Source organism: Ochlerotatus camptorhynchus, unplaced genomic scaffold (genome assembly GCF_037179485.1).
Source record: "Ochlerotatus camptorhynchus isolate MF236.1 unplaced genomic scaffold, CSIRO-AGI_Acam_v1.1 ptg000284l, whole genome shotgun sequence".
NCBI classification, from domain to species: Eukaryota; Metazoa; Arthropoda; class Insecta; order Diptera; family Culicidae; genus Ochlerotatus; species Ochlerotatus camptorhynchus.
Window position 1 is genome coordinate 6,164,681 of NW_027040773.1, and position 72,089 is coordinate 6,236,769.

The window sequence follows — 72,089 nt, forward strand, 5'->3', positions numbered from 1 at the left end:
CCTCTGGATGTGGATGATGTCAAAAACAACAAAACATGATTAATTAACACATCCAGCAAGAAACACCCAGCATGCCCCGTAACGTGGGTAGATCACCTTTTCGTGGTACGTTACGGGATGTAAGATCTACCATCAATTCCTAGTCCTGACTACTTCAAACTAGGGGAACAGGATTTTTCAGTAATCAAAGGAACACATCTTAGTCCTTGTTACTTGTTGGTAGTGACAAGACTCGGCTTTGTCCACCGAGGATGATCTTTTTTTTATAATGCGTTTATTTTTCAATGCTCATTTGCTGTAGCTTTGTGGAGCCGATATTCATTGTTTAGATTACAAAATTAATTAAAACTAACGTTAGTAAAGCGGGGGTCGATTACTCACGGCTATCTCGAGGTTAGGGGTAACAAATTGTAACAAATGGATGGTAGGGGAGGGATTGTGAACACAAGGTTTGGAGAGCAATGTGCTCTTGATCTCGAACTAGGTGACACTCTGATGAAAAAGACAAACATGGGGGTACACCGATGGGCAGTTAACAACTTGGGAGAACACAAGATGACACTAACTACTAAATCCTCAAATCTATCCGTTTTAAAAACACATAAATTAAATTCAAATAGTCGAGATCTCGGCTCGCCAAGACATCTCTAACGGGTATCGCGGGTTGTTTTCCACGGGCCATGAGGGATGTGGAAAACTCAGATCTGGCAACACGGTGTGAGGTACATGACCAAACAACATTCTCGACATCGTGATAACCACACGCTACACGCACATAAATTTCTGCCTGAGAGCCCTATTCGATAGAAGTGCGAGTCTAACGGGCAGTGATTGGACATAAGCCTTGATATAACGCGTATAGGAGAGTAGAATGTAACCATCTTCCCAATTCACCATCATTCCTTTTTTGTTGCCAACTGATGAGTACTTGCTGACGAACAACTGAGAAAAATTCGTTGAAGGCGATTTGTCGCTCAAAAATATCGCCTTGCATAGCGCCCACCTTAGCCAACTAGTCCGCTTTCTCATTACCCGGAATTGAGCAATGAGATGGGACCCAAGCTAAGGTGATAGTATAGGAGCAGTTGGATAAAGCACTCAGTTTAGATCGTATTTCAGGCAGGAAATACGAGGAGTGCTTCATCGACCTCATTGAACGAATAGCCTCCAATTTGCTAAGACTATCCGTAAAAATTAAATAATGGTCAGAAGGTAGTGAGGCAATTCGCTCTACTGCGTAAAATATAGCTGCGAGTTCCGCAACGTATACGGAGCATGGTTTTTGCAGTTTATAGGAGGCGCTATGAAATTGATTAAATACACTAAATCCAGTGGAAGCATTTATGGTTGACCCATCTGTGAAAAATCTTTTTATCGACCGATGGTGATCTAGTATTCCATGGATTTCTTGCGTCATGGTCAGATCAAAATTTACAGAGGAACTATAGAAGGCTTGAAAGCAATCACTATTGGAGACTAATGAACAAGGACCAACCTCCAGCGTCATGTACTCATAGTACAAACTCATGAATCATGTTTGAGGATTTCGGTCGAGCAGCTTCTCAAAGTGTTCTATTACCAAAGGATTCAGTACTTCACAACGGATGAGAAACCGGAAAGACAGCTCAGTGAAACGATCTGTCAGTGGGAAGATACCCACGAGTACTTCGAGGCTCATCGTATGAGTCGAGTGCATACAGCCTAGCGCAATACGAAGGCAACGGTATTGAATTCGTTGCAGCTTCAGGATATGTGTTTTTGCTGCGGATTGGAAGCAGAAGCTGCCGTACTCTAAAACCGAAAGGATGGTTGTTCGGTACAACCTGATCAGATCTTCCGGGTGGGCTCCCCACCAAGTTCCGGTAATTGTACAAAGAAAATTAATACTTTGCTGGCATTTTTGTTTCAGATACGTAATATGTTTTCCCAGTTTGCATTTGGAATCGAACCAGACACCTAAATACTTAAGGGGGTATTCCCAATCTTTTGCCTTTTTTCGGCCTGTTTTTCAATTAATTTTTTTTCAAGGAAAATGAATAGTAATGCGCCTAACTCTTTGGGATTCTTGTTTATTGAACATTAAAGTTTACAAATAAATTTTTTTCGACACAAAAAAAGACATTATTGACGTCACAAAATGGTGGCAAACAGACCCCTGTTCGCCGCAAACGCCTGGACGGGCGAAGACTTTTCTCTGGAACGGCTTCATCTGAAACAGATTTCGTGATGAAATTATAATCTGCATAAGATTCTCTGGAGCTTCTCCCGTTGGCAGCAAAAAATCTTGCAAATTAACAAAATGGCGGCCATATGAAAAAACAGGCGATTTTTAGCCCGCTTTTTTGCAGCTTTAAGGTGCTTCAAACAATGTTAAATGTTAATATTTTTGGCTGAAAGTGGGAGAAGCTCCAAAGAATTTAATAAGGAACAAAATGCGCAAAGATTCAAGTCAATATCTCTTATAGTTTTTGAGAAAAATCTTCGCCCGATAAAAAAAATGTGGTTTCGAGAAAAACGCGTTTAAAGTTTTGACTTTAGTTAAAACCATTTGGGGGTTCTTACCATTAGTCAGCTATGCCTGGACACCGAATTCGCTGATCGGAAAACGGCTTGGGGGGATGAAAGTATATAGTCTAAAGTACAAAAAAACGTGAAAAAAAAATTTGATTTTTTGAAAAAAAGATCGGGAATACCCCCTTAAAAGAAATACTTTGAGTGATTGTTTTACCCATTAGCTGAAGCTGTAACTGTGCAGGATGATGGTTCCTAGAAAAAACAACCAACTCAGTTTTCTCCGGAGAGAATTCGATACCCAGCTTAGACAAATTTATCATTGAAGATGCTGAGGTTTTGACAGCACCGTACTGTGGCTACCACAGTATTTTACATTGGTTCGTCCGTATACAGTAGCGCCAAATGAAAGCTGTGGTGGGTTCAAAACTCAGCCATCTAAAATGATCCATTGTCTAAGGTATCTTGCAATGGTCCTTGCAGGTCCGGTGCACTTGGTCCTATAACGGACACAACGCCGTCATTTGCAAGCTGCCTTAGCGAGCAATTTTCATCAAGACAATCATCAAAGTCTTTTACATAAAAATTATAAAGAAGGGGGCTTAAACATGAGCCCTGGGAGCACTAGCGTACACAGGAATCTTGTTAAGGAGGGGCAATTTTTTTTTCTATGCTGCATTTAATCTGGGGATGGGGAGTACTCCAAAGTGCGTGGTGGATGGTGCTGTCGATCCACCACTGTTGCCCTACTGTTCAATTTAGCTTATTTTATTAATGTTTTGCTCCGGTGATGGTTCATCTTCTGCAATGCAAACTGCTTTCAGACAGCATCTTAATCCCATTGACGATGTCGATGATGACCGGTTAATCAAATGGATGCAATAATAACCGAAATGATATATTTGCTGCAATGTTGTTGCTTTTGTGGTTGGATTCAGCTGGCGTTACTTGTGTACTGGCAATTTTTGGCACCTTCCACCAAGTGTTTTCCAGTACAGGATCGTAGTTACCAACCAATTGGGTGGCACACTTTCCGCTCCTTCAGAATGTTCACGAAGGGGTCGGCCACCTTTGTAAAGTATGCGCACAATATCGATGAAACGTTCCATAAAATAGCGATTTTGTAGCATCTTTGCCTATACCCCGCACAGACTATCTATGTAATATAAGCTGTCTTGCAATGAGCACTCATACATCTAGTTTTCACTGAAAATCCTATATGTGAGTGCTCATTGCAAGACAGTCTATATTACATGATAGAAGCCATATTATGTACGGGGTATTATATGATGTTGTAGTTACACTTTACTATTACCGTTGCGAGTGCGGTAAACTTGGTCATTTTCAGCGAAAATTGTAGTTATATTTTTTTTTAAATTTTGACCTAAATGCCAAGGCTTATAGGATCAATAAAAAGGTTTTAAAAAATTACACGATTGGAACAAACTATTTTGACAAGCGAGTAAGACAACAATAGACCAAGTTTTCAATTAGGGATTCCAAAAGCTGTCTTTAAACTTTGTACAGTTGTAAAAAAGTCCTTCCTCAGAATTCCTTGAGGTTCTTTTTGAAATTTTGAGAACTCTATGAGCTCTTTTGAAATACTTCTCAGAAGTCCTCTGAAATTATTTTTAGAACTCTTTTTGACTTTAACTCACAACACCTTGGAACTAAAATTCCTTTAGAGTTTCAGAAGAATTTTTTCAGTATTATCCAGAAATTATTACCGAAATGAGCTAATCCCTTGAAATTTTCTTCAAAATCCCTTTGGAATTTCACTCAAAATTTAATTTTCTCGGTATTCTTTTCGGAATTATCTTGGAACTATCAGCAGGAATACTCCCCAGAAATCCTTTGGAACTGTCCACAGAATTCAATATCCTTGAGGTTCTTCTTGGATTTTTTTAGAACTATTTTGAAATTCTCCTCAGAAGTCCACTGGAATTATACTTAGAACTCTTCATGATTTTTTCTCAGATCACCTTGAAACTGAAATTCCTTGAGAGGTTCAGAAATTTTTCCCGGAATGAGCTAGAAATTATTCTCGGAATTTGCTTAAAATCCCTTGATTTTGCTTAAAATCCCTTTGAAATTTCACTCAAAAATTGATTATCTCGGTATTCTATTCAAACATAGTTTGGAATTATCTGCAGGATGCACTAGAAATTATTGGCAGAATTTTCTTTGAATTCTCCTCAAGAAATATTTTGGAACTGTCCTAAAAATTCAATATCCTTGAGATTTTTTTCGGAATATTTTTGAACTTATTTTTTCTCAGAACACATTGGAACTTAAATTTCCCCAAAGTTTCAGAAAAATTTCCTCTGTATTACCCAGAATGAGCTTGAAATTACCCTCGGAATTCCCTTGAAATTTTCCTCAACATCCTTTTTGAAATTTCGTTAAAAATTTGATTCTCTCAGTATTCTTTTCAAAATTATTATGGAACTATCTGCAGGATGCACTAGAAATTATTCGCAGAATTTTCATGAAATCATCCCCAGAAATCTTTTCTTTTGGAACTGTTCTCAGAATTCAATACCCTTGAAATTCTTCTCGGAAGTCATGATAAGTTGTCCGTCCATTTGCCGAAACATTGTAGTTGTTCTACCATATATGTTCAATAAAGCTTGCCCCTCCAGAACTGTGCAATTTTTACATAAGAAATTTTCAATTCAGCAGCAGATTGTTGCAAATCTTACACCAGAAATTTTCAATACAAATTTGCCCCCAAGTAATTTTAAACCAAAAATTTCAATTGACCAGAACTATGCAAATTTTCCATCGTTAATGTTCAATAAAAATTGCTTCTCCAATCTTCTGATTGGTGCAGATTTCCTTTTTCCATTTTAAATGTAGATTGCTTCTCTTATCATCATTATGCAGGTTTTCCACTAAATAAAGATTGCCCCTATTTTCAGATTTTTCATCATACATCTACAGTAAAGCAGCCTCCCTCCAATCATCAGAATGGTGCAAATTTTAAACCAGAAATTATTATTAAAATTTGTTTCTCTATTCAACAGAAAGATGCAAAATTAAGACCAACATTTTTCCAAAAAGCTTGCCCATCCGTACCAGAACGGTGCAGATTATCCACCAGAAATTTTTAATATAGCTTAATTTTAAATAAAGCTTGTGCCTTCATTTACCATAACAGTACAAAATTTCCACCAGAAATATTCTGTTTATTTCATTTATCAGAGCGATGCAAATTTTGCACCAGAAATTTTCAATAAAGCATGTTCCTCCATTCACCAGAATGGTGCACCAAAAATTGTCAGTGAAGTTTGTATCACCATGCACCTTTGTGGTGCAATTTTCAGGCTTTGCCTCTTCATGCACCAAAATGGTGCAAATTTTCCACCATAAATTTTCAATGAAGCTTGCATTCATCAGAACGATGCAAATTGTGTACCAGAAAAATGAATAAACCTTGCTTCTAAATTCACCACAGTGTTACGAACTATCTACCAGAAATTTTCACTTGAATGTGCACCTCCAAATTTTTAGCGTGATTCAATTTTTCCACCAAAGTTATTCATTTTGATTAGTCCCTCCATGCACCACTTTGATGATATTTTTACACCAGAAATATTCAATAGAATGATTTTTCTTCGATTTACCACCACGATGGTGAATTTTTTCAACATTAAATTTACCCTCTTCTTTTAATCCTCCATAAACCACATTGAAAAAAAAAATTACACCAGAAATTTTTTGTATGCGCCACTGTGGTGCAATTTTTTAACCAAAAAATTTCATCGAAGTTTGTCACTTCATGCACCTTTGTGGTGCAAATTTCAGGCACCATCTCAAAGGAATTGACGCAATAAAAGGTGCCCTTATATTATGAAATGAAATTATTTTACTCTCAAATCAAGTTAGCAAGAAACTAATTTTATATCATAATTTTGTAAACATGGAAATAAAAAAATCCTATCGTGAAGTTGTCGAGTTTTCATGAGAAAAGCTCATATATTTCTTAGACAACAAGTTGCTCAAATAGTTGTTCATAATTGGTGAAAGCCCACTATCGTGGAGTTTATCCGAAAGGACATCAATACAAACAGAATCAAAAGCCCCCTTAATGTCCAAGAAAACTGAACCCATTTGCTGTTTTTGCGCATAGGCCAGTTGAATTTCAGTTGAAAGCAACGCAAGACAGTCGCTCGTTCCTTTGCCTCTCCGAAATCCAAATTGCGTATCTGAAAGTAAACCATTCGACTCGACCCATTTATCTAGACGAAAAAAGAATCATGAGGATGATCTTGAAACAAGGAAAAGTGAGTTAGTTAGTCTTCATCTATGCGATTCCTAATCTTCTATTCGTTGTTCCAAAGTTTGAAGTGGTTAAGACTAGGATTCAGATGCATGGTCATTATCGATGTCATTCTTTATGTTGCTAACGAATCCAATTTTGACCTTTCAATTAGAATCGATTCCTTGCGATGAAGGCAAGAATTGCATCTGTATCAAAACCGAATAATTCATCATTTCTCAATAGTGATGATGTAATACGACATACTAAACTAAGGACACGGGATACACTACAAAAGATCAAATTACTGGCCACAGTGGTGTTGTGTCCCGAACAGTGAAAAAACACCCAGGATATCTGCACAGCAAAAAAATAATTTTGATATCACGTCAAAGTGGATGCACTACAATCATGTCGAAAATATGGTGTAATATTACTTGCTAAAAAGGACAAAATTATCATTAATACAATGCATGAACTGACATTACGATGCTTTTACTGCATTTGTTTATTTATGTGGTCATAAAAATTACATGAAATGACATGATTGTAGTGCATCCACCTTGACGTGATATCAAAATTATTTTTTTGCTGTGTGGGACAACATTAATTAGATTAATTAAATGCATCGCAATTCTTCCCCTAGGTTAATTTTCCATAAAGCGATCAATTTTACGATCTTAAAATACCTTAGCAGAGCTTGAAGACAATAATATTCCTTTTTCAAATTGCCACGTCGTCCGGGGATGGAAATAAAAACACCCACTCCAACAGGAATCGAAACATTAGCAGTTTGGAAAACTGTTGCATCCAATATTTTCCTTTCCATCATTTTGTAGCAATTACCATGGCTCCTTTATGATTCCCTATCTTTTTACTGTCGATTCCAACAACCTACTACTACTACTACCATTGCAGCTGTTGGCCTTCGAATGCCTCCCACTCACTTTTCTTATGCCTCATTCAACTGGTGATCTATTGTGTGGTCGAAGGACTGGATTCTGAGACAGTGTAGCTTGCAGAGAGCACCCGACAAGTAGAATTGTTCAACGATGCTATACCGGCATCAGCGTCATCATCATCATCATCAGCATCAGCATCATCACTGGAAAATGTCGATGAACAGATCGAACGGTTGGTTGCCTGCTATCAAAAGGTTCAACATCGGAAAATAGAATCTGATAATATCTCAAAATGTCATCCACTTTGCTGGAGCAACCGGTTGGGTTGAAACAATTCGATTGAAAGTTTGTGTTTTTCTGTAGGTGTTTGTTTTATCGATATCGGGTACGTAGCCGAAGAAACAGAAAGTATAGTTACAAATAAATATAATGCACAGGACGTAGACTCAGAAGCACTCCAACAGTCTATAATTGGACGACTAGAAAGAAGGGCTCCTATAAATAATTTGGCAGTTAAATATTGGTGCAATCCGGAAATATGATGAACGTATTGGAAATAACCTCCGGACAGGGGAAATCAAATATGTTTCCTAAGGATAAGAACTGCTTCTCACTGAAACTGGTACAGGCTACTACGATACATTTTTATGATGGAATGACTGAAATAACTACCGATTTGATTATTCTGAGGTTCTGTTCTAATATTGTTTATGCCTAATGAGTAATTCTCGCTGAAACCAGTCCACTTTTTATAAGAGGTTTTCAAAAACCGATTTGTTTTGTACTCATTCAAAAGTTCTTCTCATTCAATAATGAATCAAGAATACACAATAATTGAACATTAAAAAACTGGTAGCCGCCATAAATTTGACCTATGTCGATCGATTTTTCTGGTTTCATAGGTAGAACTTTTAAATGACTACAAAAAAAAAAATGTTTTTAGAATTTCGTGCAAAAAGTGGACTGATTTCAGCTAGAATTTCTCATTACAAATATGTATATATAAACTCAACCTACATACTTAGAAATACCTAATGTTGCAAGTGACGGAATCCATCTTTGACATAAAGGATGAGACGTAAACAAACATGTCATGTAAAATTAAGGGCTCCGAGACTGAAAAATTCGAAAGTACATTTGATTGAGCTGAATTTCACGTCTATTATGACTCAAAGTTTATGTCAAAATTGACGCTCGTATATGTCAGTCTCAGAGCACCTAAATTTACATCAATTTTTCCAAGTGTGTGGACACCCTTTTGAAGACGTTTCGAGGCTTTCCTGAACCGTTGTTCATTGACCCGCGTACACATTTATCGTCAAGCCGTTTTTGTAATCCTCAATGGATATTTTGGTCGCTATTGTAAATTTAGTCGATTGCTGAATTTATGTATGGGCCCAAATTAGGGGCATTTAGGCCGATATTACATCCATTTCCTCTAACATGTATTCATCTAACTGGTGTTTTTGAACACTTGACCCTTTACCTTCAGGATCCCCATCATATTACCTAAAACGTCTCAATCAGCACACATTGAAGACAATTTAGTAGGCGGAGACCGTTTGGATGAATCTGGATTCCTATGACTTCGTACAATAGTGAAACAACCTATAGTAAATGCAATGCTGCTGGAGGCATTCCGGCTTATAAAGTTGCGATTATTTTTTTTGTATTTACCCTTCTTACAGTTTGCAAGTAGAATTTTCAAGCGGTATGTACACGCTGTTCTTCTACTTCTTCTTCGCATATCAATCTTATTGCGTATCGCATATTATATTATTGCGTGCTCTCACCTTAGTTTTCTAGATGCACTTCCACAGTTATTAATTGAGTGCTTTCGATTGGTTGGAATAATTGAGTGGCAAGTACAATCATACTCTATGCCCAGGGAAGTCGAGAAGTTTTCCAACTCGAAAAATTCCTAGACCGGGTCTGACTGAGCTAAGGGAGGCCCTACCCGAGCAAAGCTCGAGATCAAATTAAAATCAAAATTTTCTGTTATGATGTAACTTTTGCTGAATACTTCAGTTGATCACAGCAAAAATGAAAGCACAATTTTACACTGTTGAATCAAACGAAAACTAATCCTGCTTTCAATTACATCAATTTGAATACTGATTTTGTATTCAGAATATTTAACTGAATACTGGTCTGGCCAAAATGGTTAGCATCTAAACTGCCCATAAAAGCATAATTGTCCCATCTTTACTGGATTTCCTATTCATATGGAACAGTTATGCTTTTATGGGCAGTAAACCTCTCACGCTGAAAGACTTGAGTTCAAATCTCACCCGGACAAGCCACGAACGACCTAAAATGTGTTACTCAAAACAAATAATCAATAATCGATAGTTCTACGACCGATGAATTTAAATTAAATTTTCAACAAGACCAGCAATAACCGATAACTAACCGATTACAAATGTATATCTTAATGAGGTATGATACCTTATTTTGATATGCTTGTGGTCGTAGGTATTATAAGTAGGACAGACTAAATATTAAAAATATAAGTTAGATTAAATAATATACATAAGCAGTTAATTATCGATGATGATATGCCAAATCATACTAATAATAATAATAATTCGTTGTGTACCGGAGAACACGACCGCTCCCCGCGCGGCGATTGAATAAACACCGTTTGGTGAGACCGGATGCAATTCAACTTTGAAATCTGTGTTGGGGAAATCGATTTTCGCAGGCAATCGGTGATCATTTTAATTATCATTGCAACAGTTTCACATTCGTGCATTATTCAATAGTGACATTGAAAAAATGATAAAATCTTAAATTAAACGATGCGTAGGAATATTTCTGATCGATTAGTGATAAAATTATTAAAATTGGTCCAGGGGCAGCTGAGTTATTAACGTTCAAAATCTTTCATAATTTTGCTACATGTTCCATTTATGGTTTTCATAAAGTGTACCCCCATATATAAATCACAGACGTAGTCCTACGTCAAAAGTTGGCAAGATGAAGCCATCTGACAGTGATGTAAAGCCTTTTTTTATATTATTGAGTTATCGAAATATTTTGTAAAATATCAAATGATGTTTCAACCAGAAGTAAATAGACATCATGTCACGAACAAATATGAGCATCTGGTACAACCAGTACCCAAACCCGACTTGTGCATTGCCCCAAATAGGACGCATCGTAAACCTCATGTAGTGGTACCATCCGTCTGGCTCAAAATGAATGGTTTTTTTTTCATTCAGCAGTAAGTGGACATCATGCCATGAACCGAAATGTGGATCTGGCCACATCTGAATACCTGGAATCAGTTCTGGTAGAGCCCGATAAAGGACACTTTTAAAACCTCATGTACTGGAAGCGTCCGATGGCTCAAGATTTAGGATTTTCATCCAGAAGTCAAAAGGCACCATGCCATGGACCAACACTTGGATCTGGTTGTATCCTGATACCCGGAACCGGTTCCGAGGGGCCCCCAAATAGTCACTTCCTAAACCTCATGTACTGGTACTGTCAGACGACTCAAAATTTATCATTTTTCATCCAGAAGTAAAAAGACATCATGTCATGGACCAACAGGTGGATCTAGCGGATATCCGGAACCGGTTCCAGTAGGGCTCAAAAAATACAAACCTCATGTAATTGTATAACTACGTTGATATGATTAAGTACATGTTTTAGAAATAGTGAATTTTTTTAATCATAAACGATATTCCAAATCTCCTTCTCCCTCTCTCGATCCATACAATGTTCATGCACTAACCTGGAGAAGACCGCGAGTAATCGGTTTAAATCCTCTAATTTTAGATTTAACACATTAATAATGTATAAAGCAAATGATAACTTGACTCTGTAAAATTTATTCGATTGAGGCTGTACGAAACGGCGCCGGTGGTGTAGTGGTAAGCGTGATTACCTCTCACCCCAGTAGGCCTGGGTTCAATCCCAGTCGGCGCCGCCGGGATGTTCTGAGGCATAACATCTCTGATCACGCCTTCCTTCGGATGGGAAGTAAAGCCGTTGGTCCCCGGTTCATGAGTTTATGGGTCGATAGGTAGGGTCCAGGTGTAGGAGCTGCCTTCCTGGCACGTCGGTAGCATTGGTGCTCAGCACGGAAAACAAGATCGACGGAAAAAACAAACCAAAGGAGGCTGTACGAATAAAGTAATCAAAAAAAAAATGATATAAATAAACCTCATGTACTGGTATCGTCTGAAGGCTGACTGAGGTTTTGGAAGTGTCCTTTTTGAAGCCCTGTCGGAACCGATTCCGGGTGTCCAGATGTGGTTTGATCTATCTGTTGGTTCATGGCATAGACATTTACTTCTGGATGAAAAATAATTAATTTTGAGCCGTCGGACGATACCAGTACATGAGGATTAGGAAGAATCCTTTTTGAGACCTACCGGAACCGGTTTCGGGTATCTGGATTTAGCCAAATGCACCTGATGGCCCATGGTATGGTGTCTACTTACTTCCAGATGAAAAATCATAAATTTTTAACCGTCGGACGATACCAGTGCATGAGGTTTTGGAAGCGTCTTTTTGTGCGCTATCGGAACCGGTGACAGGTAGCCAAATTAGAGAAGTCCTGAGCAGGGTGCCATTCTAGAAACCTCCTTCTTTCATTTGAGGACAATATATCAAGAATCGATTCAAAAATTGATTTTTGGAAGTGAGTTGCATTTGGGATCATTTTTGACCCGCTAATACCCAATGTGTAACTACCCCCCCCCCCCCCTCCCTTTCCTCATTATTTCAAATTAGTACAATATTATTCAGGAGTGCTTACGATACCGCGTTCTACAAATACTTCTTGGAAGTAAAATAAGCAAAGACCGCTGCAGAGAGAGCTCGGTATTATCGGGTCAACACTAGTCAGGACACCGGAGAAAGTCTTTAACTCGCGGTAGGAAATTCAAATTAATTTTTAACACGCCGTTGGAGCTACAAACTTAGAAAAATTGATGTAAATTTAAGTGCTCTGAGACTGACATAAACGAGCGTCAATTTTGATATAAAATTCCGTCACCATAGACTCGAACTTCCGCTCAATCAAACATACTTTCGAACTTTTCAGTCTGGGAGCACTTAATTGTACATGACATGTTTGTTTACGTCGCATCCTTTATGTCAAAGATGGATTCCGTCACGTGTAAGATTGGGTATTTCTAAGTGTGCACAGTTCAACTGCATCACTTTAAAAAAGCTGTAACATTTTGTCCTTTGGGTTAATTTTAATGAAATTTTGGGTGAGATGACCTCAGCGTGTATTGTTTACACTGCGTGAGTTTCATTAAGTAATTTCTAGTAGCTTTCAAAGTGGAATCGAAGGAACAGCCGTGCGCGAGAAAATTTTGCACACTCACCTCAACAACCCACATCTTTCGCACCGAGCCATCGGAAAAAAAGTTGGGAAACAATGTACTATTTTTTGTGTCATAAAATATTTCGGAGAACGTTTAACTATCGATCGGAAGCAAGTGAGTGTTCCGTACTAAGTTGAAGATCACGAATGAGTTGGTTGCTTTTTTCAAATACAAACCCAATAAAACCGCAATGAACGAAAGAATAGGACAGCTAAAGGGTGATACGGTCAAAATTTGGTCAATATCAACTTGACGTATTTCTTTCAATTTTGCATTTAAAAAACCTGAACACCCCTCATTTTGCAGGTGTGTGTGTGTAGAATGTTGCTCCTATTTTGATTTTGGAATTCACTCTTCAGTTGTCAAAATGCCGTCCAAGCAAGAAGAGCAGCGTATCAAAATTTTGCTCGCGCATCGCGAAAATCCGAGCTACTCGCACGCAAAGTTGGCAAAATCGCTAAAAGTTGCCAAATCAACCGTTACAAATGTAATTAAAGTGTTTGGGGAACGTTTGTCGACAGCCAGGAAGTCTGGATCGGGGGGAAATCGAAAACCGGAAGCCGCTGAGACGACAAAGAGAGTTGCCGGTAGTTTCAAGCGAAACCCTAACCTCTCTCTCCGAGATGCCGCAAATAAGCTGGGTGTATCGTCTACAACCGTGCATCGAGCCAAAAAACGAGCCGGACTATCGACGTACAAGAAGGTAGTGACTCCAAATCGCGATGATAAACAAAATACGACGGCCAAAGCGCGATCCCGGAGGCTGTACACGACGATGCTGACGAAGTTTGACTGCGTGGTAATGGACGACGAAACCTACGTCAAAGCCGACTACAAGCAGCTTCCGGGATAGGAGTTTTATACGGCAAAAGGAAGGGGAAAGGTAGCAGATGTTTTCAAGCACATGAAACTGTCAAAGTTCGCAAAGAAATATCTGGTTTGGCAAGCCATCTGTACCTGTGGCTTGAAAAGCAGCATTTTCATAGCTTCCGGGACTGTCAACCAAGAAATTTACGTGAAAGAGTGTTTGAATAAACGTCTGCTGCCTTTCCTGAAGAAACACGGTTGTTCCGTACTGTTTTGGCCGGATTTGGCATCTTGCCATTACGGTAAAAAGGCCATGGAGTGGTACGCCGCCAACAACGTGCAGGTGGTTCCCAAAGACAAGAACCCTCCCAACACGCCAGAGCTCCGCCCAATTGAGAAATACTGGGCTATTGTCAAGCGGAACCTAAAGAAGACCAAAAAAACTGCTAAGGGCGAGCAGCAGTTCAAGGCAAACTGGCTTTCTGCGGCGAAGAAGGTGGACAAGGTGGCTGTACAAAATCTGATGGCAGGGGTCAAGCGTAAGGCCCGGCAATTCGGATTTGGAAAAGCGGAAGCCTAACTGAATATTTTTCCTGAATTTTATACTAATTGAACTTGAAAAAGAAATTTAATTTGATTTTTTAAATAAACGATTTCACCGATTTACACGCGTTTTCCCTTGACCAAATTTTGACCGTATCACCCTTTAATACGCGGGCACGTAAGCTGTACATACAAATGTTGACGAAACCACACAACTGTATCATGGACGATGAAACATACTTCAAAGCGGACTTCAAACAAATTCCGGGAAACCAGTATGTGACTGCGAAAGACAAGTTAGATGCTTCAGAGTCGCTCAGGAAAGAGCAAGTTCCCTAAGAAATTCATGATTTGGCAGGCGATTTCTTCGTGCGGAAAACCGAGCAAGCCTTTCGTAACAAATACAACCGTAAATGGCCAAGTCTACGCCTGACCCTGAAGAAATTATTGCTTTCGTTTCTCAAATCACATTACGTTCCTAGAATCTTTTGACCACATCTAGCCTATTGTCACTACTCCAAGGATGTTCTGGAGTGAGAGTGTACCCCATTAGGCATAAATACGTTAGGCATACGGACGTTAGGCATAATGGACGTTAGGCATAATGGACGTTAGGCATAAAGTCATTAGGCATAATGGACGTTAGGCATAATATACGATAGGCATAATGGACGCTAGGCATAAAATGCCTTACTGCTGTGCAACTCTAGAAACCTGTTTCGAGCATGGTGAACAATGAAATCCATTACTTATCATATCATAATCTGGTAAAGTAATCGGGCAATAAAAACTCAGCATAGTTTTTTACTACATCTTGAAATCAATCGCATCTAGAAATAATAAAGCACACATTTGTTGTAATATATTCGTACACACATATTGCAAATCCGGAGAACTTTGAGATTTGGGCGTAATTACTTTTGTAAACAAACATGTCAATCGCTGATTTCTCGTGAATAAAAGAAAAATCTCGTGAACAAACTATACCAAATGATAGAGGAACCATTCATCTACCTGTTTGTGTTGTTAGTTTTTTAGATTGAGCTTCAACTCGTGAGTAATCGTAAAATGGATACTTTGTTCACAAAAGCAAGTACGCCCTTTTCTTGAAGTTCTCCAGAAATGTCAAAGAAGAAAAGGTTTTCCTCAAAGAACAGCTCATGAAATAAAGAATGGTGAATTCTGTGATTTTTCATTCAATAACAAAAAAAAAACAGCTAAGGTTCAGTAAAAGATGATGCCAAAGAACAGCTCATGAAATGAAGAATGGTGAATTATTTTTCATTCAATGACAAAAAACAAACCTGCTGCTTCCAGGATTTACTCCCATACTTTTCGATACAACGATTATGTTTTTGTTATCATCAGAATGAATACTAGCAGAACCGTCTGCTGATGTGAGGGAGCGATACTTCCATGATCAATGACGAGTTGCCGAAACAAACAAGGACTGTGGCAAACGTACCATCTGCATCCAAATACTTTGCCTGTCCAAGACGTCGCAAGTTTTCATGAGTCCCAAAAATTAAGGCTCTTTCATTATTGTCGCCGATGTCAGCAATCAATAGACGTCCATTATGCCTAACGTCCTTTATGCCGAACGTCCATTATGCCTACCGTACCTTATGCCTAACGTCCGTATGCCTAACGTCTGTAGGCCTAATGTCCGTATGCCTAACGACCGTATGCATAACGTCGTGTACCCCTGGAGTGGTACAAGACGAATGGAGTCAATTTCGTGCCGAAGGATCTCAATCCCCCAAACACACCGGAGTTGTGGCCGATCGTAAGATACTGTGCTATAATGAACCATGAACTTTGTAAGCATCCAATAGATGTCACTACTGAGCAGGAAATGTTGAAATCGTGGTTGAAAGCAGAAAAAAATATCCGTATAACCGTTGTACAAAACCTTATAGGTGTAGTTAAGAAGAAAGTTCTAGCATTTGGATCTGGAGAAGAAATAGAGTGGAATAAAGATGCGTAAACCAAGCTTATTTATAAACAGCTTAGAAGTACTCACCAAAAATAAGTCTCTCAACCGATTGTCATGAAATTTTCAGGGAATGTAATACCCTGAAAATTTCATGACAATCGGTTGAGAGACTTATTTTTGGTGAGTACTTCTAAGCTGTCTTGTAAGCGGTCACGGTAGTCGACACATTTTCTGTGATAATTGACTGCCTTTGCCTCCGACACTTGCAAAGCAAGCTATCATAGTACAGTACCAAACTAAAATGTCGTATGACAGGCTCTGTCATACGACACTGTCGCCGAAGACCGTCACGAATGTATGTATTCTAGTTTTTTCTCATAATAAGAGCTGCTGATGGTGTGCTTGTGTGAATTCTGAAAATAGCAAGCAAGGATGTCCTAGTAATAACATTTATGATCAGAAATGGTTTATTTTACACAAAATTGAGGAATTAGAACGAAATCACACATGTCATATGATAGTTATATGATAATTTTCTTTTTGCTCGAATGCTATTCTACCGTTTGTGTTGTGTGAGAGATACGACGGTAGAGCATGAGTGTACGAATACAAACAGACTGTCGCGCTCGACAACGAAGCGAGTGTAGTAAAAAACGTCAACTGTTTCAACCCATTTGCAATTTAATTGTGGACACCCTTTAAATCAAAGAAATTTTTGTACTTTTATTTTGAAATATACACAAAATCCGGAGTCAAAAAAAAATCTTTATTTAGTTCATCAAAATCTGAAATACAAGCCATCGACGGTGTTTCATTATAAACTGTGCCATATTTAAACTATGTGTATAACTGTTATAGGATTCCACATTAGCACACTAGCACAAAACTCGGTTGAGGTAACTTCTGTAGTACTGTGTGACTCATTTTAGTCACAATCTAGTTGCTGCAACACTGTGTGACGCTTGGGTGCTACTTGAGATGTTTATGTTTGACTTCGTTAAATCACAGCAAAAGGTGATCAACCGTAAAATTGAATAAAACATGAACTATTCCTACGGTTTTGGCACATTTTCACGCAGCAAACTCAACCCTACAGCAGAAAGTCGACGAAATAAGCGCATGTGTCTAAATTTCCACCCTCACTTCTGCCGTTGTTGACCCGATGCTGTTGCGTGGCACAATTTTATTGAAACGTCGGCATAGTGCAAATATGTATTCTATCGAAATTCCCATCAACATCGTTCAGTGAATGAAGGCTAAGGAAAACTAAATAGTCACATTTGGAACCAACCGCCCGTCGTCGTCATCATCATCGTCGTCGTCTGACACCCACTTGCGACCTTTGCGAGATGGTGAATTGTATTTATGTAGCTAAATTCCATATCCCGGCAGTTTCCATAAGAACCGCTCGTGGCTGTGGTTGGCGAGTTGGTAGAAGAGGAGTGTGCCACTGTTTGTTTGTGTATGTTTTCAGCTTCCAGACTGCAGGCAGGTGTATGCTTAAGGGATGTTATGCTACGTTTGAAAAACAATTTTCCCTCCCCCGATGTTCCAGCCAATGCAGTGCTCTGGAATGCCCTTAGGAAACGGGAAAAACCATCAGCTCGAGCGCAATTTGTCTGCAAAGAAAACCAAACTCTCAAGCGTGTGGCATGGCGAGGCAAAAGAGAAGGTGATGAAAAAATATTCCTGTACTTCAACCCAGATCGGATATGTCAGGAAGCCGAAAAGTATAAGTAAATATAATTTTCATGCTCATACAAAATGTATGATTTGTACACACGTAGGCTGCCAGTGCATAAGCATACAGTGGGATCAGAAAATTGCAAAAAGCTTTATGTGTAAATTGCTTTCAGAATTTTTATGGAATATTTAATCGAATCATAAATTTTCATAGCCCACCAATGAGTCTTGTCTATTTATTTTATTTTGGGCCCGGTTGTCCAGCACATAATTTTCATTTATCACTCATTGACTGCCCGCAGCCCAGTCCATCAGGATCAGCCGTATCATTGAGTCTCATTTCCATCCATATTTTTTTTCTCAAAATTTACGCATCTCACGCAAGTGGGAGCGCTGGTTGACGAGCTGTCGGAAAGCCATTCTGAGAAAGAAAAAAAAATATTAATTTTCGTGAGCAAACGTCACATGTCACCAGCACAAACGACCTCATGGCCGTGCACACCAACCGACAAAGGTTGTCGGTGTTGATTACGGCTAGCAAAAATGGGTGGATTGACAGGTAGGTATATGTAGTTTGATTTTTTTTTTAATTTGCGCAAATCATTGTTTTCACAAAATTATATTGAGAGGTCACCAATTTTAGTAAAATAATGATAAATCCACTTTGATTTGCTACTTACATAATGTGATGGACCATCGTTATCTTTCAAGCATTATCACATATAATTAATTACAGCTCTTCTGCAAAAAAAGCCTTCTCTTAAAAAAGTTAACGAACGAATTTTTTTGAAGTTAATGAAAAAGTTGATGGATTTTTTTTTTGTACATTTAAAAAATCTATCAATGGAGAGTTACGCAACATTTACGAAAAGGAAAATTTCCATGATAAATTAATGGTCACGATGTTAGTTTCAAAATATCTTGGAGATAGCTGCGTTTAAAAAGTTGATCATTAATAAGCATCATGGTTAAACGGACGGGTTGAAACGGTGATTGATTGTACCTAAAAAAGAAAAATTATTTAATTTTTTTTTTATCAATTTGCACACATTCTAGTTTGACCAAATTTTGATCGTAACACCCTTTACATTCGATTTGATGCTGTGTGCTACAGTATGTTTGTATTCATACACTCATGCTCTACCATCGTCTCTCTCCCACAGTAGCAATAGTTGACAAACAATAGAACAACATTCGAGCAAAAAGAAATCTGTCAGATAGGTTTCATATGACATTTTTGGTACTGTACTTTGATAGCTTGTTTTAAGAATGTTGGAAGCAAAGGCAACGTATTATCACAGAAAATGCCTCAACTACTATGACCGCTAACAGCACCACTCATTCTGTATTTTTCAAGCGTGTTAGCACCATCTAGTTTGTTTGCGAATCGAACATTTAAGCAGTGACGCCGATAGCGTGATTGCCTCTCACCCCAAAGAGCCTGGGTTCAATCCCAGTCGGCACCGCCGGAATGTTCTGCGGCATCAAATCTCTGATCATGGCTTCATCCTGTTGAAGGGAAGTAAATCCGTTGGTCCCCGGTCCATGAGTTGATGAATCAATAGGTAGGGTACAGGTTGGGAGCAGCGTCCCATTGGTAACATTGGTACTCAGTATGGAAAACAAGATCGATGGAAAAAAATATTAAAGTACAGTTTATCCCATTGCATTTTACAGGTTGGCTTCAACATATTGCAAATTGAATTTGAGACTGCAAAAAAAAAAAAAATCTGCACAGTTGGTGACTCGAAACGGTTATAATCTCAAACTAAAATGCAACAAAAATCAAAAATAATTACAAAACTACATCACACTGAATGAGTATATGTGATGCTGGTACGACCGTTGAGGTGGAAGAACTCGACTAAAAACATTTTGTCCGGCAAGTTTTTTGCACCGTTAGCTGTTGCTCTTCTAAGTTCCACAAATAGGCAGTAGATAAACAAATATATCAAGAATAAATTAATGAAAATGAGGTTGATACCGCTGTACCGAAGGTGCGGTATATTAAGGCTGATTTATTTCCCAGATAGTTCTTAAAAACAACACTTCAACGGATGGCCAAATTGCTGTTGACATCAATCTATAAAACTGACTACGACAATTTGAATGTTACAAAAAAATTGGCAAGCGAACTTTAAAAACGGAAGGTGTGTGTTCCAAGGTTGGTGGTAGGTAGGTAGATGTACCAGGAAAAAAGCACTTCAAAGGATTCAGAACAAAGTTTTGAAGATGATTTTGAAGTTGCCTCCCTGGTACAGTACTACCGAAGTGCATAGAATTTCGATTGATGAGACTTTAGCACAAATGTCCAACAAAATAATTAATAATTTCCGGCAAAAATCGTTGCAATCCTCAATTGCAACGATTAATTCCCTTTATACTTAGATAAGATTTAGTTTTAGTTTTTAGTTTTAAGATTTCAATTGTTATACTGACATGCAGGTTTAAAAAACCTGTTTAAAATACTGAATTGCCAAGACAGGAACAATGTAAAAACACTTAGATATATATCATAACAATTAAGGCTGGGAAGTTACTGTAGTAACTGGAGCACCTAGGTTAAAATGAAATGTAATTTATTTTGAATTTGGAACAAATAAAGAGTTTAAAAAATGCCTTATTTTGAGTAAAATTAGTTAATTGTGTCTAGTTATACACAATGACTATTTTAACGAACTTTGCAGATTTTGCTATAAGCTGTTCAATCCATAGAGCGATTTTATAGCGGAAATCAACAATTATTTCAATCAGTCCGCATCGTGCTCTCTTGCCGTGCGGATGTATTTGCTTTTTGCTGAAGGAAGTGTTACTGCTACCTAAAGCTACAACACTTTTAAGTGCTCAACATGTAAAATCTCTACCTTGTTTGACTCTTATCCCTCTTCGATCCTTGTTTGGACCCTACACGAGGTAATCCTGCTTGACCGTCGACTTAAATATTCCTCTTCGATCCTTCTTCGGATTCTCATAGTAATCTGCGTGGAAGCAAATTTGTTGAAACTTGGTTCTCCCGCCATCCCACCTAAGCGCAAAAGAAAAGGGTAATCGCTTGATCCCCCTTCTGGTGAAATTCAATTTGATATGCTTGCAGATGATGAGAATGATCCATCAAACAAGAAAAATTCTATAAAACATAACCGGCTTAATGCCAAAAAGGAGAAAGTTCTCCCTATTGTTGTGACCACTTCCGATTTCCATGCTCTTTGCAAGGAACTTTTGCGAACTTTCTTGGTAACATTATTTAACAGATGTTTCCATTTGGCATACTATCCCGATAAATGGAAAAATGCAAAAGTTGTTCCAATTTTGAAACCAGATAAAAATCCAGCTGAAGCTTCTAGCTACCGTCTAATAAGTTTGCTTTCTACAATAAGTAAACTTTTATTGTTTAAATAAAATGATGCTTCACTCAATTTTTGCAGATGAGCAGTTTGGATTTCGCCATGGGCATTCAACTACTCATCAACTCTTAAGAGTTACCAATTTAATTCGTTCAAACAAATCTGAATGCTACTCAACTGGAGTTGCTCTTCTAGACATAGAAAAAGCATTCGACAGTGTTCGCCATGAAGGTTTGATTGCTTAATTGAAAAAGTTTAATTTTTCACCCCATATCATGAAATTTGTTAAAAATTATTTAACTGACAGAACTCTGCAGGTAAATTATCAAAATTCCAAACCTGATTGACTACCTGTTAGAGCTGGAGTTCCTCAGGGTAGCATTTTTGGGCCTATATTGTATAACATTTTCACATCGGACCTTCCTGATTTGCCTCAGGGTTGCCACAAATCTTTGTTTACTGATGACACAGGCATTTCCGCTAAAGCAAGAAGTCTTCGTGTTATTTGCTGCAGACTGCAGAAAGTATAGTTATTTTATCTTCTCATTTACAAAAATGGAAGATTTCTCCCAACACTTTTAAAACTCAACTTATGATATTTCCACATACGCCTAGAGATTCCTTTTTTGAACCTTGTAGTTGTCACATAGTCACTATGAACAGAGTTCCAATTTGTTGGTCAAGTCAAGTGAAATATCTAGGATAAGAACTTGACCAAAAATTAACTTTTAAAGATCACATTGAGGGCATTCAAGCAAACAAATATATAAAATGTTTGTATCCTCTTATAAACAGGAAATCCAAAGTTTACCTGACGAATAAACTTCTAATATTCAAACAAGTTTTTAGACCGGCCATGCTATACACTGTGCTAATATGGTCTAGTTGTTGCACTAACAGGAAAAAGCACTTCAAAGGATTCAGAATAAACTTCTGAAAATGATTTTGAAGTACTACCAAGGTACATAGAATTTCGAATATTGAGACTTTATAACAAATGTCCAACAAAATAATTTAAGATTGGGTCCATCGCTATTTCTACATAATGTCACAATTACTAAAAAGAAGAAAATTCAGAAATGTTAACAGCGCAAGAAGCAATGTTTGAAGAGAAATCGACGAATTTTCGATAATCTATATACTACAAAACTGGATTATCCACTACTGGCGGGGCGACATCTGTCGGATTTGATAATGGAAAATAATATTCAATTTGCTGTTCAAATTATTTCTACCTCGCCACATTTCCTGAAATAAATCTCAAATGAGGAGGTTAGAAGGAAAGGGGTGAAAGTGACTGTGATCGATTCTCTTCATCGACTTTTTCTTTTGATAGCCACAGCTTTATAAACAGATTTTGCGCTATTTCTGTCTCATAGTTTTTTTTTTTCGTTAGTCATATGTAGACCGTTTCGTTACATTAATAATTACATTCTTTGTAAATAAGGCAGCAAGCGTATGCCTTAATAATGTTACGAGTTTAAATTACGTGTTTTAGTTGGGTTTTTGTCATTGTAAAGTCAATAGTTTCGCAGTGCTTGTTGCAAGTAGCCATCATTTGATCAAAGGTTCCAAATTTAGCATAATTTGTACGATGGTGGTTTGTAAAAAAAAAAAATTCCGATTGCGCAGTTGTCGGGAAGGCACATAAAAATTTAGTTTTGATAAAAGTTCTTCTGAATCAATACGATGCAAAAGATTTCGTTTACAAATGAGACCATTGCAAATTTACGGCTCTCTTTTAATGTTTGAATGTTGATGAGCATGCACCGTGCTTCATAAGACGGAAGAAGTAATCTTGTCCAACCTAGTTTACGAAATGAAAACAATAAGAATTGCTTTTGTAGCGATTCTATGCGTTCCTCGTGCAAAATTGAATAAAGTGACCAAACTATGCTGCAGTATTCCAGTATTGACCTCACATAGGCAATGTACAGTGATTTTATTGTGTATGGATCATGAAAACTATAGCTAAATCGTTTAATAAAGCCAAGCGTGTTGTATGCTCTGTTGATGATTGGATTACAATGATTTTTTTTTTCCTTGATTTGTTTTCCGTCGATCTTGTTTTCCGTGCTTGGCACCAATGCTACCGACGCCAGGAAACCAGCTCCCACACCTGGACCCTACCTATCGACCCATCAACTCATGAACCGGGGACCAACGGCTTTACATCCCTTCCGAAGGAAGGCGTGATCAGAGATGTTATGCCTCAGAACATCCCGGCGGCGCCGACTGGGATTGAACCCAGTCCTGCTGGGGTGAGAGGTAATCACGCTTACCACTACACCACCAGCGCCGCTAATATTATAATGATCACTGAATGTTAGTTTGAAATCTATGATAACTACTAAGTCCATAACTCTTTCACACTTTTCTACCGGCTGATCTCCTAAAAAGATTGTAATATCTGATGTGCTTCGTTTTCTACTAATAGTTATTGAATTACATTTTTTACGTTCAGTTGTAAAAGGATTTTGTTGCACCAAACATAGAACATGTATATTTCATTCTGGAATGTCCTGATGTCTTCCTTGTTCCTTATTTCTAGAAAGAGCTTCATGTCGTCGGCATCTAATCTAATCTAATCTAACACCAACTCAGCCAGTTCTTGAAAGCATCCTGGAAAATGATGGGTATACCTACATAATTTTTCTTGTCTATTTGATGTATGTTTCACATCAAAGATGCGTCACACATATCAAAACGGCCAGGCTTACTGTGCAGCATTTAAGGGGCAAGATGATTCAGAAAACATCGGTGCTTCAGAATCCAATAATTGGAAGAAACGTGAACATCTCGTACCGTACGTTCCGATTTTGTTAATTATATGATTGGTTGGTCGTTGGAAGCATCAAAGCTAGAAAGGTTAAGTTAAGTCTTGTCACTATTATCAAGTCATAAAAAGTAACAAGGACAACAATGTGATCCTTTGATTACTGGAAAATCCTGATTCAACAGTTTGAAGTTGTCACGACTAGAGTTCGGTGGTAGATCTTATACCAGTAACGCACCAAAAAAAGGTTATCTCTCAACGTTACTGGTTTGAATCGATAAAAATTTACAAAATGGAACGAACTCACCAAGTTTAGCCCATTGAACCTAAAGGCAGCTTGACATGTGTTGATGTAGAAGTCCAAATTTTAGACGAAGCTTGACGAAGATTAACATGAACTAAATTTTAGACGAAGCTTGACGAAGATTAACATGAACATGTGTTAATGTAGAAGTCCAAATTTTAGACGAAGCTTGACGAAGATTAACATGAACGAAAGAGAAAATCGATGATGAAAATCAATCAACAATGATAGGCCAATTTCTCGTATTGCGCTAGATTTCATTTCGAATCACTTCGCACTAGAGATAAATATTGATTATAAGCAAGATTTGTTCATACATTCATGGAAATACTTCATGATATGCCTCATAATTTCATAAAATCCGCAATGTAAACGTTTCTGAAATTTGCACAATTATTTCAATCTGTGGTAATAACTTGAAAATGCAAAATGGGCATATGTTTAATAACTACTAAATTCTCCATAAATATACTGAAAAATATATCGGAGAAATCACCAGCATTGAAGTCAACCTCATTCGATAATTAGCATGGAATGCGAATCGGCTAGCGTTGTACTCCCATCGTAGATTGTAGGCCAAGGAGCTAACTCTATAAGACGGCGTCACCACACCCGGCATGCCATCGGATCACACGGGTGTAAATTATAGTCAAGTAGTTGACGCTCACCAACGGCCGACCGGCGACGATGTCGATAGTAATTTGTCCAAATTAGTTATGGCATATCTTATTAATCATCGCAACAATCTTTCGACGTGTGTTGGGAATTCTTTATGTTGATTTTTTTTTCACTGCCGCCTCCCCCATCCATCCATCCGCCTGCAATCATTTCCTAATGTGTGCAACATTAAATAACTCATTTTTACCGGTTCAGGTTAACTCTCAGACCCACAGTCCCAGGAACTGCTGTTCCTATAAGATTGACGATCGATGACAAGGTTGGGGGGGGGTCTGGCAACGGGTAGCAAAAAAGAACATTTTCATTTGTTCAAATCATCCGCCGGCCGTAGATGTCGATCTTGGCTGCATGTCATTACGACAATCGTCACGATGGTGGTTAATCTTCGTCTCCCAAGCCATCGTTCATCATCCAGTTTCTCGCGCTGGCTGGAGTCGAGAACCGTCGTAGATGGATGCGAATGAAGCTGCAGCAGCCGTTGATGGTGTTGAACTTTTTCGGGTGACAACCCGATGCGACGGCAGCGACCCCAAGTACGCACCTTGCATACCAACAGCTGCGGTGAAAAATTAATTATTATTGAAGTCTCGTTCGAGCGGCGAAGTGAGAACCAGCGTGGGCTGTGTGAGACGTATTAATCTCAACTTTGACGGTAATTTATCATTTCAGGAGGATTAAATTGTACAATACGTCCGAAGTACATCAATCTCGTGTGGACGGAGATGGTGCACTGCACACTGATTGATTGTCCTTAGAGAAGCGTGAAACTTACGAAGGCTTTAGCCTAGGGCTTGGGTTTTTCATTGGCGTACGGGCTAGTTGTTTGAAAATCTTTGCGTTCTATTCGATCGATTGGTATGATCGAATCATTCTGAGAAGTCTGAATGTGCCTATAATTAAGCTCGGGTATCCTTTAAAAATGCAAATCCAGCATTTTATCAAACAGAGATATCTAGTCCGATATCGGGAGCAATTGAAAGTGAATTGTTTAAGTAACAGTTGTCAAGTGGTGAACACAATCTGGATTGTGTACAATGCTCAAGCCCAGATCGCTATCAAGAGGAGAGTTGCTACTTTGATGTGAAACCCTCGGCAAAACGATTGATATAGGGATAAAAAATCATTTCAGATGAAATCGCGAAACATGTGGCTAATTTGCCTCGTACAAATACCACACAATCCTAGCCCACAAAGTTAATCCTCCCGAATGTTCTCCCCAGCAACGCACATCTTGTACAGCACATACTGCCAAATCCCAAAATTCCTACGACATCGTAAAAAGAAATTGTCACATATCTCCCGCGGAGGATATCTTCGACCCGAAAAAATGAATCATTTTCCACTCTCATGACAGCAGCGATTCACTTTTTTATCTCCCGTCCATTACCCATCTTTAGCTGGGAGGGGATAGGGATAAAAGAGGTCCCGGAGAGCAGTCATTCACCCTTCTTGGCTTTTCTATTCCTGCCGGTATGTCGCGAACCAAGACGGATGCATTATCATCTCTCAGAAGGGGTGCCAAATGATGACGAGGACGACGAAGACAACGACGGGTGAATCGTTACAATTTTTATTACAGGCCATTTGTCTTACATCCTCTATGCAGGATGAATAGTCGGTCGATGGTCGAATCCATAAAAGAAGTTACCTATTCTGAAAGATCCTCTCTTTGGTATTTTATGGTGACGATATGTCCGAAAAATATCTACGTGAGCTATTGCTGGAATGTTAGAATATTTTTTATAGAGTATGATTAGGGCCTCTTAATGGTCCAGTCGGTAAAGGCACAGTTTACCATACCATAGTGACTGTTTCATTTTCAGAAATTTCAGGACTGAACGTTTTCTTGACCTATCTGATTTGAGATAATTGAGGAATTGAGAGTGCGCAATGAATGTGGACTGTGATTCATAAGCGATCCACAGTGATTACGACTCACGTTGATAAATTTCATAAACTCATGATCTTCCATACTGACAGCCAAAATACACCGTGCGAAAAATTTATGTTAATTTTTACGATTTATACCGCATTATTTGTTTTAACAACATCTCTAAATAGAAAACATAATATGACATTCCACGTTGATCAGTCAATTGAGCCAGCATTATTTTCGAGCTATCAAAATGTGCCCAGTCACTTTAACTAAATTCAGATCCATCCGATTATAAGCGGTTTGTCTTGCTAATAACAAAGCCTTTTCAATGGTGTCCAACTTGGGATCCTCTACTTCATTATCGATGGCGCAACGTTTTCCTCTTGCGTTCAAGTCCGAGAAAGGATTTGAAGACCGTCCACGCTTTATTGCCGATCCTGAGGTTGATGAATTCTTCGATGCCAAAGTCACCATCAAGCCAATCGCTCTTTAATGCAGTTAGCTTCAAGCGACTTTTTCTTATATTTTGCGGCGATTTTATGAACCTTGTTATCGAGGCGTTTTTGTGTTTCCACTTAAATGTTATGTTTTTCACAAACAAATATAATGGTTCTTTGAGCAGGTCGGATGGTTCATTTTGTGTTGTCAAACTGTTGCTGTCAAACAAATTAATAATTGCTCTATTATCCATGTTAACACTTGTACCTAGCGGCGCCGGTGGTGTAGTGGTAAGCGTGATTACCTCACACCCCAGCAGACCTGGGTTCAATCCCAGTTGGCACCACCGGGATGTTCTGAGGCATAACATCTCTGATCACACCTTCCTTCGGAGAGAAGTAAAGCCGTTGGTCCCCGGTTCATCAGTTGATGGGTCGATAGGTACACAGCGAAAAATTAATGTTGATAGCACATCAAAGTGGATGCACTTAAATCGTATCAAAAATATGGTGCAATATTACTTGCCATAAAGGACAAAACTATCATTAATACAGTGCATGAACTGACATTACGCTGCATTTGTTTATTTTTGTAGCCATCAAAATAACATGAGATTTCCGCCACAAAAACTTTACACAGAACTTTAAGAATAATTTTCACTAACATGATGCCTCACCAATTACCGCACACATCGCAGTAACTGTCCACCGCCAAGGTTGATGGGGACAGATAGGGGACATTCCGTGGAAAATGTATACTGCTTCCGACGAGATGGTTTCATCTTTTAATTATGTTTTATCAGTTTCCAATTTATTCTGGCTATAAATCATAAGGCAAGCTTTTTAATCTCGAAAGTTTATTTCGCAGTGAGCAGGACCATATTTGGCACACCGGGACATGTTAAGGGAGTCCCCCAATGTTCACTTTCTAAACTGGACCAAAACATTTAATGTGACCGCCGGCTTGGTTTTACCTTGCCTAAATTGACTAGACCAGCGGTTCTCAAACTTTTTTTTTCCATTGCGACCCACTTTTAGGAATTTTATAATCTTGCGATCCTTTAATTTTAAATGCAGATGTTCTAAGGCCAAAAATACAAACATGAGCATGAGCATAAGCATGAGCATGATTGGCCGCCCACGGTTGCTACTCTGTTAATGCCAGATCAGCTATAAATACACAGAGAACCAATAGACGATGCTTGGGACTAGCAATCATCGTCAATGTGTAAAAACTGGTGATCTCAAACTAGGCAATACCAGCGCTGGCCGCGCCCGAACGCAGGTCAAGAAAGGAATGGGTTAGAATGTGTTGACGTGACACTCGTTTTGATGGAAGCCGAGAACACCTCTGCACTTCCACGAGGAATCACTGGGATATTGGGTAAGAGGGTTGGGATTGCAGCAGGGTCCGTAAGCTGAATTGATGTCATAACGATCATATAACGCGAAGGAGCTTGGGATTGAACCCACGATCTTCTGCTCAGTAAGTAGTCATATTAACAAATAAAGCGATTGGCGAATTTTGAATGTGGATGGGCCTGGGATTAGACTCATGATGTTCTGCTTAGTAAGCAAAAACTGATCGCTCTAAGGCCACCGAGCCCCTCATATCACATAATATCTTTACTCGAGTTTTTGTAACCATTCAAACCCGTTAACGACGACGACAAGTTTTGCAAGCGATTTGACCATAAATTTCTATAATATGAAAGAACCTGGGGCCTTGTTTTCCTGCTCAGTTAGCAAGACACTGCAACCGACGATCTTTCAACTCCGATAACTAATAGCTACGAAAAAGCACTTTGGCCTTTATTGAGTCCCACTTTCACGCAACTTTCAATGTTTCGATTTGCTATTTACGCATTGTTTAGGCTACCGTGCCTCTTACACAGTCTTGTAAGCGGTCACGGTAGTCGACACATTTTCTGTGATAGTTGACTGCTTTTGCCTCCGACACTTGCAAAGCAAGCTATCATAGTACAGTACCAAACTAAAATGTCGTATGACAGGCTCTGTCATACGACACTGTCGCCGAAGACCGTCACGAATGTATGTATTTTAGTTTTTCTCATAATAAGAGCTGCTGATGGTGTGCTTGTGTGAATTCTGAAAATAGCAAGCAATGATGTCCTAGTAATAATATTTCTGATCAAAAATGGTTTGATTTACACCAAATTGAGGAATTACAACGAAATCACACATGTCATATGATAGCTATTTTGATAATTTTCTTTTAGCTCGAATGTTATTCTACCGCTCGTGTTGTGTGAGAGAGACGACGGTAGAGCATGAGTGTTCGAATACAAACAGACTGTCGCGCACGACAACGAAGTGAGTGTAGTAAAAAACGTCAACTGTTTCAACCCCTGCTCTTACATCATAACAAGCTATGACCGACGTAGCGGCCATAATTTGTTGCGCGCGCCCCAAGATGTAAGAAATTCCTTGTCCGCAATGGTCGTTCAGGAGCATAAATTTCTAATTCTCCTAGCATACTTGGAGAGTCGATACCGCCCAAAAATACCTTAGCAACGAACACTGCCTGAGCGATAGTGCGTCTACGTTCTAATGTATCAAGACCCAAAACCGTACAATACTAACGAAGGTCATCGGTAAAACTATGATCGATGATGAAATTGGTACCCCGATTATGCGTCAAACTACCGCATCAAAATGACCAAACCACACAATCAAACACGACCCGCCGTGACTACCGTCAGTCTTCATCCACGGCCCTCATGATCGTGTTAAGGACACACCTAAGAACACATCAAAAACTAATCGGTCGCAGCTTGCATGTTTTCTCAACGAATCATGCTTCAACATGAAAAAAACCTTTTTTTATTATTCTTCGAAACCTAACCATAAAAACCGAGGAACATGCCTCATGCGGTCGAGGTCATCCCTCTGGAAAATGGGAAACGATGAAAATAAATCCCGATTACTCTCCCGAAGGTACGCATCCGCTCCCGCAAACAATGCATCCGATCCCCAAACCGGCAAAACTGGCATCAAGCCCACGCATACATACACCACCATCAGATGGGGGAATTTTTCCCCTACATGATAGCAGCGCCAGCACGTGCAGCCGGGCCACCAGTCACTCCAAACCGACCATAAAACGCACTCCCACAAAAGCAGAAACGTCCCCTCGGAATGCAATCGAGAAATGTATAAGAACAATCTTCAACTGGAACAAATTCACCAAATCAAAATATCCGGGAGCGATATCCCGATGCTTCCACGCATATTTTCCTCTAGTCACTATAAACAATTGCTTCTCCAGCGATCCCAACCACACAATAACTAAAAATCACTTTTCTTTTTATTTTCCTTGATTTGTTTTCCGTCGATCTTGTTTTCCGTGCTGAGCACCAATGCTACCGACGCCAGGGAGGCAGCTCCCACACTTGAACTCTACCTATCGAACCATCAACTCATGAACTGGGGACCAACGGCTTTACTTCCTTTCCGAAGGAAGGCGTGATCAGAGATGTTATGCCTCAAAACATCCCGGTGGCGCCGACTGGGATTGAACCCAGGCCTGCTGGGGTGTTACACGCTTACCACTACACCTCTGGCGCCACTGCAAAAAAGTCATCAAATCCCTAAAATTACTTTTAAAAACGTTCTGTACACCGTCTAAATAATCTCTTGAAAATACTGAAATAAGCTTAAAACCGTCAAAACAACAAAGAGGCTTAACAATCGCTAAAAAAATATTAAAACGACCTAGAGTTGCTTTAAAAACGTCAAGGCGTAAAACATTATTAACAGCCTAAATGACAACTCTCATAACAATCATGAAACGATAAAATGGCCCTAAAACCGCAATATATTGTCCAAATAAATGAGCATCCACGTTTTTCGGGTTCCGGCTACACTGGTCAGCATTCCTACCACTCCACATGGTTCTGGATTCATGCTCTCCGGCTTCAAACGAGCTGCAATAATTCGCAACATCCACGACCTCAACGCTGTCACCGTCAATGAACAGATTGTCCAGAATTCGGGTTCCGGCTGCACTTATCGGTTTTTTACAGCTCTACATGGTTCTGGGTCCATAGCTACAAGGTATCGTAGAAAAGCCAGCTATTGTATCAAGTAACGAATACTACTACATATCTGGTCCAAGGTAGAGATACTGCACTCCTAATGAACATTCACCTTTTTCGAGTCCTGGTCGCACTGTTCATCACTCCAACCGCTTCATAAATTGTTTCTGGATCCATGCCATCCAGTTTCAAAGCGACGCCGAGGGTTCACTCCATTGATGGGTTGGTTGTCAACCGATCGACGACCGCATTCACGGAAGAACAATTGACACATATCAAAAAGTGGCTAGGATACGCGGTTACAACCAAGCCAGACGTGGAGCAGATCATCATTGACGTAGAAACAGCGATTACCAAGACACTTCCAACATCATCACAGAATACGGTTAGGACTATCACATCGAACATAATCAAGGACGGACAGGAACAAAGTCGCGCCAACGAAAAAGAAATTCTGATTGTAAAGGAGCTGAAAAGTAAAGCAGTATACTACGTGAAAGCAGGCAAGGGAAACGCGATCGTTATCATGGAAAAGGACGATTACGACAATCAGATGACAACGAAGATTAACAACGGACAGTATAGACAGCTTCGAGTAGACCCCTTAAAGAACATAGAACGCGTGGAGAAAGCACTGAAAAGGTGCAAATCGATATTAGGAGATGGAGCAGGTCGTTTACGGGAACCCCATCCCATTCTACCTAGGATCAAAGGTCTCCCCAAAGTCCACAAACCGGGAAATGAAATGCGAGAGATCGTATCTGCAGTTGGTTCCCCCACCCACAAACTAGCGACGTGGCTAGTCACAGAGTTCCAGAGTATGCCGAATCAGTTCCAGAGTAAAGCAGTTAGTAACACCCACGAGTTCGCCCAGCAACTACAATCTTCAGGAGACATAAACGAGTACGAGATTATGGTATCTTTCGACGTCACAGCTCTTTTGCCCAGCGTACCGGTCAAGGAAGCGATCAACCATTTGGCTATTAACACAACGAGAGGATGCAGCATGGAGAAACAAGGTTCGGACGTACCTTAAGCTGACCCGCCTTTGTATGGAAGAGAGCTACTTCTCTTTCCGAGGTAACTTCTACAAGCAGACGAAAGGAGCCCCAATGAGAAACCCCCTATCCCCCTTCTTGTGTGAACTTTTCATGGCCAACTTGGAGACAATCCTGAAGGAGAAAGGACTATTACCAAACCGTTGGTGGAGGTTTGTTGACGATATCTTCAGCGTAGTTAAACGGGAAGCCCTTCCACAAATTTTAGATGAGATCAACAGAATTCACAAGGATATCAAATTCAATCACGAGGTAGAAAAAGGCGGGAAACTCGCATTTCTCGATCTTCTAGTCATCAGGGAATCGTCATCATCTTCCTCGCTTGAATACGAAATTTACTGGAAACCAACAAGCACCAAAAGAGTTATCCCCTATACTTCCAACCATTCGTTCCAGCAGAAAATAACCGCCTTTTACCACATGATTCATCGAATGCAGACTCTTCCACTCAGTGATACAGGAAAGGTTAAGGAATTACATTGCATCTTCGAAACAGCAAGACTCAACGGATACAAGGAGACCACCAGGAATCCAGGCAATCATCGATAAAAAAGCAAGAATTCTACAAAGGAGATTATTTACAACCTTCACCGCAGCACCTGAACCATTGAAACGAGTGTCCGTTCCATTTGATCAAGATATTACTTGTAAGCTACGACCACAGTTAAAACAATTCGGATTAGATTTAGTTTTCACCAGTACACATAACCAGTGGAAATCATTGTTAGGATCCACTAAAGACCCAGTTAATGTTTTAGGTAAAGCAGGTGTATATAAAATAAGCTGTAATCATTGTAACAAAGTATATGTAGGACAAACCAAGAGAACTTTAGCAACTAGATTAAAAGAACATATAGCGGAGGTTAATAAGGCCAAAAAGCATGAGGAAAAGGTCTAACATATGATTTAAAATCAAAGGTTGCAAAACACATCTTCACAGAGGACCATGGAAACTGGTTGCAGAGAGCCTCGAGATCAACAAACAACGTAATTCAACTTTACCCGAGCAGGAGAAAATAACTAATGAATACCTAATTCTGACCTGATACCAAAATTTGGTATTGTCCAGCATGACATAAGAGGTAAAATACCAAAGAATAATACCAAAAAATAACATGCAAAATACTTTGTAAATACCAAAATTTGATATTTGGATACTAAAAAAATACCTGTGTAGTATTGCTTAGGTATTGCATTATCATAATTTGGTATTGAAATGGTATTGTGGGAACATTTTTTTGGTATTATTTTTTGGTATTTTACCTCTTATGTCAGGCTCACTAATACCAATTTAAGGTATTGAGATATTCGTTCCTGCTCGGGTACTCTACAGGGATCAAGGAAACGGGCACACATGGCTTTTCAAGTTACTATCTAGGATACATCAACGAGTAAGCAGCGGAGTACCTGTTCCTACAGGAAATTAAACTTAAGTTTACCTAGTTTCTAAGTGAAAATGTTCTTCTTCTTCTTGTTCGCATTTCAAGCTTATTGCTTAGCGCATATTAGCTTATTGCGTGCTCTCAACTTAGTGTTCTAAATGCACTTCCACAGTTATTAATTGAGAGCTTTCGATGCCAATACCAATGCATGAATTTGTATATTGTGTGGCAAGCACAACGATACTCTATGCCCAGGGAAGTCGAGAAAATTTCCAACCCGAAAGATTCCCTCGACCGGACTGGGAATCGAACCCGCCGCCTCCGGCTTGGTAATACCGTGCCTTTACTGACTAGGCTATGAAAATGCACCTGCGTTAATATAATTTCGGTAAATGCGAATGTTTTTCTTCAGTCGAGTATTAGTACAAGACACTGAAGAAGTCTGCACATTGTAGACGAAATACGCGTATCTGTCAAGGATAAACAAATAAGGCAGTGGAATTAAATGGAAATTACTAATCCTTCTCTCTCTCATTATTATTAATATGGGGATTTTTTTTCCAAATGTATGGCGAACTAACATCCCTTCACTCTTTCGTGCATAAAACTAGTTCAGCAGACTCTTTTAAGCTCAGCATTTCAGCACTTGTAGCTCAATCTATGAGAAACAACTTTGTTGATTCAAGTTAGTATTATGGAAAAATTCATTCTTGAATTTATATGTGCATTTTGTTCGTTTATTGCAGCAAAATACAGGCAGCTTCTGAACGTATCAACTTGATTACCACTAAAATAATAAAAGTTCATAGTATGTGAGATAACCACTCTCTGAATGTTTCAGCTCTTTTTGACGTTACTCGGAATGGCGGTTTTGGTTTAATGTTCATATAGGAGATTTGGTTGAAATTTTCATATACAAAATGCTCATATATATTCAAAAGCGAATATCTCAATAAAACCAGCCTGATTCATAACGCAGTCGTCAACAAAGTTGTTACTTATTGTTTGAAGTTTTGAAAATCTGAATCAAATCGAGAATAAGGAATCTTTTTTATGATCGATAGAGTCCCACATAAATCACAACCATACGGTTACCACATTGAAAATGGTTTATCTTCCTGTGAAAACCATAATGAGAATATCAACTTTAATCGAACCATACCTAGGTAAAGTTTTGACCATATTGATTAAGGTTTTCGAAGACCTAACCATACGAATAATGGGTGGTTAAGAACGTTCACCATACGAAATCTCACTGTTTCCCATACATTTTTTTGCAAAGAAACTATAGCCTAACCACATCAGAAAAGGTTCAAGTTGGAAATGTGAAACCTATTTCAATTAACGTTCGAATAAGGTACGCTTCAGAACCAACCATTGGTGTTAACTTCAATATATACTATGAACAGGAAGAAATTACCATACTTATTGACGCTATTATACTGTCGTAGCTTATGTGGAATACAGCAGATATAGTTTGTTTTTTTAATTTTAATGTGAATAACAAGATTGCTTTTTGTGAATACCTCTACCTTTACTTGGAAATTGTTTTTATTATTCTTCAAATAAACATAGCACTAAAAAACATACACCCTGCAAAACGAACCTCCATTCTATTTCTGATAAATAGATAAATTTTCACCAGCAAAATGAACCTGCTTCGTTTTCCTGTTTGGGTTGATGTGAGCCAGAAGAATCAAAATTTCCAACCTATGTAGACCGTTGTTACTTATCCATGATGGCTGGGATTGTCAAGGGCAGTAGATATTTTTGTAGGAAGTACATGCTTTTTAAGAAATACTTTATACTTTAAGCTGGTATTACTTACGTTATTCATTTATCTCAACGATAAAACAGGTTTTCCATTTGGAGTAAAGTTTAAAAAATAAAATAATAAAGCAAAAAAAAACACCGTGAACTCATGGCCACCGTTCCAAGCATTTTCCTCTATTTGTGCCAATTGTAAAAACATAAAGCACGAAACTCGTAAGCATTGTACAAATTTTATGCAACTTTTATGCGTGTTTCAGAGTTTAGGCTAAAAAACTTTTAAATAAAGAAAAAAAAAACTTTTGTGCGTAATGTTTTGAAACAGTTAAATATAGTTTCGTATAGTTGATCAACCGTAACAAAATGTAGCTGTAACATACCAGAAACTGTAACAGTAGAAAGTAATGTTTAATTTCTGTTTATTACATTCCACAAACCATAACAACTATTTTGTATAAAGTTAACATAGCTAGTAAGGTGTCAGTGAAGTTTGAACTGTTCTAGAAATGGTTCTTTTCAATGCGGGGTTACGCGTGTCGTTTTTTCGTGTATTTTATCCAAAATCCCCATACAAAATTTAAACTAAAAGCGCCAGCTCATCCTTCAACCAAATCAGCTAAAACTTTCAGAGAACGGTTTTCTCACCTAAAGGCACAAATCTAGAGGTTGGCCCGTGGAAAATTAGAAGTTTTATATTTGTGGGCCAGTCTATTTTGGATCCATGCTCTTCGTTTCCTAATCTAGCTACATGGCCTGGTAGAAATGCTAGTTCTAATGAAGTTGATCATTTGGTCCAGAGCTTGCACCACCTACGTCTTCATCGTCGTCACCAGCAGTGGACATCGCTTGTTTCATCTATATTTCAACGCAGACACCACTTCAATAATATCATATGCTTCTGAATGCCATGCTCTCGTGTACTCCATCTAGCAACTCATTCGATAATTACATAGGAAGTCCCTCTGTTTGTGCATTGTTGTAGATTATAAGTATTGAATTAGATTATAAGCTACCATCGCACTTCCTTCATACAGGAATTCAGCTCACTGGAAAGTGCATCTATTGTAAACTTCGTTAGAAAAAAAATGAAAGTAGTATGCCTATCAGAGAAGAGGCTTCAAATGAGCTTTCGTTCACTATAAAAAAATACAAATGAAAAAAATTTAAAAAAAAATAAAAAAAGAGATAAAAATTGCCTAGACTTTCCAATCTTTCAGCATAATTTGAAAATCACTTAAATTCTGCATGCAATTTAAAAAAAAAAAAACATCATCAAGTTGTCTGAATTCCTGCTACCCACCTGAGAGCAGCCCGCGACCCACCGGTGGGTCGCAATCCATAGATTGAGAAACGTTGAACTAAATAGACTATCTGAGATAACAAAAGTGATTGTTTTGTGTTATTTTTTTCAGTTAACTTTACGTAAATTCATCATTTATTTTTTGGAAAATGATCGATCAAACATTAGTTAATCTCGATTTCACATATGCTTCAAACAAAACTACAAGAGCTCAACTAGAGCACCTATCCTATAAGACTTACTATTTGAAACATTCGAGCTCAACGAACCTAGTTTTGGAAACTTTTGGAAGCTTTAGGGATTGGGCAATCACTGATGTATAACATGTTTGGCTATTCAATTCACATTGCAGTTCAAATTAATCGATTGAAAATGTTCAGAAAGTTTATTTTCATAACCCTAACTGCTATTTGAGACTCGAAAAATAATTACACTTCAGAGTGTGCAAATCGCGTTGCATTCATTTCATTCATTCAGGTGCATTTTCATTTGCACCTATTTTTCATAGAGTCTTGTTGAATAAAACACTCGGCTATGGCAGGTCCTACCTACTACCTACTACCATCACGTAGGAGAGCCACAAAACATAACAACAGCAAAAAAAAACCTTCCGAAAGGATGGTTCGAGCAGGAAAACAAATGCTTCGGGGTGGAAAATAAAAATACAAAACCTTGCAGGAAGGAGAAAAACCCTCATTTTGCATTCGTCGGAATGTATGCGGAATAATTTCGCTTTTCTCATTAACTTAAAAACATTTTAAACGCTTATTTTTGTCTTTAGTGCCTGGCCCCCAGGATTCGCGGCCTCCCTATCGTCTTTCTCCTATACCTGGCTGGTTGACGGCGCCTGGCGGCTCGTTGGGGGCTCTATATTTTATGGCTCAAAAATTGCATTCATAGAATGCACTGAACACTGAAAGTAGTATACCTAGAGAAGTCGCTTTGCGCTAAACAAACAAACCTTCCCGCTGCACCTCCGCCATCAATTCAGCCGGCCTATGTACAGAAAGTACACAGTGCGGCAATAATAACTGTAATGAGCACTGATATCCTGTCGCTGCACACCGCTTCTGTTCATAGAGTGGCACTGTCGCTGGTTGGTGCCTGCTACCCACTAGGACAGAAGTCTACGAGAAGCCTTTTTTGAATGATGGGTGGTGGCAAAACACACGCTTCTGCAGCGTCGAGGAAAAACAGCTTTTCGCACATTTTCGCATGAAATGCCTAATTTGCGCAGGCATGCTGTGAAAATAATTTCAATAATGAGCTAGAAGTGAGAGTGCAAATGAAGGCACATTAATTGCAGTGGGTGTAGTGGGTGTGGATCTTTCACTCTCACTGAGAAGGAGTTTTGCCAAAATATATTCATTGCTTTATGGATACGCTTCGATGGTTGGGGGAGGAGACCGAGTGTTTTGAAAAAAAAAAACCAAAATGTTTAGGTAATAGGGATTATATGATTTATACCATTTTGACTTTATGCACATAACATATGTAGAACTTCATGCAAAAAGCTGACTCAAAGCTGACCCCTTTTTTGTTTTGCCTCAGGGTAGAACTGGCATAGTTGGACATCGATCTGTCAAAATAAAATTTTCGTGATATCGACACTGAGCATAAGGACTAATGTCGAAAACATAAATAATGGCTTCTTTCGTAAATGTATCGTACATCAAAGTCAATTCAAGTAAGCCACTAATTTTATCGGATAGGAGGACTCTTTCTCTACATAATCATGGTGTTGGTTTTCTTGAGTGAATTTTCATTTTCGAGAAATTCACGCAAAAAGTAATTGTTTACGTTTTTAGCATTGGCCCTTTATGAAAGTAAGCATTGGCGTTGACGACGACTCTGCAACTCTTTACTCCTGGTAAAATCCCATAAGCATCTGACAATCTATGCATGAAATCTAGCGGACTTTGTCTTATCTCTTCATTCCTTCAGCAAGCCGCCGTTTCTTCACGCAAAGATTGACAGAATCATATGGGATTTGCATAGGAGTGAAAGGGTAAGAAAATGTTCACCAAGTTTCACGCACAGACTGATGTTTGCTTATGGGATTTTACCATAGGAGTGAAGAGTTACAGAGTGACCGAAGAGGTGAATGGTCAATAGTCACGGTAAAGAGTAATGAGATGTAAATAAAGCCCAGATAATTTGTCGTCTCTTTTGTTCCTCCGCTGTTTAAATGCTTGACGGAGTTTGACGTGTGGGCATTCTTTTTTCAACTAGTTCAACAGGAGGCTACTCAAAGGATGTTTTTAACTAGTATTCTCAAGTCGGTTAGAAGCCAATCAAGAGCGTTGTTATTCAGTAATATCAACAATCAATACGAAACTAACGATTTGGCTCACTACTTGACTAGCCTATTGGTCCCAAGCAAATCGATTAATGTACCCCATTCTAGTATAAATTCCAGTACTACACTATGTTTGTTTTGATTCGCTATGAAAGTTTGACAGACAAAATGAGGGGTTCGTGAATTTTCCTATGTTTCGAGGGGTGTATCGATTAGCTTGGGACCGAAGATAGTACTAGAGCTGAGCCAAAAAGTTGAGCTCGTTTCTTCGGGACCTTCTGGTCTTAGAGTTACCTCTATGGTAATATTGCCTATTTACAGATGCGATATTTTTTCGTCTCTTCGATCTTTTTTGATTACATTGGATTCATTACGGAAATTATGTTAATTGCATGTAATTTAATGCAAACAATTCGAAGATTTGATGATTACGTCGAATACGTGTGAAACTATCATTATGTCTGTGGTATGTTGAAATATTGTTAACTGTGCTTTTAGTGAGTCAACTTATGATTTCAGCATATCCAGATGACGATTATTTTCGTTAGTAAATAGTGCATAACTTTGATACATCTAGCTGGGAGTCCCACCCTGGGACCGTAGCTAAAGTGGTCCAAATTGTTTTGTTATGATTGTGTGTAGCTCCTCCTTTGCCTTTTCGATCAACAAGGATCAACCATACAACGTTTTTTGAAGAAATTTTCAATTGACGGCAATTGTGAAACATAACAAGTGTTGAAATCTTGGATATTGCAGGTATTGATAAGTGCTCGATATCATTTATCGTCCTGCTTGCGAAATTCTTGCGAAAGACACGATGTGCGGCACCGGTAGTGTAGTGGTAAGCGTGATTATCTCTCACCCCAGCAGGCCTGCATTCAATCCCAGTCGGCGCCGCCGGGATGTTCTGAGGCATAACATATCTGATCACGCCTTTCTTCGGAAGGGAAGTAAAGCCGTTGATCCCCGGTTCATGAGTTTAATGGGTCGATAGGTAGGGTCCAGGTGTGGGAGCTGCCTTCCTGGCGTCGGTAGCATTGGTGTTCAGCATGGAAAAGTAGATCGACGGAAAACAAATCAAGGAAAAAAAAAAAGAAAGAAACGATGCAAAGTCAGCTCAAAACACTGCATATTTTTCAAATGGGGCTTCTACCGTATGCGTGATAATGTTTGCACCATCGTACAAATAAGGTTCCCGTTTCACCTGTGCATACATTACCTTGGTTTTCTTTGCATGCACGTAACCTATAGCTCATACCGTAGTAGGCTGTGTATAGAAAAAAATGATTGAATTAGTTTGACAGTTGCACCATGACGAAGTGGCAGCGTATTCGTGATTTGTCCCACGCGCAAATGTCGCAAAAAGACATTTCAATCGCCGTGGGAGTGTCTCGGTGGACCGTCAACAGGGTTTTAGACCGAGAAAAGAAAGGACAACTATCCACACAGGTGGCCACAGGTCGTCCGAGGTCAGCTCGCGTTCCGAGGGTTATCTCTGCTATCAAAAGGAAGATTCGGATGAATCCAATGCGTTCAATAAGGATAATGGCAAAGGAACACAGGATCAGTGACTTTACGGCACGGAAGATGTAAAGGAAGATTGCGGGGCGAAGTCGAGGGCACTGAAAACTACTCACATGATTACCAATCGCATCCGGGAGCTACGAGTCGAACGATGCAAGAAAATCTTGAACTTCCTTAAGCGAAAATATCCGGTAATCCTGTTCACCGACGAGAGCATGTTTACCGTCGATCCCGTATCAAATTCCAGAACCGACCGACATATTAGTTCTCTTCCGGTAAAAGACGTGGCCGATGAGCACTAGAATGTGTATCTGATCAAGCATCCTGCTAGCGTTATGGTGTTTGGATTGGTGGCTTCCGATGGCAAAAAAATTAACCCGGTGTTCATTCCAGAAGGCGACAAGGTCAACACGGAGGTCTACATCGGGATTTTAGGTAAGTATGTTCTTCCGTGGATCAAAGAACAGTACGGTCCGAAGCCAAATGTTGTATTTCAACAAGATGGGACTCCGTGCTACACCTCGAACCGCACTCAGAAGTGGTTGCAGGAACATCTTCCGTTCTGGGCGAAGGATATGTGGCCGCCATCAAGCCCCGATCTTAATCCGCTGGATTACTCAATATGGCGCGTCATGAAGGCCAAGGCCTGTTCTAAACGCCACCCGAGTACAGCAAGCCTCAGACAAACATTGACCCGTACCTGGAGAGAAATGGATCCAGACTACATTATTAGAACCTGCCGTGCATTCCGGAAGCGTGTGGAGGCCGTAATTGCAGCAAGTGGAAACTCGATCGATGATTAACATAGTTTAAGACTCTGAGAAACATCCCCCCTTTGAAGAAATAAAAAGAAACTCGAAAACGAAATTTTTGAGTTTTGTTTTATTTTGACATTGCTCAATGGTGCAAACATTATCACGCATACGGTACATGTTTCTTCTAAGTTTACCACAGTTTTGATGTGTGAATCAATGTGATGAATTTGTTAAAGTTAGATATATAATTATAAATAAAGCACATAAATGGTTAAGGAAATAGTAATACATGAGTTCAGGAATGCTAGGAACACATATAAATATAAACCACGGTAGAATTATTTAAAAGAATTGACAAGCCCCTTGATCCCCCTTCTCATTTTACAGCTCGATTTTTGTTGATCGAGTTCCACATATGTTATGTGCTTTATGTTGTACCATATGTATCCGTACACGTACAGCAACTATTTAGATTAAGATGAAAAAAAAAGCTCAACCTAAGAAGAAAAGTTCAAATATCTAAAAACTTCAAGCATTTGGAATCAATCTTCCTTAATTACTGTGCTACCTGATTTATAACAACATATTGCACAGCAACATCTTATATGGACAAGCTTTTCACACATAACATATTAAGGAAGTTCATGTGCACACTAGCGCTGCGTAGTGAGCGAGTTCTTAAATAATATGACCACCATCCGAAAGGATTTGGTCAGCTGAACAACTTTTCTCAATACACCAACTTTCTATATGGCCAGTTTCTCAAGATACCGTATTCCAATGCCACAGGCTTGTTGGTCTATCCCAGTACAACAACTTTATCGAAGACAGTATAGTTTTATATATTGAAATAAATGAGATAATCCACCACATCCCCCATTAATGAAAATCTCATAAGCTGTGGGTATCCTTATTCGCGGTTCCTTATTCACGCCCCCGTCACCCCGGCAATATGGATTCCTGACTGTACGTATTATTCGGGAAAACACAAACTAGTCTAGTTTTACGTTCATTATGCTATGTTAAATTAGATATACGGTCCCACAAATAACGTATATTCGTTATGAGTCAGTAAACACAGTAGGATCAATAGTTAATTATTTTTAAGTTTGCCTATTGTGACTGTGTCAAATTATGTTCATAATGTGTATGCATTTTAACACATTATATTAATTTCCCAAGAAACAATTTTAGTTTATATTGGTCTTTCAGAGAATGGTGATTCGGTTTTGTAGTATGCTTTGAAAGCTCGATAAATTATGCAATGTTAGTTTGATTGATTTCTCAATGATGAATTTTGACGCTTTTAGGCTGAAGTAGCTCTCGACCCTATAAGCGCAGACATATAGTAATTAAATTAATTGAAACCGTCCTCCATCCAACGTAACAATCGAGAACCGAGTGTTTGATGAGTGATAAATATTCATTCCCTTCGAATTAAAATTTTCATAATCGTTCATGAAACCATCTGTTTCGGGCGGAGGCAAAGTTTCTCCAAAAAAAACATAGGTATCCCCAAATTGCACAGTAACATTTTGCTACACTTCCTACAAACCTTCTGGCATGCGCTTCCCCTTTTCTTTCATCTACATAAACCAGCTCCAAGCCGTTCGAACGTCGTCGTCGTCGTCGTCCTCACCACCAGAGTCAAAGATTTATCAGTTTTATTATTATTATCTTTTTCCTTTCTCGGAAACTTTAAATGAGATTTTATTTGTTTTCGCTTGCAAAATTTTATGAAACTCATTATTTCCTCCACCCGACCCTACTACAGGCTGGCAGCGTTTCTCCGGGAAGCGAATGATAATAATAATAATAATAATATCGTCATTGATCGCTCTCGTCATCAATGCGAAGGCAGCAAGCGACGAGGGCGACAAAATTGTAAGAAATTTTAATTTAACAAGATGACACAGGAGAAAAATGGCAACTCCGGGTGCTTCGGGGCCCGGTCTATCCAATGGCCCCGCAAGTGCACTGCGGCGATGGAAAATGTATGGTGATACGTAAAATAAATTAACATAAATGATCGAGCGATGGGCGTGATGCCTTTTATTAATCAGCCGATTTCTTATCATGGCTCTTGCTTGGCGTCAGTAGGTTTGCAAAATTGAGCGATGTGAGTTGCTGTAAGTAAGGTAAGGGTAAGAGCGAGAAAGAGGAAATAATGAAGTAGCTGGCCCAACGATCCAAGCCCGAGGTGGTATATATTTCATTAGTTTAGATATAATTAATTATCTGGTATCAATCACATGGTGACTTGACGAAAGTATTATTCTTTTGATGTTCCTGGTCGTAATGGAAATGAAGGTATCATTTCCACTGCACATGATGAACTTTGCGAGGTGTGAAGTGAAATTGGACGTAACTAGTTGAGCATTTCAAATCAGGATTGAATTACTTGTAGTAAAATTCCTATCCGAAAATCCAAGTATTCATTCTATTTTAAATAATACCATTAGAAGGTAGGTTCAGTATAGTTTCCTTTATTATCGAGACTTTCAGCCGTGGGTGGTTCGTCTCTTACGCCACTGGAAGTTCCGGAAGGGAGCCCCCTTAGTTACAAAGTTTGGGATGGTTGAGGCTCCAGAAGGGTTATCCCCTAGTTACAGAGTTAATGGTGAGGCCCCTGTAGGAAGCCCCTTTAATTACAGAATATATGTGAGATCCCCAGAAGAGGGCCCCCTACAATCCATAGTGCACTTTCGCTTTCTTCCCAGCGATCAGGAGATTCACAAACTCAGATCGAGCGACTGCCATTTTTTAAATACAGCTGACCTTTGACTCTACGACCAAGAACTGCCAATACGTCTCCGAAAATGAACAACTTATCTGTCAAACGCAAACCAGCCTATGTGATTTAATGTGATCGTAAAGAAGAACAAGAAAACGATTTTATGCAGAAAAAATAAGAAGCCAGTTTACAAGACTCATCTTTGACTAAGGAATCTCCATAGGGGAAACGTCCTTCAAACTTCCAGTCAAAGCAAAAGAACTGTCAAAGAACTGTCCAGACAAGGGGTTCCAATCGAACCAATGACGTTTTAATATTGTTATATCGGTAAGTTATATGGGTGGGAGGAATGATCGGTTATTGCCACTTTTATTCATGTTCTATGGCTTTTTTCCTTAAAAAATGACACTTTTCTAATTCAAATATCTCGAGTTAAAAAAAATAATACCTCTGTCATTTTTTCAGCAAATATAGAATCAAATTTTTTTTTTCCATTACGTTCAACAGATTTGAAATTGGCTTGCGCGTTTTCAAGTTATATTACTAACTATTCCTCAAAGCACTTTTAGAATTTTAAAAAACACACATTTTGATCATCTAATTATGACGTTTGGACCACTGAATCAAAAGATATAGTCATTTTAAGGTTTGAAACAAGTATTTTTCAAACTAATATAACTTTAAAACGCGCAAACCAATTAGAAAACTATTGAAAGTAATGGAAAGAAGAAATTTGTTTCTATATTTGCTGAAAAAATAGCAGAGGTATAATTTTTTTAACTCGAAATATTTGAATTAGAAAATTGTCATTTTTTAAGGAAAAAAGCCATAGAACATGAATAAAAGTGGCAATAACCGATAAAGATTTTGCGGAAAACCCAATTTCCATGTATTTTTCCGCTCTGGACCACTGTTCAATCAGAGGTGCAGCTTTATCAGAATTGTTGCTGTCATAATTCATGTGGTGCACGCTATGTCTTAAAGCACTTTTTATGCAACTCATACCTCAGTTTTTTTCCGCACAGGATGTTAGTATTGATCCTAACAATAAAATCTGAGAAAGTTTTAAAATATTTCATCTTGGGTTTTTTTTTGCAAACATGCGTTTTGCTGTTTACATAACCGTTTATGAAGGCGTATAGGAACTATTTACGATACAAAACTACTACGGATCGAACAAATGCAGTTAAATAAATTTCAAAAGTAATTCAAATGGCATTAAAGAGTTCTCTTTTACTTTCAAGTAAGATTCGTATTGATTACGTTGACTTTGCCCAAAATCAATTAATATGTGTTGCTAGACAACCATTTTGTTTAATTTTACTTCACTCATATGAGTAAAAGAAGAAAAAATCGTGCAAGACATCAAGACAGCAATAGAAATCATAGTAGGCATTGATTTTTCCTTTGGTGTAGAGTGTTTTTTTTTATAGATGTATTGTGTAGAGAAACAGTTTGCTCGTTGTGCTTCGGAAAAGCTAAACCGTTAAAAAATGACACCATTTTAGTTGCGAAGATCGTTGAAAGATTTTTACCGGAGTTCAATAAAGAAGATAGTAGGTATCCGAAAGTTTTGTGACACGCATAGCATAGAAGGAGAAAATGAGACAAACTAGTCAAAAGTAGTTAAAAGTGAATGAGTTTTTTTTTTACGCTTTATCGACTTTCTCTGTCTGATGCTATTTCTCCCTTTTTTGATTTCGTGTTCCGTTCGTCCTACTCGCGCTTACTTGTTATTCTTAATTGTTATTGCTAATATTCGCATATTTTTGAGGGGCACGAATTACTCATATCATTGAACCGATGGCTGTAGGACGGATATCTTTCTGTTAACCTTGTGTTTAAACCTAATAGAATTTCGGACACCTAGGAAATCGTTCAGAGGAAGTACACCAGTATTGGCCGTAAGTTCCTATTTTGGCCACACCTCAGAAAACCGATTAAATTACAAAATGCGTGCATTTTGTGGTCAAAATGTTTATGAACACCGATAAATATGATTTGTACCAACAAACTGAACGCAACTGAACATCTCAAAATTGTAAACAACGTGAAATATCGTCAAAAGGTGGCCAAAATAGAAACATGACCAATACTGGTGCGTTCACCCTATTCAAAAAACATCGGTTCGAAAGTCCAAAATTGCGCGTGATTTGTATTCATCGGAAATGGTATATATTTAGGAATCTTGGCAGTATAAAGTAAAGATTATGTAAAAATGGAAATACAATAAAATAAATACAAAAGGAAACAACAGCCTTCCCGAGCAAAGGATTATACCAAATTGATAACAAGTTCTGATACCCGGTTATCAAGATTTGAAAACTGAACGTGTTATCATTGTGGTTGAATAAACAGCCAACATAATAAAAATTAAAACAAAAGAATACTCATTGAATATCACAAAAAATACTGATTTAGTTATCATTGAAAACATCTTGATAACAAATCCTGTGATCCATGCAAACTTTGTCAACACATTTTAAATTATTTTATCGATTTGGTATTAAAAGCGTACGCTGATAACTGAAATATTACTAGCAGTTTTTACTTTTATACCATGTGAATAAAATTTGAAGTTTTGAACTAACCTTGCATCATTTCATAAGCTTTCATGATAAAAAATGATAACACAATTAGTCGAGGTTGATAACTTAATTAGTTATACGATAACAACTGAAAACAAATTGATATCTGGAATAACAAGATTTGTTTTAAAGATGATATCAGGTTGTTATTTTACTTTGCTCGGGTTTGCTGTCAAGTCAATTTTTTTGTTTTTTTTTATATATCTTTATTAAGGAGACTTTCAGCATCTAAGTCAAATTGATCTCCCCGGAAGGATTCAATTATGATTTTCGTACCGGATGGAACATTTTCTCGGTGAATTTCAACACGTTCCACTGCACCCTAGTAGCACTTCACTTTCACACCGGTTTCAACCGAATTCGATTCCGTTTGATGGGTATTTTTCTCGGTTAATCGGACCGTTAGCAAACACGCTCCATTTTTTCTACAAACACTGTCGAGACATCTACATAACCTCAAAATATGAACCTGTGCTAATTAAGCTGAGCATTGCATAAGGTCCTAAGTAACATTGACAGATTCTCTTCGTCGAATTTCTCTTTGTATCCCCACGACCATGCTAAGACATTCCCAGGTATTTTCAGCACACAGATCAATAAAAAAAAGCTTTTATCTAGCGTCAAATACGACAAACATAACAAGAAACAGTTTGATGCTCAAATTATTAACGAAATACAAAATCGACGAAGAGAATCGATCAATGTTACTTAGAACCTAATTCAATGTTCAGCTTGAAATGGTAAAGATTGATGAAGGTTTAGAGGTCACGCCTATATTTTGAAATTTGTATGGGAATTACTAAGGAAGAATTAAAAAAAAAACCACATATAAGGGGTGTTCAATAAAAAACGAGAATTTTTTCAGTCAAATAACTAGTAAAAAAAAATTTCAGCGAATTCAGTATTTTTTATTAAAAACATAATGTTTATTTATTATTATTTACTCGGAGACGAGCCAGCCAACGGCTGAAAGTCTCCATAATAAAGATATAAAAAAAAAAAAAAATAATGTTTATTCTGCAAAAAAACGTCAATCAATATTGGTCAGCCGTACGACGCAACTTAGTCGCGATGCTCTCACAAGAGCGCTGGACGGCACTGAAATCATTCTCATTTTTTATTGAACACCCGTTATCGCTCTGACTTTGCTTCCACTTATTCAAATGATGATAAAAACTAAAATGTTGTTTTAAACACAATGACAAGAGAACTTATTTCATCACAACAATAACAGATTGTTGAATAGTTTCATTACAACCACATATCAATTTTCAACGTTTGGACAACTAGAACCAAAATTAGAGCATTGTAAGTGAAAATCTAAAATTTCCCATAATAATTCACCGGAATCTCCATACAAAATTCAAATCATTGGCTCGACCCCTAACCCTTCATCAATCTTTACCATTTTTGCGCAGGCTCTTATTTTAAGGTTCATCGCTTTTTTCAAATTGAAATACTAGGGCCGTTTAGAGGGCGAGGAGAGATTGGTGAGTTTCAACGGTAAATTCTCAACTTTATAAATATGTATGGGTGGTTGTTCACGCAGAGATAGGGGGTAATAAATCTCTTTAAAATTGTCCATATGATTTGTAGATAGCCCCTTAAACGAATTCTTAGTAGAGGGTGAACGTTAACTCCTGCAATATGCTCAATATAATGAGGTGAGGCTTACTCCAATATTCCAAACAAATTTGCCTGAATTATTTGGCCTACACAGCAAAAAGTTACTTTTGATATCACATCAAAGTGGATGCACTTCAATCGTGTCAAAAATATGGTGTAATATTACTTGCCAAAAAGGACAATATTATCATTAAAGTAGTGCATGGGGTACGCGACGTTAGGCTATGGTCGTTAGGCTATGGTCGTTAGGCATACAGACGTTAGACTTACGGACGTTAGGCTTACGGACGTTAGGGTTACGGACGTTAGGCTTACGGACGTTAGGCTTACGGACGTTAGGCTTACGGACGTTAGGCTTACGGACGTTAGGCTTACGGACGTTAGGCTTACGGACGTTAGGCTTACGGACGTTAGGCTTACGGACGTTAGGCATAATGTACGATAAGCATAATGGACGTTGGGCATAAAGGACGTTACGCATAATGGACGTTAGGCATAATCTACCCGATGAATTCGAGAAGGATGATAATGGGGACCGTCTATTGATTGCTGACTTCGGTGACAATAATGAAAGAGCCTTAATTTTTGGAACTCATGAAAACTTGCGACGTCTTGGACAGGCAAAGTATTGGGTTACAGATGGTACGTTTGCCACAGTTCCTTGTTTGTTTCGGCAACTCGTCACTGTTCATGGAAGTATCGCTCCCTCACATCAGCAGACGGTTCCACTAGTTTTCATTCTGATGACAATGAAAACAGAATCATTGTATCGAAAAGTATGGCTGGAAATCCTGGAAGCAGCAGATTTGTTATTGTTTGTTATTGGCATCATATTTTATTCAACCTTAGCTGTTTTTTGGTTATTGAATGAAAAACCACAGAATTCACCATTCTTCATTTCATGAGCTGTTCTTTGAGTAAAACTTTTTCTTCTTTGACAATTGCAATATGTGTATAAGAATGTATTAGAACAAATGTGTGATTTTTTTTTATTTCTAGATGCTATTGATTTCAATACATAGTTCAAATCTATGCTGAGTTTTCATTGCCAGATTACTTAACCGCTATCGCTACTAATCTTGGATCTAATTAAATATGTGGCTACATCACTTATGATATGATAAATAATGGATTCCAATGTGCTTATTAAATAAACTATGTTTGTTTAACTTGTATCATTTTTTATTCAACGCTTAGTCTAATTTAAGCATTGTTTACCATGCTCGAAACAGGTTTCTAGAGTTGCACAGCAGCAAGGTATTTTATGCCTACCGTCCATTATGCCTAACGTATATTATGCCTATCGTCCATCATGCCTATCGTCCATCATGCCTAACGTCCATTATGCCTAACGTCCGTATGCCTAACGTCCGTATGCTTAACGTATTTATGCCTAATGGGGTACACTCTAGTGCATGAACTGACATTACGCTGCTTTTACTGCATTTGTTTATTTTTGTGGCCATAAAAATTACATGAGATTTTCGACAAGATTGAAGTGCATCCTCTTGGATAAAATATTAAAATTTATTTTTTGCTGTGTAGAATGACTAGAAACTTTGTGAAGTTTTGCATAGAAGGTAAAAGTCATTGGCCCTAGTGGTACTCTGATTGGCCCTCCATTTTTGTTTCATTCTATTCAAAATTTATTTCGATACCAGATTAGACATATATTTTGCCGTAGATCTATGCATGATTATACGTGAAAATAAATGTCAAGGTCAAACATTGGCACACTTACCTTATTATCGCAGTTCCAGAAATTTGTTTCATTTAAAAGTCAATATAGAGGAAAAAATCTCCCATTATGCATTGCAACACCCGTGAAAGTCTAATAAATAAATTGTTTGTATTGCTTTTTTTCGAATCGAAAAAAAAAACACAACACGATGCACTCGTATGTACATTACATAAGATTCACAAAGATGCGAATCAACAAACAGTGTGGAAACTTATATAGAAAGGGTCGAAGAAAAATACGTGGTTCGCGTTCACCGTTCACCGTTCACCGTTGGCTGCCTCTCCGAGAAAAGCGTATGAATTATTGCCCACGCCGTTAAGTACACCTCTTGGTTTTAAGGCCATAAATTTCCGCCGGTTGCCACTAAATCTTATCCTCGTTACTCATTGTTATCGGAAAACTATAACGATGAAAGAATTATTACACGCGAGAAAGGATTCCCCGGCCGGGGATGGAAGCGGCGAGCGGTGAACGTGTGAATTTAATTTCCAATTAACGGATGCGTTCCTTTCTGTAGATTATTGCTGAGAGTGGGTAAAAGTATATCAAATTTATCTCCCCTAGAGGACGAAGATAGACCCTAGGGTCTAAAAAGATGATGGAAAGTAATAATTTATGAGGATGAAAACTAACACTTCGTTATTATTTAACTTGGGCTAGTCCAAATCCGAGGATGGTTGGGTTAAATTTGTTATTGAAATACTCAAGGAATTACTCCTTCGGACGTAGCGCTACCCACGAAGCATACATTTATACTCACATTTGAGTATTCAAATGTTTGAACCCTTTGACTATGTAATTTGAACCATTTCTCGTCCGCAAATCACAGTCTTTCGAAAATCTCCACCCCAAATGGAAACTGTTTTGACATTTAACCCAGTCTTTGACATATCCTTGTTTAGCTCTGAAGAAACATTCAAATCACTCAATCATGGGAATGAACGAAAAACTGTATGAGCTCGTTCATTTCAATACAAACCGCATTGAATGGGATCGCCTAGTGTATGTAATTACATAATTTGAGTTGAAATTTAAGACACCAATTAGCATTTGCTGGGAAGGATCGTGTAGATGAATAGCGTGCAGTAATTTGGGGGCAGAGAAGTGCATCGAAATTTAAAAATTAAATTACATAAAACAACAATAGGCGCAACCCCAATCCTTACGCGGTGGATGGGAAAATCGTGTGCAGTGTGCGCATTGTAATGCGACAGCAACAATCCACGCCTCACTTGCGATAGCCGGCTAGAGGAGGAAGAGAGGAATGGTGGTTTTGTGTGTATGTAACGAGGGGCTAGTCGTTAGTGTTAATACTTATACTGGCCAAATTGGGTTGATTAATTTCGAAAAACTTACCGATTTTTATTCATCGTATGGAAGAACTTTATTTTCTGAGCACAACGCTATTTTTATCGAATTTTAAATAAAGGTTTAAATTTCTAATTGTTTACACTAAATCCACCGACAAACAAACATAACACATTGAATATTTCACACTGTAAAAAATCGTCGGTAAAACATTACCGCCATATGTTAATTCACTGTAGTGGACAGTAAGCTGAACAGATGGCGGTAGTGTGTAAACGTCAAACGCAAGGGAATTGACTATGCGCGCCAACTAAGATACTTTTAAATTGGTTGTTCGATGAACAACTTACGAGATTTATGTCTTTTTGTCTGTGCTAAATCTATTAGTTGACAGATCGCGATGGTGATTTTTTCGTAATGTAATCGCACTTATTTAAAATAGCTCCAGTGCGCAAAAATGTATGAAATATGGATTTCGGTTCAATTTTTAAACAACCCAAATAAAGTTCTTTAATTGCATACTATCTTTTATACAAATATGAAAATTGAATAGGATTTCATAGCTTTTTTTTTGTGCAATTCAGCCGTCGACCGAAACTTGTTTGTTTCCGCAATCAGCTCCACTTCTGATCTGGAACACGTCCAAAACGTGACCTATTATAATCGTCCTTATCTCCCTTCTCTTGGCCTTCCTTTCTCCTTTTGACCGTTGAACTCCTCCAGCCTAAGCGGAACCGAACAACCGATTGGTTTCCCACCCATACAACACCACGAACGCACCAGGACGAACCGTTATCGAAGTCGTCAGTTTCTGAATTCTCATCCGTGAACTGTCTGACGACGGTTGTACCAGTTCGTGCTGAACCCGTTGCCCAGGTCGTGATCGGTGATCTCGAAGCGCCAGCACTCCTCAGTCCTTATTATGGGTGTCACTTAAGTAGTGACAGAAGGCTCTCTTTCAGAATAACATACATTTTCCACAATGCGTCAGGTTAGGCGGGTCTTGGTAAATGTTCGATGCTGGGAACGTCTGGAATCTCCATCCGGAGCTGCTGGAATTTCTGTAGGGAACGTGTGGACTGGATTCTCTGTCGGGAATGTCCGGTGTCATCTGGATTTCTCACTAGGAATGTATGAAATCGGTGTCTGTAATTTCCGTATAGATCATCTGGAGTCCCCACCAGGGATGCCATATAAAGTTCTGTCCAGTTAGAATCCGGAATCACTTATTGTGTTGCAGCGGCACGGAAAGTGACCGCTGCAAGAATTATTTTACAGCGGTTTGTTTACCTAGGCGCCCACTTTCTGTGGTATAAATTTCACGGTGTTTCATGCAGTGCGTCAAAAATTATTCCAGATGAATGCCGAGAGGAGAGAAAAAATTCTGCACACCCACGTTGATAATCCAACGTGGTCCGCAATAAAAATCGCAAAAACGTTGAAAATCGCCAAATCAACCGTGTATGATGTGCTCAAACGTTTCAGGGAGCGATAGAGCGTGGATTGAGCCGTAGTGGAACATATGACCGCAAGCTGAACCAGAAGGTGTTCAGAACCGTCAGAGCAAACCCTGGACTATCAGATAATGAAATCGCACAAAAATAAGCTGCTGCTCGCAGTACCGTTCGAAGAATTCGTTTGCGAGCAGGATATCGTTCTTATCGAGCCAGCAAGCAACCAAACAGAACGTTGAAGCAAAGTTTCGTCACCAAAACTCGAGCTATGAAATTTTACCAGCAGGTTTAGACGAAGTACCAGGGATGCCTGCTCATCGACGATGAAACCTGCGTCAAAATGGATTTCGGACAGCTTCCTGGCCAAAAATTCTACATGGCGACGGCACGAGGAGATGTTCCTGCGAAGTTTAAGTTTGCTTTTATGGACAAATTTGCCAAAAAACTGATGATTTGGCAAGGGATATGCAGCTGCGGAGCAAAGACCAACGTGTTCGTGACGAATAAGACGATGGACTCGAAGCTGTACAAGGAAGGATGCCTCAAAAACTGCGTACTACCTTTTCATTAAAGCCCATAAAGGTCCCGTGAAGTTTTGGCCAGATTTGGCGAGTTGCCACTACAGCCGGGAAGTCATCCAGTGGTACCGCGATAATAACGTAGATTTCATCGATAAAACATAATCCACCCAACTGCCCGCAGTTCCGGCTCATGGAGAGATTTTGGGCAATAATGAAGCGGAAGCTTAAAAAAAGTGGAAAAACGGCTCGGGACGCGATTGAGATGACCAAAATGTGGATCAAATGTTGCAAATTTTCATTAGAAACGAAGAGAAATGATTTGTATTGATATTTTTTCCTAAAATTACAGTGAATTACCTTTCTTTGATCTATTAACCTTATTTGTACGTCCGTTACCGAGATACAGATGATTTTATTATTCCGGATTCTAAATGGACATAGCTTTATACAGGCATGTTTGTATTTATACAGACATTTGATCAGGCATACAAACCAGAGTATAGAAATCATACAGACATTGAGATAAAGTTACAGATTTATACAAAAATTGATATCCAACAACATCCAAAACTAGTTTCAGTTAAGAATTAAAGGCTTGCTTAGAACATATATTTTATGTTCAGCAGATAATGAATGCCCGGAAAGTAATCGGAAAAATGTTAAAACTAATTTTGGATTTTAAAATAACATTAAGCGTTGTTATTTACTAATCAAATTAAAGGATTTTTTTTATATATATATCTATTATGGAGACTGAGCTGCTGGAGATTAAAGGTATATTAATATACAAATATGTACACTCCCGATCATAAGTTTAAGGAAACCCAAAAAAAAACATGACAAATTTGTTATGTTCATATCTCTGTCATGTTACGTCCAATTTTCGTTCTCTTTAGATCATTTGAAAGGTATTGAATGGAACTTTCCTCGTTGGCAAATTGTTCAAAATAATTTTCAAATTTTGTGTGCTAAAAATTCACCCAAAGTTACAATATTTTTTTAAATTTACTCTGAAGAATCGTGACTGATTTTCTCAGAATTGGGTTGGCCAAATTTTGAAATAAAAGTAGTAGTAGAACACTTATGCTCTACCATTTATACCATTCAAATAACCTTTGGAGATCGAAAATTGAACGTAAAATGAGAGATCATTGAACAAAACATATTTGCATGGTTTTTTGGGAGTGTCCTTAAACTTATGATCGGTAGTGTAAATATATCAACTTTAGCACTCAACTCTCGATTTAAAAATATTGTAAAGAATAGAGTATGCGTGGTCCATGAAGTGCTGTCCATGAGTTTCAGCTACTTCAGATATTTTCTTCCAGCTGGAATACGCCTCTTATAGCGAATTCGTTTATTATCGGGGTTAACACCAGTTCCAACCCAGTGCGAAACCGAACTTTTTGTCAGTGTGAACTTCAACCTGAGCTAGGTTTTAAAAACAAACGAGCAAACTGACGTTTGTCAGAAAACAAGCAGACCCAATCTTGATACCCGATCCAGGTTGGAACTGATAATAAACGAATTCGCTATTAGAGTACTCCTGCTTGCAAATCGACCAAAATTGTTCAATAGGTCTTGCCTGTGGCAAGTTTGACGGATTTTTTGATTTTGGGATAAATTCATTTATTTCTTGTTCAAGGAACTCCAGCACTCTCTCTGCTTACGAATGAAAGGAATCAATCGCTTCCTCGGACATTCGTTAAGATAAATATCCGCATTTATAGTACCGGTTGTAATATATGGCCAAACAAGGTATGTCTTGAAATTTGTTTGATTTTTTCTTGGTTTTTCCATCGTCAGAAACATTTTTGGGATTAGAACTGTGATAAAATTTACGTCCTGTCACTTCTTGTGGATCAACTGGAACATACGTCTCATCGTCAATTATTAGATTTTTTGGCGAGATTTGTCGAGAACGAATCGTGCTCCTGATTTGGCACGAGCTGCTTGGTCCTTTATATACCTTGGTACGACATTTGTTATTCTCGCCGTGATGTGCAATTTGTGTTTTTTTAATATCACTGAGCATCGACTTTGGAATTTGCATTATCGACAGAAACATCGCGTTGCTTCTTAAATGCTTTTCCTGTGGAACTCACGACATTAGGCGTTGATACGAACACTGAGAGTTTAGGAAACCAGTTTAGGAATACCTTTTTAGAACATCGTAAATAGTGCTGGATGGAACTCCTGACGGAACGTGGCGTTCTTGCAACCATTAACATATTTTTTGAAAAAATAAACTGGACAATGCGTTTTACACGCGCTTTTCTTTCACTACGTCTCGTCTACAACCTACATGCTATTTAAAAACTACTGGCTAATTTAGCTGTGATCCACCCAGATTGGTCAAAACTGAACCTACCCAAAAATGGGTAAACTATGTTTTGAGTGACAAGTTGACAAATGGACAACATCGACATGAATCCAATCGACTTTGTTCATTTGTCAACTTGTCACTCCCAGCATAATTTACCTATTTTTGGGTAGGTTCAGTTTTGACCGATCTGGGTGGATTCTACCCAAATTTGGGTAATTTTGAAATGGCATGTATTCATTGTTATGCTACACGTTAAATCTAATCGAAGTATTCGAAAATAAATATATGTATGTATGTATGTAAGGTAGCCACCATCCCTTCAAAGATCTTGTCTTGTATGCAGCTCCACTTAATAGCAAGATCAATTTGAGCTACCGATCTGAATTCACAATATCGCTGTATGAAGGTCCAAAAACGGAGGTGCGGACCCGTAAGCAGAGACACTTACACGAAATCCACGGGAATTTAAGAATCTCCTTCCAACGATACGATCCAACAAATCGAATAACAAAATTCGCAATACTTATTAAGCTTTCTACAGGATGGTTTGTTAAGAAGGGCGCGTCAATCTCACTGAAACTGTTGGAGTAGAATTCACACCACACAGCAAAAAAATAATTTTGATATCACATCAAAGTGGATGCACTACAATCATGTCGAAAATTTCATGTAATTTTTATGACCACACAAATAAACAAATGCAGTAAAAGCAGCGTAATGTCAGTTCATGCATTGTTTTAATGATAATTTTGTCCTTTTTAACAAGTAATATTACACCATATTTTCGACATGATTGTAGTGCATCCACTTTGACGTGATATCAAAATTATTTTTTTGCTGTGCACCACAATCGAATCGGTAGGATAAAGAAAATGATAGTGTTTATTCCCTCCTAGACTCCGATTGTCATACCACTCCAATCGTCCAGTTCCAGGTCAAATGATACCCTGATGCTCCCTCCCAACCCAGTATTTATTTATATAATGAAAATGTATGTAGTGGAGAAATGAAATATATCAAAACATTAAATGAAATAATGAATATAAATTTATATAGATAAACTAGTTGATATTCTGCAATGAAAATAATAATTATTTTACATATAATAAGATGCAGCTCTATGTTTCCTCAGCTCACAATATCAAGTGGATGTAACACTGAAATTTCAAGGTTATATTAAGCAAATATATATTTTTATATCTAATTACTAAAAATTTAAGGATGTAAATGTAAAGTGTGATGTATAATTAACATGACTAACAATAAAATGGGATTACGAGAAAAATAAAGGAAAGATCTCACTCGATATGTTGCAAAGGAATCCATGACATCACGATGATTTCGAAGAGCTCCAATAGATATGCTGTCGCTACTTCTTCAGCCGGTGTTAAAAACAGCACTCTCGCCTTTCGGCTCTCATACAGCAGAGCAAACCCCATCAACCACGAAATACAGTCTAGAGGGATCTCAGCAGAGAAAAAAGGACTGCATCCACTTTCGATCACCAATCACTCGCGACGGCAGCTCCTCACCGGCCCAATCAACTCGCGACCATCGCGGAAATCAGAACCAAACCAGGGATGAATTTAATATATAAATAATGCTCATGTTTAAAGTTTGCCATACAAGTGTATCCGTGGCATTACACTGACCAGCAGACGATCACTTTTGTCGTAAACTCGCTGATTCACGGTAACGTCGACCACCAAAACTCGCGACGGACACATTTTCAGCACTTTTCCCGGCTAATTTGCCAACTGTTCAAACTCGCACACGGTGACGAGACTCTCGATAGAACTACACGATGAAAGCGTGACATCCGTACAACGGTGAACTGGCCTCCCGGGAGGCAATCGCAGGAACACTTACGCTAGTTACAAAAAAACAGCTGTGCAAAGAAACGGATCCAATAAACGTCACTCTCGTGAAAGCACACCCGTCGTCGTCGAACGGCAAAGAAAGGAATCGGTGGGCAATTTTGTGATACGGAATTTCCACAATAAACCGGGAATGCACGAATTCACCACATCCAACTGCAAAACACGTTTAGGAGCACTTTTGGTACACTTAATTTTTTTTTTTCAAAAATAGTTGCGAGTGAACCAACATCATCACCACTAAAATTAAAATTGTCACTCGCGATGCCACAAATATCTGATCCGGGAGAAAAAAAAATCAAACAACGCAGATAGCGTCAAATCTTCTGTTGCTTGCAAACATGATGAATCATGTTTTCTTTCTCGATTCTCAAACTTCTCGGAAAGCCAGAAAACCACCAATCACACACGTATAACCGTCCGGGAGGCAGGTTGCCAGCGCTAATCCGGCAAATTCAACCGAAAACTATGAATGCGAACGCACGCGCAAAACAGAGAACAAACTTAAAACACAACCGTATCCAAAGGCATTCGAAACTGAACTATGTATTCGATAATAAATATAGTGCACAAAATATTCCGGTTACTTCTCGGACATGCTTTAATTGCCAAAATGTTACGCTCTCGCTCGAATTTACATTTTGATTTTGTGTCTGGCGTGAAGTTAGCACAGATTAGTTCCACTATGTCAGAATTCTACTAAATTTTAATTGTAATTATTTGGAACGATGCAGTAGATAGATAGATAAACTTGTTTTTTGCTGTACAAGGGAAAACTAATACGGATCCATCTTTTTCTTCAGAAAGGTTCACAATATTATCAAGAAAAGGTTGAAAAATCGTTATTAGAACTGAAGTGGGGTTCAGTATGCTCGAAACATTCAAGATGTCATTAGCTTCGTATGAAGTCCAGACACATGATGTTCGAGAATCTGATATGATCCACCATTCTTCAAGAATTAGTCATTAAGATGATTTTGGTATAGATCAATTACTTATAAAGAATTAGGTATCTTCAGAAAATGATCAAGCCTAATATAATTTTTGGTACGGATGTTCCAATTGACCACAATTTGATCAATACTGAAGACGGTTTGAACAATCTTCTACCAGACGAGATCCAAGAAAGTGATAAGAAGCCTACAGATAGAACAAAGAGATCAATTCGAAACCTATCTAAATTAAATGACATGTTCTTGTATTGTGTATATGAATAAAGATAAGGAAATTGATGTAGATAATAGGACAAATATATCGTTTACTATGCAGGCAGTCATTAGAGAGATTGATAGTAGGCGAAATATATCGTTTGTCATAATGAGAATCACAGATGAGATCCATAGTAGGCGAGTTGATCAAGAGTGAGTTCATAACGAACGGAAATTAAAAAAAATTGTCATTCAATGAAAGTGAAATAAAAGAAAGTTTCAGATTCAGCCGCTTGGAATGGATGGTCCAGAGAACGAGTCTGGTTAGAGATTAAAGATGGAAGAAGAAATATAGTATTTTACCTTTGTCAGTATCTTGGGGTCGATTTGACCCCATGCAATTTTTGCAATCTCGATTATTCATAAAAACAAATTTTCTCGCTGACATTTTTGCATGCTAAAGTCCTCGCTAAAGTCTTCATGATATGCCTGCCTCTTAGTTGAGACATATTTCAAAATTTTTGTTGACACATTCCATTGCTATAGATTCCCCAAAATCGAGTTTGGATTCCCCAGCAGCGCACATCCTAATGCCTGTCCGAGAAGATATTCATTCCGCGCAAGACAGACATGATGAACATCGTTGCATCCGCATTGCACAAAGTTTCGGTTGTGATATGAAAAAATTGGCAAAATTGCGTCCGTTTCACTATACTGCCCATAAAAGCATAACTGTCCCATATGAATAGGAAATCAAGCAAAGATGGGACAATTATGCGAGTATCGGCAGTATAGCTTTGTGTGAAAAATTTCGTAAGGAAGACAATCGGCCCTACAATAGGTACCGTAAAACGGGGTATCTTTGATAATGCGGGTAACTTTGATAGTATAATATAAAGATTAAATTTACTCGCTGCGCTTTTTCTAAATTTGAAATATTGGTTCCATATTGTAGCTTTGGGTATTTCCGTTGATATCGTACATAGTTTTTATATAATATGTGTTACATATTTTACAAACAGATTAAAAAACCATTTTCGTATTTTTCACCTGTTTGAAAAAGCACTCAAAGCATCATTTATGAAATGTATTTCTGATACAGCCATCACAAATTCAATGTTGTATTCTTATTGCCTATGATGTTTTCTTATTATATACTCATTCGAAGTTTCATATTTAAAGAACTGAAAAGTTTGAGTTTCACGATTTTTTTTTCTACATTCATCGAGCATTATCAAAGTAGCCCCAAATCAAAATACTGATGTTCGATCAAGCAAATTAACAAAAAAAATACATATGCTTTAATTTCCATTAAACAAATAACTAACGAATTAACTCCTGGATCCTCAGTACTTGTTTTAAAAATATAAAATTTAAAAAATATTCATTGCTATAAACAATATTTAGAATATACTTTAAAAAGTTATCAATGTTACCCCGTTTTACGGTACTCTGTATTGTGTATCGGTTTGAACAGTTTGAAATCGGGTTTTATTTAACTATGGCTGCGGAATTCTGACTTTCGATCGTTCCTGTGGCACTGGGTGGTGGTGAGAGGTAACATTGATGAACACAACCGCCAGCGGGAATATTAGCTTTTCTCTGAACATTTTAAATGCATCCCCCTGCGGCTTGATGACAACGCTGAAGAACCAGAACACTCTCGTCGCATTTTACAGTGTCACAGTTTTCACTGTTAGCAACTCAACCGTGCGTACATGACCTTGGCCACTTTAAACCGTGCATCGGCGTTCTCCCGATTCACTATCTGGTACCTATGGTTCATCTCCGCAGCCGATGTCGCCTCCTCAAGGAGATCCTCCGGTCGGACCAGTTTGTCCTGTATCAGTTTGTCCAGCCTCTGGATCATCGCCTTGGTTCTCGTATTGGTTTGGATTCCACTGCTTGTTGTGTTGTTCCTTCTCTTTAAAAACAAAACATCTGAACTGTTGGATTACCCGGGTTACCAAGAATGCCATTATTCACAAGAAAACGGGACGGGACTTGACAATCGAGCTTCTCATTCTTCGTAATGGTTTTGATGAATGCCCTTCGAAAATTTGTGCGTGGTGTTTAACGGAGTTGACCAATGATGGCAGGATTGCAGAATGTTTTTTATACTTAAATTTTGATTTGATTCTTAAATTTCTTAAATTTTGATTGAATTTCTACCGCAGTTTAGCTCCTTATATATCTAGATAGAGCTGGAATTAGGGCCTAACAGCTTTTGTAAACAATGACTTCTATCGATGATTCCTAGAAATTCAAGGCTCACCCACGCAAACCAACATCCTCATCAGATGGGGAAGGACTTCCCCTATCCGATGGATATGTTGGTCTGCGTGGGCGTGCCTTGAGTTCCTAGAAATCATCGATAGAAGTCATTGTTTACAAAAGCTGTTTCGCCCTAATTCCAGCTCTATCTAGATATATAAGGAGCTAAACTGCGGTAGAAATTCAATCAAAATTTAAGAAATTTAAGAATCAAATCAAAATTTAAGTATAAAAACATTCTGCAATCCTGCCATCATTGGTCAACTCCGTTAAACACCACGCACAAATTTTCGAAGGGCATTCATCAAAACCATTACGTCAAAATTTATTCCGGCATCACTACCAGTCAGATTGCTGTGATCAATCTGTCCTTTTTATTCCACAATTGCTACTGTCAAATAGACCAATCAGAAACTGGCTTGGATTTAACAGCAAATTGACTCAAAATCATTACCCGATTGTCAAGTCCCGTCCCAGAGTCCGCTGACTGGCACTCTCGGCACTGTCAGCACAGCTGCGGCACACTGAGACAAAAGTTGACACAAAACTAAATGTGTAGAGTGATCACCCGTGGTCAAGGAATCAAAAATATCTCCAAATAACAAAATGACAATAAAAAATATCATTATTGCTTTCCACTTCTGACATAGCGTTATCATAACGCTATGTCAAAAGTGGAAAGCAATAATGATATAATCTTCTTCATTCTTTTTCATGACAAGCAGCCCGTGCGACACAGCTCACTCAGGGCGGTAGAAGGAAACGAGCAAATTGTTGGCAAGCTGCTTCACGAAGCAAAGCCGAAGATGATACACGTGTGTTAATGGGATTTTTTTTTTTGTTATATCTTTTCTCGATTTAGATGAAGCTATGTCCTCATCCGTGTATATTGTAACAAAGCAGGCAAGCAATATATTATTATCCTTCTACCACTCCGATCGAGCTGTGTTGCAGAGAGAGTTTGTCGTGGTAGTCGTAGCAAGCGTTTTGTCTGTATCGTTGGTTGCTTTATGTGTTTGGATTCGCTGCCCGTGGTTAAATGCTAAAAATGGCTAACGCATTAAAAAATTAAATTAGTGAGATACTGGCCTATACAACCAGATAGAGAACTGAAAAAGAAGATGCTGAAAATTTGGAACAAATGATTATTACACTGCCAGATTGTTCATAATATTGAATTAAATTAAAAAAATGTGTAATCGATTTTTTCTTTCAAGTTAATTTTTTGAATGTTATTTACAACGAACATTTACAGTTCGTGATTCATGAGAGAGTGAAGTTGGAGAGGAATATAGAGAAAAATTATATTATTATAAATGAACATGAATACAAACAATATAATCAAAGCACCCATAAAATGAACAAGGAAACGCTAAAGAGCTCCGTACATGACACATTCGAATTAGTTAAAGGACAAATTATCAAATGGACATAAGTGCTTTTGTGAAAAATTACTAAAATCAACAACAACTGTACCTTAGTTGGTATGTGTATGCACTGATATTCGAAGCCCAATGAACCTTTCTGAAGTCTTCTTAATAGCTTTGTTCGTAGATCCTCCATTAATCACTATTATTAAGATCTTCTAAGTCCACTGAGCCAATCCGTAGTTCGTCAATCCTCTAAAAAGCTCTTCAAACTTCACAGCTTCTTCATTTTATTAGTTCCCTGATTATCTCAGAATTTCCATGAGAAGGTGATTTTTACCGAAGACAACAAATCAAGAAGACGGCAACTTTGCCAGAATCCAAGCGACAGATACAGTAGTGCTGGGCTTGAGTGAAGGCGGAAGCAACCCATAGAAAAATGAGCAAATACACAAACCCTTCTTCTGAGGATGTAATATTTGCTATAAAATTCGTTCGAAGCATTTACCTTTGAGCGGCAGATGACGCGATTGTATCTGTCTCATAGCGTTTGTACGAGAAAATGGAAGAGTTGCCGTCTTCTTGATTTATTGTCTTCCAAGTTAGAACCTTATTCTAAAACAGTGTTTGGTACACTTAATGGCTTTAATTTTTACCGAACTGACCACAAACTATTTTTCTGTTAATCTACATTTTTGCAAAAATTCATTATGTTTGTTAATAAATTTTTCCCCAAGGAAGGTGTATGCTGTCAGTAGTTATTGGTGCTCGGTGATTTGCATTCGATTGCAGAACAGAGACCGGTGTTAAATAAAAAAGGATAACAACAATCCTTTAGCATATTCTGATTTAAATGATTTAATATTAATTTATTATTCGATTAACTTATATCGAGCACATCGAATCAAGAAACAAGCAATTTCGATGGAAATATATGAAAAAATACAACAGCGCATATTGATGCAAATGTTATATAGCGTATATATAGGTGTACTAGTTATATCAGCTATACGTTCCTACTATGGTGAGTTCCAATAATGGCCTATGGAAATTTCATACGCCATAATTGAAACACACCATTATAAGAACGTTAAGCCATAACTGATGCAATTTGAAAAAAAAAGATTACCTTAGATTTATTGTGAAACACTGACATGCATCGTGCAGCCCCTCATTGCACTTTTTTCTTTCACCCCTCCACATTCGAAAGCGTAATTTTATCCTGAGCAACCGGTTTTACGCGATCGACCCACGTCTCCGGTCGGTGGGTTCAAGACGTCCGGTTCAATCTCGATCGTCGTCGTCACCGTTCGTTCTCTCGCTAATCTTACCAGATACGAGTGCGCAAGGATTTCGGTTTCCACCGTAAGGGTAATAGAATACGATGCGTGGAAAAAAAAACTCCACCGAACGATAAATCGGAGGTACGAACGTAAGGTAGAGACATCTCATGGAGGGGTTTTGGGAACAAAGAATATTCACACGAAACCTGAACTCTACGCGGACCGATTAGCGTGCCAAGAAGAGGGGGATAGCAGCAACTGCACCACCGCGATGCAAGGCGCGTAGTTGCATGATGCACAGGGATTGTCCTTAGAAAGCGACACGACAATTTTCTAATTCTTTCTGGTGGGAATCGTAGTCATATTTATGGGTATTTTTTATGTTTTAAGTTTTTCTGCAGTTGACCAGCTCGGACCGGGAACTGGACTATAGACGATGAAATGCAATATCTCAGATTTATTACAGATGATAACAAGGAGTGGTTACAATAGGGCTTAGTTTAATGTTTATTAGAACAAGTTTAACCTGTTGAACGGGTGGTGAATGTGCAGTTGAGGATTGCAATGTATATCATACATTGTGATTCTTGCTACATGATAAGAATATTGAACTTAGTGTGTCCTTCAACCAATTGAGCTGTTTTTCTGTATGTGACTAGTTTATGGTTGACACTAACCACATACGATCAGCTCAATCGGTTGGAACACATCCAAAAAATAACGGTGGGTGGATGACACCACCCACCACTCGCTTCGGGAATTGTGTATGTTTCGTCTTCTATTGAGCAACATTTCGATGCAACAAAACTGGATTTTGTAAATAATGGGGTGTTTACATCTGTGCGGATTTGCTAGCGCTAGTGAATTTCAGTTGCTCCTGAAATCTCATGCTGGTAGACACTGATGCCCTGTTTACTTTATGCTGGTGAGCTTTTTTTGCTAGCAGCTGGCTCATTAGCGCTAGTGAAATAGTATTATGGGTGTTTACACTAATGCAGATGTAAACACCCTATTAGCGCTTGTGAAATAGCATAAGTGTGCACTCGACAGCATAAAAATAATAAGAAATCGAAGAGAGCTAATCCACCCGCTGAACAATTTGACCCAGTTTTACGGTATGATTATTTTTCCTCTGTTCGGGACATAGATCCACTGTGACCAACAGTTCGATATATTGTAGCAGATTAAATGTTGGCTTCGGCACACATTAACTGATTTCAGCAACCAAAATTTAAACGTTAATTTCACTGTATTTTCCATCAAAACACTTCAGTGCATGTATTCAAACGATTCCTTTGTCTTTCAGCTTCAATTTGATTTATTTTTATGAATCAGCAATCCTGTTATGTGAGATTTTTGTGGCTGATTTCGAGTTGCCAATAATCAAACAGTTCAAATAGAAAGGTTGTCGAAGAAAAAGAGGCTAAAGACAATATAGTCACACTCACCTGAGAAGTTTGGAGCGTTGTAAAAATGCTTTCAAACAGTTTTAGACAATTCTGTCGATTGGAATGGATAGAAAAGCAAGCAGAAAACAAATTTAAACAAACAAACACATTATGTTTTTGCGTGACGCTGTAAAAATGCTAATAGAAATGTGGACGCTGTATAAATATTTTTAAATGTCCTATTACTCCAGTATTATTTAAACATGATGAGCTTTTCGGTTTTAATACAGTTAGCATTCTTGCATTTATCGCAAAGAACTGATTCTAATTGAAAGGGCAGTGAGCTATTTATACTTTTTAGATGATGGAAGCACTACCCAAAGGCACGCTTCTTTGTCAAGGAGAACATTGAGCAATGACACCGATAATGACCCTACAGTAGGACCTTAGTCTTAACCAATTCAATCTAGAGAATAACGAATAGAAGGTTAGAAATCATATAGAAGATTATCCCCTTTTTTACTTGTTTCAAGATCATCCTTGTTGAAGGACAAGGACAATGATGTGTTCCTTGCATTACTGAAGAAAACCCTGTAACCCAAGTTTGAAGTAGTCAAGAGTCCTAGTCCTAGTGGTGGTAGATCTGAAACCATAACGCGCCACGAAGAGGTGATCTACCACGTTACGGTGCACCGAGCCCTTTATCCCACATCAAACCATTTTGAACAACAATCGTTCATGCCCAGGGACAGCTATTAAAATTGAAAAATGTCTTCGGCAGGACTCAACTATGTTCTTGAACCAGTTTAACCCTGCAGCGTTCATAATGGAACTTTAGTTATAGTAAACTTATTTCTATTCATACCATGCTATTCGAAGATGTAAGGCCACTAAAACAATCTGATTCAGACAAAAGTAAATGAAAATAGATAAATATGGTCGTTATTTGCAACCAGTTTTATCAAAATCGGATAACAATTGAATTTTTACAGGCAAATATAAACAGTTGTCTAGGTGAGAATAACTGGCTCTCTCACAGTTTTGAGCGAGTTCATCAGAAGCGATTTTTAACGTTTCTTCTACAAATAAAAATGTCCATAGTAAAAAGAAGCCTACACAGCAAAAAAATAATTTTGATATCACATCAAAGTGGATGCACTACAATCATGTCGAAAATTTCATGTAATTTTTATGACCACATAAATAAACAAATGCAGTAAAAGCAGCGTAATGTCAGTTCATGCATTGTATTAATGATAATTTTGTCCTTTTTAGCAAGTAATATTACACCATATTTTCGACATGATTGTAGTGCATCCACTTTGACGTGATATCAAAATTATTTTTTTGCTGTGTAGGATTTAACCCACGATCTTCTGTTCAGTTAGCAAAAATGGTTGCTACTAGGCCACCGAGCGCCTCACATAAGAACAAACCGTTACAATCGACGAAAGTTCAAGCCCAGCGACATGAGGCTATTGAAATGGAATCGATTTGTTAAATCATGTGTCGTGTTTCGAAACAATAGATTATACATCTCATAGAGCAGTCTGAGATTGAATCCACAATCTTAGCCACGATCACAATATCGCTTACCTTTTAAGTAGTCTCAACCGAACTCTATTCCGTTTTAAATCATTTTTTTTACAACTCATCGGACCACCACGACCATGCGCAACTCTTTTGTATCACCACCGCTGATCTAAATAAACCCACTCGACTCGACTAGAATAGGAGAATTTACGTATTCTCATCAATCCAAGCAGCGACCGAACTTCTATTAACAATTACTCAGCGTCATGCATACATATGACGTGTTTGTGTGTTTTCGTTTATCTGCTGCTTTGTTTACCCTCTTTCGGGTCATAATCATTGCGACCAACACATTGATTTTTTGTGAATTTTCCGTGTCCATTGTTTAGTCAATTGTGATGTTCCGTATCATTTGAAGAGTTCTGGAATCTCTCCAAAGACGCGCTCTCCAATCAATCAAAATAGGTCTTACATGAATCCTTATTCATTTGTGATGTTTTAAATTTAAAAATTCTGGGATCTGTTCAAATATGCATCTTCTGAGAAAAACAAGCGATGATACTGATATTTGAATATGCACTGGAACCCTGGTCCGAACCATTTCTTGTATCCAATCTCAAAACCGAGGAGCAGAGAATAAAGAATTAGGAATCGCATAGATGACTTCCTAACTATTTTTTTCCTAGTTTAAAGATCATCCATCCTGAAGCCGCCACTATTTGTGGTGTCAGCACTTTAGCCTACAGTTTCTATGGTATGTTTATACGTGCTTTAACGACACGTTTGCGTTAAAAAATCATTTATGAATTATCATTCATAAAATGTGATTTTTTACTGATTAGCGTTTAAGCATGGGGGGGGTTGTTTATTGAAACTTTCGGTCCGCTTCGTAGCATAGTGCTTGCTAAGAGGTGCCAGGTGGTAACCCACTGATTACCTGACGATCGGTCAAATTTGGAAGACGTCTGCATTGAATTGTCTCACATTGTAATATTCCGCCCACTATATCACAATCAATTGCGAGTAGCTGAGCGGAATGGAGACAAGGAAAGCATTGAGTACAGGACCAAGTCTCTCCCGGCTGGCGCCAAAACAATGAACCTGGAAGCAACTGAATCAAGTTGTCATGGGGCACGAAATGATCCTGTTGCATGGCTTGGAGCTGTTGCAATCGGTGAAGGGGTGGGGAGGGGATTGGTGCTAATGTAAAATTAGTTTTTTTGTATAATTCCCCCGCATTGGTATACGGGGGGTGCTAATATGTCATTTGTTTTTGTATAATTTCAGGTGTTAATATACCGTACGGTTCAACTAATTATGGAACGGTCAATGTTTAGTGCCAGGTGGCAACTAATATTTTCGTTCTTTATGTTCTTTTCTTTCAGCAAATTGATATCTCTTACTCTTTCCCTCTCCATCTCTTTCTATCCCTATTTAATGTATCGTTGTACTAGTTTGGACATTTTGCGCCGGCTAGTCCCGATTGCGGCATGCTATACGGTCTGGCACTTTTTAACGCATAGGCTTGGTAGGTCCTCACCTGACACGATGAGTTGGCAGTGGCCACCAGGGTGAGGGCTGATAAATTGCAATTACGATTAGCATGCCGAATTTAAAGCATTATACATTTGATTTATAAATTTACGCATGTGTTGAACATAAACTCATTATTATCTTGTAGCGCATCAAATCGAACATGACTGCTTTCTCACCCTAATAGGTCTGGGTTCAATCCCAGCCGAGATCGGTGGGATTTTTCTGAGTTATAACAATCTCTGGTCACGTCTTCCTTCGGAAGGGAATTAAAGCCGTTGGTTCCGGCTCATGTGTGTTGTGAATGGGTGCGATATCCTACGCAAGTGTGGAAGCTGCCTTCCTGCACATTCGATTGATTGGCACTAGATTGCGGAACAGAGACCGACGTTAAATAAAGGAATGAAGAAGAAGATGACGTTTTTGCCACCGGAGTGGTTCAAACTAGGCTTCGGTGGTTGATCTTAATGCCAGTAACGCACCACGAAAAGGTATTCTACCAGGAGTTACTGGGCAGTTGTGAATATAAAATTTGTGTCATTTTAAAAATGCGGGGAGAAAAAAATTATATATATCAGAGGACCCCATGGAATCAGCACTACCTACATTTTTTAAAGCATCGTACATTAGACCACCGCCGCCGACACTTTTTCACACGCCGCTGCCGCCGATGCTTTTGAGTTGACGCGCCGTGTCAATTATTTTTGGTATGCCGCTGTTATACTTTTTAATACGCCGACGAAGGCTTTAATGCGTTTTTAAATTTTAGAAGAAGCATTTCTCTCAAACTGCATCGAATTGGAAAATAAAACTAGCATGTTCAAAAATAATATATTAGATGAAAAGGTGTCCGGCCATTTGGCTGAATGTCCTTTGGTCGAATGCCGTTTGGTCGAATGCCATTTGGCCAAATGTCATTTGGTCGAATACCTAAAAAGAGATTTCCAATTTTTGAACACTACTAGATTCCTAAATAGCAGCCCTGTGAACTTTTTTTTGGTTTTCCACAATTCTGAATTTTTGATATTATAAATATGGGATATTTTGTTAAATTGTATATAGTATAAAACTGAAATTTTATACTGTCGATTGATCCATTATTATTTTAGAGGCAAGCTTTTAGTTATGTAATTGGTATTTGTTTAGCCACCCTTTTAACAAGAGCAATTGTTTGGAGTTTTAATGTTCATATAATTACTTTCCTATAAACATATAATTTTCTGTACAGTAAACGCAGCTTGTTATAAAATCGAGAGAATTTTTTTTTAATCTTTATTTAAGAGATTTTTAGCCATAGGCTAGTTCATCTCTAATTGAGAGAAATCAGAATTAAAAAAAAATAGTTGATTTTTCCTTTTTTCAAACATGAGTAGTTCTTTGGAGTTTTGTTGTTCGGCATTCGGCCAAATGACCTAGAACCGATGAAAAAGTGCCTAAGACCATAATTACAATTATCAAACACTTTCTGGGAACCAGGGGTATACTACAGCTGCCAAACAATCTACATTTTGGTTGAATCCAACATGTTTTCGATTTTGACGTTCTAGTGTAATAAGATTTGGCGTTTTGGGTCAGAAACCTATTCTTAATCAATGGGGAAATTAACAGGTTGCTTAGATATTCAATTTGCATGCTGGTTGCATACGCGTGTTCAGTAACAGCCTCTGCTGGAAACCCCAGGGATGTGCGCAGATTATGACATTATCTTAAACTTGCTATGTAACACATAACACCACATGATAATTTAAAAACAAGCCGCATCCAGTGCCCAGATCCACATTATAAGGTTAAATTGTTTGTTGAAAACCTTCACGAGGAAATAATTTCGATACTGTTCCGAAAAGATACGATGGTATTCGGTTTGCAAATTTCAAATAGCGTTGTCTATAACATGTCACAAAAATTGCAATATGTTTACGGCCTTCAAATTGATACGCCGATGCACACCGACCAAAGTCAGCGGCGTCAGGCCACGCCACCGCCGTGCCAAAGCCAAAATAGCTTCGACGCCACCGCCACCACCGATTAAATTACCGGCGCAGGGGTCTATCGTACATTATACCACCATGTTTTAAAAAAGTAGAAGGGTCTGTGCCTAGGGGCACGAACGGAAGCTTGACGTAGGACCGCTAGTGGACGGAACAAAAGTGAACATTTAGTTCTTTTAATTGATCAATAATCAATTATCTTAACTCTTTCCATTTTTTATTTGTAAGCGTATAAAATTTGTAGTATTTATTTCAAAGAGAAAGTTGATGAAGAGAATCCAAATTACTGTCAACTTGAGTATTTTAGATTCACTTTAAAAGGTGTATTTTTGTTATTTTTGTTATTTATGAATTTTTAAGTTTTTTTTTTTTATTTGTTATTTATGAATTTTTTGTTATTTATGAATTTTTAAGTTTTGTGCATTTTGGTTTTAAAGAGTATTCAATTTCACCCCTTACAGGATTTCCTTCCGAATCATATGAATGGGGCGGGGCGAAAAGTATCGTTTGTGCAGAATATGTAAAAAAGGAGGGACTTCTAGAGATTGAACTCGTGAGAGCTAATTTTCTCACAAATTTGATTTTATTGGCTTTCTGGGGACTGAATATACACGCAAAGCGAATTATTCCCACTTCTCTCAAATTCTTGATGGATTTTTAACACTTCCTTCCAGCGTGTTCTGGAAAATGGTCGGACGATGATTAATCTCACCAATACATTCGGGCCTACAATTCCACATCTTCTATAGAGACCAGGTTGAGCCTTGATAGCTACACAGATAAAAATTCTGAATTTGATTTGTGATGTAAACATTCATTCACGTAGACTTGTATTGCATTTCACGCAACCGAGCAAGTTGCAAACAATGTTGTTTACAAATATGGGCATTTGTGTACAATATTTGCTACATTGCATGAAATGTGTCAGAACTTCACACGATATATAATGTAAATGTATATGATATGTGACGCTCCATTTATGTGCATCATATTGAACAGAAATTTACACAACTTTTTGGAACTGTGTAGCTGCTTGCGGGAACTGATGACCTTGACAAATGTCTAAATAATACTCTTAACAAATTTATGGTGGTCCTGAAAAAAACCGTTTTGTAGTGATGGTTGAGTAATGCTGAGCTGGGCACGACGAGCTACTGATTCCGATCCTAGCCTAGCGGTGGGACTTCTTCATCCTTCTCTATGTTTTCTCATATGAGCTCTGCAGCTCGCTGCTTGCAGGCAGCCTTTCGTTGTTGTTGTTGTTGTTGAAAGCAGTCCTGCTGCTGCTGCTGCTACTACTGCTGCTGCTGGACTGGACACCACCACTTACGGTGATTGAATGAGCACCGTTCAGTGGGACCGCATCGAATTCGATTTTTAAGTCTGTGTTAGGGAATGCGCTGTTTTCAGACATTCGGTGATAATTTGGATCACCATTGCAACAGTTGGACATTTGGTATTTTTCAATAGTGACCTAATTAAAATTAACTAAGTGTTCATTTTAGCAGATTGGTAGATAAATTTCCAATCGTTTGGCTTGTTTAGAATTAAAATCTATCTGCTAATGGTCGAAACCTGACCTCTTTTATCCTGTGTTGATAGAGGGAAAAATGTAAACTTTGCGGGAGACGATGTCTTAACACTCGAAAGCAATTTTGTGAAATATGAAGTAAAACAAATCCTAGCTAGTTCTGCATGTTTGATTTTATTTATTTGTAGTTGCGATTTGTTTTTTATGATAACTCCTTACTTGAAAACAGGCAAAAACTCCCAAACAGGCAGCTTTGTCATGGTATACAGTGTGATAATTCAATAATCAATTAATTATCTCAACATTTAGTGGCAAAC